General features: G+C 35.5%; 4 protein-coding genes across 4 annotated transcripts; 1 reads left to right on the top strand and 3 right to left on the bottom strand.

Annotated features, from left to right (window-relative positions):
• The first annotated feature begins 11,122 nt into the window (after positions 1-11,122).
• Positions 11,123-11,470, top strand: LOC145949484 (uncharacterized). The gene has a single exon (XM_083059445.1). The coding sequence runs from the start codon at positions 11,123-11,125 to the stop codon at positions 11,468-11,470; it is 348 nt and encodes a 115-aa protein (XP_082915571.1).
• Positions 11,471-35,171: 23,701 nt separating this feature from the next.
• On the bottom strand, positions 35,172-41,344 carry LOC109800276 (short-chain dehydrogenase TIC 32, chloroplastic). Its single transcript, XM_020361054.3, has 8 exons — positions 41,172-41,344; positions 39,661-39,892; positions 39,414-39,493; positions 38,835-38,988; positions 38,611-38,689; positions 36,032-36,116; positions 35,747-35,802; positions 35,172-35,593 (listed from the first exon to the last, which is right to left on the bottom strand). The coding sequence occupies exons 1-8, from the start codon at positions 41,281-41,283 to the stop codon at positions 35,435-35,437; spliced, it is 957 nt and encodes a 318-aa protein (XP_020216643.1). The 5' UTR covers positions 41,284-41,344; the 3' UTR covers positions 35,172-35,434.
• A 3,501-nt stretch (positions 41,345-44,845) lies between these two features.
• Positions 44,846-51,051, bottom strand: LOC109800661 (short-chain dehydrogenase TIC 32, chloroplastic). The gene is made up of 8 exons (XM_020361477.3): positions 50,864-51,051; positions 50,183-50,414; positions 49,867-49,946; positions 49,240-49,393; positions 48,712-48,790; positions 48,373-48,454; positions 46,616-46,662; positions 44,846-45,121 (listed from the first exon to the last, which is right to left on the bottom strand). Exons 1-8 carry the CDS (start codon positions 50,967-50,969, stop codon positions 44,963-44,965), a joined length of 939 nt encoding a protein of 312 aa, XP_020217066.1. The 5' UTR covers positions 50,970-51,051; the 3' UTR covers positions 44,846-44,962.
• A 5,010-nt stretch (positions 51,052-56,061) lies between these two features.
• LOC145949464 (uncharacterized) lies at positions 56,062-66,525 on the bottom strand. The gene is made up of 12 exons (XM_083059417.1): positions 65,970-66,525; positions 65,491-65,906; positions 65,087-65,436; positions 59,325-59,475; positions 59,020-59,208; positions 58,842-58,929; positions 58,350-58,641; positions 58,093-58,266; positions 57,816-57,972; positions 57,491-57,544; positions 56,634-56,701; positions 56,062-56,428 (listed from the first exon to the last, which is right to left on the bottom strand). The coding sequence occupies exons 1-12, from the start codon at positions 66,523-66,525 to the stop codon at positions 56,062-56,064; spliced, it is 2,862 nt and encodes a 953-aa protein (XP_082915543.1).
• Between the last annotated feature and the right edge of the window lie 5,564 nt (positions 66,526-72,089).

The following is a 72,089-nucleotide window of genomic DNA, read 5'->3' as shown; positions in this document are numbered from 1 at the left end:
TTTTTAGTTTTTCAAATTTAAAATTAATATTTTTAATTTTTATAATTTTAAAAAATATTTATTACAATTCTTATATTCAAATTTTAATTTTATTAAAAAATTATTAAATATTATCACATAATATTTTATTTATTAATATAAAATATTATTAAACCATTAGCAACAAAAGTATAACAGACTTAAAAAAAACAAAATAATATCTAATACTCTAAGTGAAATATTGTTAAAATCTATATTATTATTTTGATTGAGAGTGAAAAAAAAATGGAAAAACAGAGTTAAAATAATATCAAATTAGTTTTAAAAATCAGAATTAATATTATTTATTATTATTTACTCTCTTACATAATAAATAAACTAAAAATAGATATTTAATAGTAAATTTTAATAATTGTTAAAGTGTGACCCAATACACACGTTAAAAACATTGTTTCTTAAATACTAGGCTAAAAACCTATTTTGATCCCTTATAATAATTGTTTGTTTCAATTTAATCTCTTTTATTTTGTCTCAATTTGGTCCCTAATAAATTAATTGGTTGCAATGTCGGACTTTCGTCCAAATTATTTAGACAGAGTTGACTGTTGACCACGTGGATGTCACGTGGAAGCTACATAGATGCTACGTGGAAGTCAATTTTTTGACATGCATCTGGAACCAGAACGACCCGTTCTGAAACTGGAACGGCCCATTCTGGTTTCACTCTTGGTGCGTTAATTTTGCATATGGAACGACCATGCAAAATTAACACACCAGGAGTAAAACCAGAACGGCCCGTTCTGCTGCACGCGTTGGTGTTAAATAATGCATCTGGAACGGGTCGTTCCAGATGCAAAATTTACACACCATGAGTGCAACCGGAACGGGCCGTTCTGGTTCCAGATCATGACAAAATTTGACATCCACGTGACATGTATGTAGCTTCCACGTGGCATCTACGTAGCTTCCACGTGGCATCTACGTAGCTTCCACGTGGTATCCACGTGACCAACAGTTAACTCTATCTAAATAATTTGGACAGAAGTCTGATATTGCAACCAATTAATTTATTAGGGACTAAATTGAAACCAAAAATAAAAAGGGAGTAAAATGTTTTTAGCCTATATACTATTAACATTTATGTACGGATTTTTTTTACACCACATTTATGTACCTTTTATTAAATGTGAGTTATATTTCTCATTCAATAAGTCTCGTTCATAAAGTACTTAAAAATATCAGGTTCAACTATAGGTAATATATTAATGTTTAAAAATTATTATTCTCTCTGCAAAAAAATGTGATATCAAACCCTGAATTTTTTTAATTAAAAGGATACACTTGCTTAGATTTTTTTTTAAGCTATTCAAAATAGCTTCTATTTTAGTCAGATTTTAAGGGTTTTTAATTTTAGCTTCTGGTTATTTGAAAATATAAAATAAATACATGAAATTTTCTTAAAAGTGGTTACTTTTTCAAAAAATAATTTTTGTATAAAAGACTACAACAAATAAGCTATCTTTTTACTACTTTAAATAAAAGCAACTGTTAATGTTATTTTAGTGTGTTTCGTCGGAAAGAAAGAAATCGGTGAAAAATTAGGTGAATGAAATTATGTGACAAATAAAAGTATTTAATTTAAAAAAAAATAGATAAAATATATATAGGTGAGTAATAAAATAAAAATAATTAAAATAAATAAATATATATATATATATATATATATATATTATTTCTAAAGTATCAGTGAGGTTAGCATTCATCTTAACACAGTAACACTTATTTATTTCTTTTTCATCGTACTTCTTTTAATTAATTTTCACCAAACAAATTGGGTAGCATTCATCTTATCATTTACGTATTTGTTTTTATTTTAATTATATTCACCAAACAAATTGGGTTAATTAACTCCTCAATTACCTTAAAATTACTGTCCTTTTCAAATTTCTATAATAAAAACTATTTTTTAAAACATAAAAATAAAACAATTACCGTCGCACGTATTTTCTTTCTTCGTCTGTGTCTGATATGAAAATTATTGTTGTTTTTAATACATTAAATAATTTACTTTTTTTTAATAAACAAATAATAGAATAAAGTCTTTTGTGCATGTATTTATAAAAATAAGACTTAAATAAATTGTTAGTTCTTGAAAATATCTTATATTTTGAAATTAGTTCTCATAAAGTTTTATTTGTGTTTAGTTTCTAGAGTAACTTTAATAATTTCAAAATTCACGTGTTTATCATCATCTTTCATGAGAAAATAAAACTACGTTATTTTCTCAAAGTATGAACTATAAATAAATAAAATTAAATTTTCATAGAGATTAAAATTAAAATCTTTAAATATAAAAATAAGAAATATTTTACAAATATAATATAATTAACTGGCAAAGATTCTTCATCATCCATGTCTTAACTATCATAGTGTAGTATTCTAAACTTCAAATACAATATTTAATTATAATATTATATAATTTTAATATTTTTAATTTTATTATCTTATTTTTAAAATAATAGTCTAACAAGAAAAGGGTATATTCTCTAACAAAGGAGAATTTGAATTGATCATTCAATTCTAACTAATATATATATATATATATATATATATATATATCATTACAAGACTTCCTATAAATAGGCAAGGGGACCATCATCGAATGAAAATGAGAACATGAAAAGAGAAGGACAAATTTGAGAAAGAGAAGATGCACGAAGAAGAAAAGTGAAAAAAAAAAGGCTAAAAACCTATTTTGGTCCCTCATAATTTTTTTTTATTTCAATTTAGTCTTTCATTAATTTTTTGTCTCAATTTGGTTTCAAACTAATTAATTGGTTTCAATTTAGTCCCAAATTAATTAATTGGTTTTAATGTGGGACTTTCCATCCAAATTGCTTTAACTGTGTTAATTTTTGGCCACGTGGACGCCACGTAGATGCATACGTGGATGCCACGTGGATGAGAAATTTTTTGAAAATACCTGGACCCAGAACGGCCCGTTCTGAAACCGGAACTGGCCGTTCTGGGTTCACTTTTGGTGTATTAATTTTGCATTCGGAACAGCCCGTTCCAGGTGCAAAATTAACACACTAAAAATGTAACCAGAACGGCCCGTTCCGGTTTTAGAACGGGCCGTTCCGTTTTTTTTATATAAAAAATATTAATAATTTTATAAAATATATATTATTAATTATATTTTAATTATGTTATTATATCTAATAAAATAAATATATTAATATTTTTTTATATTTTATTTTATTATGTTTATCTTATTAATTTTTATCATTTTATTCTTTTAATCTTAAATAAGTTGCAAAAAATTATAAAGTGATATTTAAATATTTCTTCAAACAAAAAGAGAAAGAAAAAATTATTACTCTATTTATAAGACAATTATATTTTATAAAAATAAGTAATTTTAAAATTTTTACCATAAAAAAATCAAATTATTAGTTTATTTATAAATATAGTAAAAATATTATTGATATTAATTTATCAGTAATATTAAAATACTAATAATACATAAATTTTATTTATTTAGTAATAATAAATATATATCATTTGATACATTAAAAAAATAATAATATACGTTAATTTAAATAAACAAACAATTATATAGTTTTAAAATATTATATATATATATATATTAAAATTTTAAAATTATTAAATTTTTAATGAGAAAGACTAAAATTGCACAATTGTGATATTTGAGAGATTAAAATTGTTCAATTAAAAATTGTGAGACTAAAATTACACTATAATCTTTTAAGGACTGAAATTACTCAATTAAAACCTTAGAGATCAAAATTGCATAATTATAATATCAAAAACACAATTAAGTAAAGAATATTTTATTCACAGTTTTGGAACGGGCTGTTTTGAAATCAGAACGGGCCGTTCGGTTTTCAGAATGACCCATTCTGCTTCACTGGTGGTGTTTTAATTTTGAAACCAATTAATTAGTTTGGGACCAAATTGAGACCAAAAATTAATGATGGACTAAATTGAAACAAAAAAAGATTATAAGGGACCAAAATAGGTTTTTAGCAAAAAAAAAATATCTTTTAAGCTATTTTTAATACTGTTGCACTCCTTAAGGTAAGGGGAAAAAGACTTTTATCCATTTTAAATTTTTTATATTATTATATTTGTTTATTTTATATTATATTTATATATATATTTATTTAGTAAGTGTCCTTAACCTCATTTACTTGTTTAATTTATGATATTTTTAATTCTAAATAGTTAATAAAGTGTTTCTAATTTATATTGTTTAATTATTTTATTATATTTAAACTCTCATTTAATTAATTAAACACATCTCATTTTTGTAAACTAAGTTGTACTAAATTCTAAATAATTAAAAATATTCTAAATCGTTTAATTTAACTATTTTTATATTATTTCTAACTATAATCTAATTTAGTTAATCGTCTTAAGCTCATCTTATTATTATATATAGCATCATTGAGGAAAGGGTATTTAAGGCTTTATCTAAGAATAGAGTCTCATAAGCTCATTCTCAAAGAAACACAGAGAGAGGTTTTAGAGAGAATGACTCTGGTCCGTGAGCTTCTTTATCTCCTAAACTTCTCTATTTGAATCTTCTTCTCTCCTAGGTCACTAATTTCTTATTTCCTTCTTGCAATTCTGGCGGAGAAGCTTGTTTTGGAAAATTGAAGCCCATGGGTTGAACTCGGAGGAAAATCTTCTTCTTCCTCTTTTTCTTGGCCTTTTTGAGCCAATCTTCAGGTGAGGGAAGCTAGATTGTAAACTCGTTGGTTGTGTGTGAGTTTAAGAACTCATTTGGAGTAAAAATGTTGAGAATCATTGATTGATTTGAAGAATTTCCAATTTCGGGGTTTCGGAAAAATTGGGAAAAATGGTGATTTTGATGTGTTGATGGTTGTATGTTGAAATTAAGCTTGTTTTTTAGCTGTATGGAGTAAATGTATTTCATTTCCTGGATTGCATGTGTTTGAGTTGGTTGATTTTCAGGTTTTTGGTTGAAATTTTCGAAGTTGTGAGGGTTGCTGTTTGAGTTCATGCTGGGCGTAGTTCTTGGCATCGGGTGTGCGTTCATTAGGGAACTCCATTGTCCAATCACGCCGGGTGCGAGGTTGGTCGTGCCGGGCAAGATTAGGAATGGAAGCCTCCGGATGAATCACGCTGGGCGTGGGAAGAACAACGCCAGGCGCGATATCAGATGTTTGCCTTATGATTTTGGTTACTGATGTGGCATCGGGCGTGCTCTGAGCACGCCAGGCATAGAGACTCCTTGGGGGTCTTTGCCTGGGGAGACGCCGGGCACGAGACCCTTTTGAGGTCTCTGCCTAATTTTACTACCTCTAAACCAGAAAACTTCTACTGTTATAGATGGTCTTATAATAGTTACTTTTTACTACCTCTATCCAATGATACTAACCCAATAGTAACTTTATTTCAACCTCATATGTAATTATTCTAGTAGAAATAAAAAGAAATAATTTATAAATAAATACATTATTATATATACTGTAATGTAATCTAATTATATGCACACTAATTCATGATATATTTTCCTATGACAAATATTATTAATTTTATAATTGAATTAATAATCTATAAAAAGATGTTATTTTATTAATGAGTTAAGGATTATAATAGACGTCTCAAATAGTATTAAAGTGACAATTCTCTATTATAAGGCACATAATTTTGGTTTTAGTATAAGAAAAATCACATGATATAAAAAAAAAAAGTTAACCTAAAAAAATATTTTTTAAACATAATAAAATAACATTTTTAAAGAAAATGATAATATCATAAAATCTTATCTCAGATACAGGTTTATGGTTTAGGATTTTATATATTATATAAAACTGTATCGTCTCGGTCGAATCCCGATCTGATTCCCTTCACGGGTTTTGATCTCGATCAGAATCCGACCTGAACCTCTCCCCCGGCGATAGGCCGACTACGACCTCGGACGACTCCCTCTTTGAGGGTCACTCGGTCTATGTCCGAGTTGACATTTCTACGTGATCCAGGTCGGTCCCACTCTGATCCCTCTTGTCTATAGGAGCCCACTCGACCAATACCCGACTACGACCTCGGCCGACTCCCTCTTTGAGGGTCACTCGGTCTATGTCCGAGTTGGCATTTCTGCGTTATCCAGGTCGGTCCCATTTCGATCCCCCTTGCCTATAGGATCCTACTCGGCCAATACCCGACTGGTCCCTCGGTATGGGTCTGGTCGGTCAGGGCCTGATCTAAAATCCCCGCGTTCACCAAGTATCTTTCGAATAAAAACGGTTAAGGAAATCCCCGCGTTCACGGGGCCCATGAGGCCCATGAATAAGAAAGTATAAAACCTAAAACCCTAAGGTTAAAGAGGCAGATGACACTTTTGAATGCTCTGGCTTTGAGGCTTGACCTAGGAAGAAACCCTAATCCACCCTTTGGCCATAACATTTTGGCGCCCACCGTGGGGCTACGGTGAAACTTTTCCTACACCCCAAGTAATACAAAGAACCTGCACTTTGCCATGGCGAGAGGCGGCACATCAAATAGCGACTCACAACACCCTATCATGGAGGAGATGATGGCATTGATCAATGGCTTGAGGGAGGAGAATGCGCGATCCAGGGAGAGAGAGGAGGCTATTTAACGAGAAAATGAGGAGATCAGGAGGTGTGCGGACGAGATGCAAGCTATGATAACGGCCAACACCAGGACGGTGGAGGAAGATGTCATGATGGAAGTCCCTAGGGATTTTCAACCTTTCTCGAAAGCCATAGAGGCCGAGACCATCCCGAGGGATCATCAGGTTCCCCAAGTCGAGCCTTTCCATGGAACTCAGGATCCCAGTCAGCACTTGACGGATTTCCGAGCTCAAATGCTGATTTGTGGAGAGAGTATGGAAGTCCGCTGCAAGCTGTTCATGGGCACGCTCAGAAAGGCAGCACTTGATTGGTTTAGTGGTCTCCCTGACCGATCAATCACCGACTTCGATGTCTTTAGTCGACTCTTCATGGCACAGTTCGCCGCTAACAAGAGCAAACCACCGATTACGTCGGACTTGTTCGATCTCAAACAGCAACGCGAGGAGTCGTTGAAGGACTTTCTGCAAAGGTTCAATGAGGTCGCCTTAAGGATAGCGTCCTTGGATGAAAGGATGGCAATCATCGCATTCTAGAAGGGTCTAAGGTCTGGAGCCTTCGACATCGCGCTGGAGATAGCGAATTGTCAAATGATGTCAGAGGTGAGAGCTTTCGCCCTGAGTCACATCAAGACGGAGGAAGGAAAAATTAACAAAAGGGCAGCTGAAAGCCGAGAAGCAGGGGGAAGCAATAAGGAGGGCAATAAACACCTCCGACCGCGTTCAAATTGGAGTAAGTGATGTGACCGTTACAATATGAAGGAGGGCAATTACCGACAGGCAGATCATGGTGATCGGACAAGGGGCGAGTGGACACGAAGCAACGAGGAAGAAAAGTTTACTCCACTCAACGTCCCTAGGAGGCATATACTTCATGATGTCAACAGTGCATTGCTATTTGAGTTACCAGCAGCGACGGAGCGCCAGTTGGGTTCCTTCAAGACTGACTGGTGTGAGTTTCATAGGATTCATGGGCATTCCACGGAAAATTGTTTTGTACTTGGAAGACAGATTGAAGGCTTGATCAAGGAGGGACGTCTGAAAAAGTTTGTGGCAAGAAAATAGGAAGAAGGCTCATCAAACAGGCGACACAGGCGTGCACAGGACGACGCAAGGAGAGTTAGGCATAGAGAGACGACCCCCCTCAAGGACACCCCAGCAAAGGCATCGGAGGTCCATCAACAAGCGATTCAGGGGGACTTCAACACGTTGGCAGGAGGATTTGCGGGAGGAGGAGTCACCTCAGCTGCTCGAAAAAGGTACACACGCTCCGTCCTGTCCGTGTTGGAAATCCTCCGACCTCCCCAACCCATGATTTCCTTCTCGGACGCTGACTACGAAGGAGTAGCTCCTAATGAGGATGATCCTATCGTCATCTCGACGATAATGATGGACTATAATGTGAAGCGCGTTCTGGTTGACCAGAGAAGCTCGACCGACATCCTATTTTGGGAAGCTTTCGTGGGAATGAAGATCCCCAACGACCGACTGGTACCTTACGTGGGAACCTTAGTAGGTTTTGCAGGAGATCAGGTTATGGCTAGGGGGTATGCTGATCTAGAAATGACCTTCGGTCAAGGCTCGCAGATGAAAACAGTGACCATTCGGTACTTAGTGGTGAATGCTCAGTCATCTTACAACATACTCATCGGTAGGCCCACGTTGAACAAATTGGGGGTCGTTGTGTCAACATCGCATCTGAAAGTGAAGTACCCATTGCCGAATGGGGATGTCGGAGTCCTCAAAGTGGACCAAGAGGTCGCTCGAAGGTGTTACGTAGACAGTTTGAAGGAAAGAAGGCGTTTATATACCACACTAGCTGAAAAACACATTCATTCCATTGAACTGGACCCTAGGATGGGTCAGTTTGATCACCGACCCTCCCCTGCGAAAGATGTCAAGGAAGTAGCAGTGATGGAAGGAAGAACGGTGAAGATTGATACTTCTTTAACCCCAGAAAATGAAGAAAGGTTGGTCAAGGTTCTAAAAGAGAATGCATCGGCATTTGCATGGCACTCCAGCGACATGCTTGGCATTGACCTCGATTTCCTGTGCCACAAGCTGGCTATAGACCCTAATGAAAAAGCAGTGATCCAGAAGAGGAAGAAGTTTGGAGAGAAGAAACGAAGGGCCATTGCGGAAGAAACGAAAAAGTTGGTAATGGCAGGACATGTCTGAGAAATCCAGTATCTGACCTGGTTGGCAAATGTGGTGATGGTTCGCAAGAGTAATGGAAAATGGAGAATGTGTACGGACTTCATCGATCTTAATAAGGCTTGCCCAAAGGACTCGTACCTGCTACCCAACATAGACTATTTGGTTAATGGAGCGTCGGGGTATGAATTACTGAGTTTTAAGGATGCTTACTCGGGGTACAACCAGATCCGCATGCATTCAGCAGATGAAGACAAGACAACCTTCATAACAGATCAAGCCAATTTTTGCTATCGGGTTATGCCGTCTGCTCTAAAGAACGCTGGGGCAACTTATCAAGGACTGATGGACAAGGTTTTCGTGAATCAGCTTGGTCGGAATGTGGAAGCTTACGTGGACGACATGGTGGTGAAGTCGGCGAGCATCGATCGGCATTTTGACGACTTGCAGGAATTGTTCGACACTATCGGTAAGTACCAACTCAAGTTGAATCCCGAAAAGTGCTCTTTCGAGGTCCAAGCAGGAAAATTCCTTGGTTTTCTACTGACTCATCATGGCATCGAAGCAAACCCCGACAAGTGCTCGGCCATCATCAACATGAGAAGCCCATCTACGATGAAGGAGGTTCAACAACTAGCAGGAAGGATGGCTTCTCTGTCTCGTTTTCTGTCGAGGGCAGTTGATAAGGCGTTACCGCTTATCCAATGTCTAAAGAAGAACGATCGTTTCACTTAGACGACCGAGTGCGAAGAAGCTTTCACGGAACTCAAGAAGTCACTGGCATCGCCACCGATTTTGACAAAACCACGACAGAACCTCCCCTTGTTGGTTTACATATCGGCATACGATCGAACAATCAGTTCGGTTCTTGTACAAGAGTAGGAAGCTTCCCAAGTTCCTATTTACTTCGTGAGTAGGGTCTTACAGGGAGTAGAGATGAGGTACTAGAAGATTGAAAAGCTATCCCTTGCGATACTGGTTATCGCGAGGAAGTTGAGACACTATTTCCAGAGCTACGAGGTGGTAATCCAAACTGACCATCCGATTCGGCAAGTCTTACAGAAACCTGAACTGGCAGGCAGAAAGATGAAGTGGTCGGTCGAGTTATTGGAGTTCTCCATCAAGTATAAGCCGAGAGGAGCAATCAAGGCTCAAGCCTTAGCCGACTTTCTGATGGAATTGACCCCTCCTGTTGAGGAGGGTAGTGTCGAAGAAACCCAATGGATTCTATCAGTGGATGGTGCTTCGAATCTAGGAGGAAGTGGAGCCGGAATCGTCTTGGAGGGTCCGAGTGGAATATTACTAGAGCAGTCATTACGATTTGAATTCCGGGCAAGCAATAACCAAGCAGAGTACGAGGCGTTGTTAGCAGGAATGATTTTGGCAAAGGAGATGGGGGCGACGAGTTTATCAGCTCAGAGTGACTCTTAGTTGATCACGGGGCAAGTAGCTGGAACTTTCCAGGCAAAGGATCCCTAATTGGCTAAGTACTTGGAAAAGGTTAAGCTCTTATCGAAAAACTTCCGAGAGTTTACACTTAACCATGTACCGCGAGAACAAAATTTGCGAGCCGATCTCCTCATTAAGTTAGCAAGCACAAAGAAGACAGGGGCCACTCGGTCGGTTATCCAAGAGACGTTAGCTCAGCCGAGTATTAATGAGCCACATGGGAGTGTTCTTTTCATCCAAGAAGAGCTCGATTCGTGGATGAGACCATATATTGCATACCTGACACGGGGAGAGTTGCCAGAAGACAAAAGGGAGGCGTCATTGTTACAAAGGGAGTCACCCAGGTTTGTAGTCATCAATGAAAGGTTGTATTGAAGGGGTTTCAGCACTCCCTTTTTGAGATGATTGACCACATCACAAGCACAGAGAGTGATGGATGAAGTGCACGGCGGCATGTGTGGGAGTCATATCGGAGGACGAGCTCTAGTATACAAAGTCACGCGGGCAGGGTACTTTTGGCCGACTTTGAGAAATGAATGCGTCAATTGGGTCCAAAAGTGTGATGGATGTCAAAGACACGCAACCTTACACCATTCTCCAGCTGAACGACTTCATTCTATCTTGTCTCCTTGGCCATTCAACAAGTGGGGTATTGATATTCTCGGTCCATTTCCAATCGCAGTAAGACAGTTGAAATTCTTGATAGTGGCTGTAGACTACTTCAGCAAATGGATCGAGGTGGAGCCAGTAACAACCATCTCGGCAGAGAAGGTAAGGACATTTCTATGGAAGAGTGTGATATGCAGATATGGTGTTCCTCAAGTGCTCGTATCAGATAACGGGACACAATTTGCGAGTGAGAGAGTCCGTGATTTCTATCGGGAGATCGGTATCTGAATGACGTTTACTTCCGTTGAACACCCCCAGTCTAATGGCCAAGCGGAGACGGCCAACAAGGTTGTGCTATCGGGATTGAAAAAGCTCATCCAGGACTCTGGCGCTTCATGGGTAGAGGAGCTTCCCAGGGTGTTGTGGTTATATCACACGACTGTTCACTCCTCGACTCAAGACACCCTTTTCAACCTAGTGTACGGAAAAAATGCGATGATACCAATTGAAATTACCGAACCCTCTGTACGTGCAACGTGCTTCTCTGAGGAAGAATCTGAACAAGGAAGACAAGTTGATTTGGATTTGATTACAGAAACAAGAGAAAGAGTCCGGATAAATCAAGTAGCAGCTTAGCGAAGGGCAACTTTCAAGTACAATACAAAGGTTGTCCTAAGAGATTTTGTTGTAGGAGACCTCATTTTGAAGCGCGCTCAGCTAACTCAAATAAGGAACAAATTGTCACCTAAATGGGTCGGCCCTTATAAAATTGACGACGTGGTCGGCAAAGGAGCTTACCGATTGAGGACCCTGGATGGAGGGAAGATACCGAGGACTTGGAACGCGGCAAACTTACGTTTTTATTATAGTTAGTCTATTCATTTGTATCAGGTGCACTCTTTTCCTAACTCAGTGTTTTTTCCCATAAAAATGAGAGGGGTTTTTTTTGTTGAGAAGGTTTTTAACGAGGCACCACAAACCAATAATTTCTCATTTTAATAAATATCATCTCCTATTTTTTTATGATTTTTGACATCTGTTATTTTAAAGGCACCAAACTCGTGATTGATTGGTAAAAATTTGACTGGGCGAGTATAAATAACTCGAAGACCAAACTCGTGATTGATCGGTAAAAATCCGACTGGGTGAGTATAAATAACTCGAAGACCAGACTCGTGATTGATCGGTAAAAATCCGACTGGGCGAGTATAAATAACTCGAAGACAAACCTCGTGATTGATCGGTAAAAATTCGACCGGCGAGTATAAATAACTCGAAGACCAAACTCGTGATTTATCGGTAAAAGGCCGACTGGGCGAGTATAAATAACTCGAAGACCAAACTCGTGATTGTCGCCACCGGCCCAAACGGGCCTCGGCGGTCGCGAAGACGGTCGAGCTCGCTTTTATTTTAGTTTTGAAAATGTATTGGATTATTAGAACGACTTGTTCTCAAACTGAGACCTTGTCGATCTTATCCAATTTATTTATTAAAAGTCTCACTAATCCATATTAATCCCAAGCGGGACCCTCCATGGATTAGTGGTTTTCGCAAAAGGAGGGTTCGTGGAGTCGCCACCAATGTTTTACTCAAAACATTGGAAAAAGGGATAAGGCAATTGATTTTATAAATCAACTTTGGCCATTACAACCAGAGTCGGGTAAGGGAGTCGGTTACGCGTGGGGAAGGTGTTAGCACCCCACAGCGCCCCTTTCGGGTTCCCTATGACAGATTATTTCTAAAATAATAGCGTAAAATTACTAAATTACCCCTATTTATTATAAGCGATTATAAATTAACTATCTACATGATGACAGTTTAAATATGCACACAGAAAGCAGTAAAAGGAAGGATTTAAGAAGAAACCTCTTGAAGCGTGCTTTTATATATTGAGTAAAACTGGGAAGCTTTTTGGCGTTCCCTCGCTCTACAAGCTCGCTCGCTCCTTCCTAAAAACTTTTGACTATGGAAATCCGGAGGATTTCCCTTCGACTAGGTTCGAATCTCCAAGCTAAGTGCTCGGAATTCCAGAACTTCGTCGGATCGACTCCCAGAGAGATTTCTAGGGCAGAACACTGCTCAAAAACCCCAGAATACTCAAGGAGGGAGTCAAAACTGAGTGTGAAAGTGTCCAATGACGTCCAATTGACGTCATATTTATAGGGAACAGGCCCAATACGGGCCCTGGAGCCAATACGGCCGTATTGAAATTTTTGAACTTCAATACGGCCGTATTGAGTTCAATACGGCCGTATTGAAATTCAGAAATTTCAATACGGCCGTATTGAGTTCACTGCGGCTGTATTGAAGCTTCAATACGGCCGTATTGATTTCAGTACGGCCGTATTGAAGTTTCAGAAACTTCAATACGGCCGTATTGAGTTCACTGCGGCCGTATTGAAGCTTCAATACGGCCGTATTAAGTTCAGTACGGCCGTATTGGGCTTCATTCCCTCCACTTTCTTATTTTGAGCTATTCTAAGACCTCTAAACCTACAGAGAACCCTCCTAGGGCCTTCCAGGAGTCCTTCTGGCTGATCTTCCTTCAGTCTTCGAGAGTCTTCAAGCTTTATTTCCGACCCGGGCAATTTTAGGGGTCTACAGCTGCCCCCTCTTTACTTAGTCAAACGGTCTTTTGGTGTACCGATTGACAAGTAAAGGAGTTGACCCAATTGTCCGGGTAATGTGCCATCCTTCCGACTTGTAGTGTCTTCAGGTGGGAAAATTGTTGAGTAGCCTCTCCAGGTTGGTGCATACCTCCGCGCTTCTAGTCACTTTGGTAGCGTGAGTCTTGCCCTCTCCAGGGTGAGTATTAATCGTCGCCTCGTGAGTCTTGCCCTCTCCAGGGTGAGTTTGCCCTCTCCAGGGTGAGTTTGCCCTCTCCGGGGTGAGTATTAATCGTCGCCTCGTGAGTCTTGCCCTCTCCAGGGTGAGTTTGCCCTGTCCAGGGTGAGTTTGCCCTCTCCGGGGTGAGTATTAATCGTCGCCTCTCCAGACTTGTGCGTGAGTCTTGCCCTCTCCAGGGTGAGTTTGCCCTCTCCAGGGTGAGTTTGCCCTCTCCGGGGTGAGTATTAGTCGTCGCCTCTCCAGACTTGTGCGTGAGTCTTGCCCTCTCCAGGGTGAGTTTGCCCTCTCCAGGGTGAGTTTGCCCTCTCCGGGGTGAGTATTAGTCGTCGCCTCTCCAGACTTGTGCGTGAGTCTTGCCCTCTCCAGGGTGAGTTTGCCCTCTCTAGGGTGAGTTTGCCCTCTCCGGGGTGAGTATTAGTCGTCGCCTCTCCAGACTTGTGCGTGAGTCTTGCCCTCTCCAGGGTGAGTTTGCCCTCTCCAGGGTCTGCCTCCGTGTTCTTGACGACATTGGCAATGTGAGTTTGCCCTCTCCAGGGATTTGAGATGATTTTTGTCTCCACAGTCCACGATGCTGCTTCGACGGTTTGATTTTGGTGCCACTGAGGGCTGGATAACGCAGGGATCCGTCTAGGGGATGTGCAGTCATTCATAGGTTCCTGTGCCCCAACTTGCATTGCATTGTTGGTACCCATTGAGGAATTTCTGTTTCCTTGGGGTGTAGACACAGATGCTCTTCTTGAATTGAGCGATGCCTTATGTTTGGCTGACGTCCTTTTGACGTAGGTGGAGTATCCCGGTTGTCCTTATTCGGGTATCTCTTTTGGATTTTCTGATTTTTGCTGCCTCTGTGTAGGCTGTTATCCACTGGGGATTTTGTCATTCATTTCTTGACTGGCCTCTTCTGTTAGGCAAATAACCTTGATGTTTGGTGCTTGGCTGGATGCCGCATTCCGCTTGGGGAATATTTATTGATATTTTTTGATTTTTTTTCTTTTTGTGGGAATGCCTCTTGAGTAGGCGACTGGGGATTTGGGGATCTTATGTATCCCAGAGTATTATTTAAGAAGCCTCTGCAGGCTTAGCCTCACTCAACACTTGAGTTGGAGAGCTATCTTCACTGAGGAAGTGTTAAGTCCTTTGACTTGTATATACTGTTTGGATGATCGCACTTCCATTGGGGATTGCGTCGATTTTGCTTTGATAGCTCTCGCTGGGGATTTTTCCGTGAGCTTGAGCTGAGGTTCCCTCTGGGGAGTATTATTTCTGCGAGCCTCTCCAGGCTCAGTTATTCTGCATACTGTGGAGGATGTGGAGTATTATTTTGGTAAGCCTCTCCAGGCTTAGTTATTCGGTACAAATTGTTTGTTGGATTTTCTATATCCTTGCCTTTTTTATTTTCGGCTTTTTCTGTATTTTGCCTTTTTTATGTTTTTGGCTTTTGCTGTACAGAAATTAAAAGTGCTAAAGAAATTAAATTCAGTTATTATGAGAGAGTATTATTTCGGCAAGCCTCTCCAGGCTCAGTTATTTTGTAGGAGTATTATTTCGGCAAGCCTCTCCAGGCTCAATTATTCTGAAGGAGTATTATTTCGACAAGCCTCTCCAGGCTCAATTATTCTGTGGGAGTATTGTTTCGGCAAGCCTCTCCAGGCTCAGTTATTTTGAGAGTATTCTTTCGGCAAGCCTCTCCAGGCTCAGTTATTCTGTATGATGCTGTTGATTTTCTGAATCTTTGTATTTTGCTTGCTGCTGTCATACACAAGCAATTTTCTATTTTTCTATTTTATGTAACTGCCTCATGATAAGGTCTTTGAATGTGCAACTAATGTGTGTGATGCACGCGATGCAAGTTTTTATTTTTGTTCTTTTATTTAGAAAAGTGAATGACTCTCCCTATCCTCTTCTTTTTTGGAGGAGTTTCTGTCATAGACGCGAGGGAGGATTTTTGTGAGCCTCTTATGCAGGAGATTATGGATTTTACAGGAACCCCTCCAATTTTCTTTATTGACCGATTATTAAGGAATCTCATACAATTTTTAGAAATACCAATTTAAAGGCATAATCACATGGTCAAGAGAGAAAAGAAATGAATGGATATTTTATTAATATTCACAAATGTTTTTACAGAAAGATGTACAAAAGGAATTTCCGAAGAATGGCTGGCCAGGGTAGGCTATATACATTTTAGTTTTAAACAATTATATCTGTAATTGTCGCCCTTCCCGTTCCCCTAATTGCTTCGGGTGAGATGCCTGAGCCAGGAGTGTAGATACTGCAAGACGCTTGCTTCTAGAAGATTATCACTTGTACCGCCTTTCGGTTTTCGATTCAAGTGATCGTTGCTTGCTTTGTTTTTACATCTTATTCTTTTGCCCCTAATTTTTGCCTAGGACGTATCCTAGCGGGGATAATTTTGCCGTTGTTTTGCCTAGTACCCTTGTACTGGCGGGCTTTTTATTTTGCCCTAATTTTTGCCTAGGACGCCCTTTTCGGGTTTTCATCCTAGCGGGCTTATGCAAGCAACGTCTTCAAGCATAATACTTCTTTACCATGTCAGTGTTGACTGGGTATCGAAGTTCTTCTCCATTCGTGTCTGTGAGGATTAATGCTCCTGCTGAGAAGACTCGTTTTATCACTTATGGTCCTCCGTGATTTGGGGCACACTTTCCGATTTTGTCCTTTTGAGTTGGTAGTAATTTCTTCATTACCAACTCTCCCTCATGGTAGACTCGAGGGTGAACTTTCTTGTCAAGAGCCTTTTTGATCTTCCTTTGATAGGCTTGACCATGGCATATGGCGTTCAGCCGTTTCTCTTGGATAAGGTTCAACTGGTCGTATCGGCTTTGAACCCTTTCTGCCTCGGAAAGTTTTGCTTCCATGATCACCCTTATATAAGGTTTTTCGACTTCGACGGGTAGAACTGCCTCCTGAAGTCCTATAACCATGAAGAGCAAAGGGTAATATCTCGTGTCAGTCTTTAAATGAGACAACCATCTTTTGCTCTATTTTCTTGATGCTCTTATTGGTTGTCTCGATTGCCCCATTCATCTTTGGCCGATATGGGGAAGAGTTGTGTTGGATCTTTGAATTCTTGGCACAGTTCTTCCACCATTTGGTTGTTCAGATTAGATCCATTATCAGTGATGATTTATTTCTCCATGCTTCCACTAGATTATTCTAAAATCTTTTGGGACAAGAGAGAAAAGAAAGGGAAAGATATTTTTTATTCTGAAGTTTGTGTTTTAGAGGGGATTTATTTTTCAAAAATGGTTTTTGTAAGAATGGGTGGCCAAGGTAGGCTTAAGTGTTTAGGCTTGTTTGATTAAACACTTATGAAGTTAAAAATCGTGTTGTGATTCGACAACTTGGATAGCTTCCCTTGAACCTTTCTTTTTGAATTTGGTTCATGGTACCATCATGGATTTCTTTTGTTTTTTGATTGTCCTTATTTTTGCCTAAAACACCCTTTTGTGGCGTTTTAGCGGACCTTTGTTTTTGTTCATTTTTGCAACCCTAACTTTTGCCTAGGTCACCCTTTTGTGGGATTCCTAGCGGGTCTTTTGCTCTTATTTTTGCGCAGACCCCTTTTTGGGTTTCCTGCCGAGCTTCTTTTATTTTGAAGGATTTATTTTTATCCATGATGGCACTTGTCAAGGCCAAGGGAAGGTGCTCCAAGTTGTCACACACACTTCCACATAAAAATGATGTGGGTTTATTATTATTAAGATGATTTTAACCTCATTCATGTTTATTCAAACAGGGTTAAAGATAATGCGGTTTAGAATTTTATTATAAGCAAGAAAAGAAGCAATGAAGAATGATTTTATTATAATCATAGTGGAAACATGTGTCCTTATTTCATCACCGATATGGGTCCCAATATTGACCTTTTTTATCTTTCGGCCCTGCCCCAAATTCACGGTCTCCAATTCCTCTTGACATGGTTGGAGTAGACGAGTTTCTTGATCTAGCAATCCTTGCAGATCCGGAGAGATGGTCTCCTCATCACTGTCCAACTCAACCCGTTTATCCTCAACTTTCGGATCCCGGTCAGAGCGAACAATTACAGACATAATTATTTTATTGGTTCTGTTTAGGTTTAGAATTTATTAATGTTAATGGGGAAAGAGAGAAAAGAACAAAAAAGAGAGTAATGTGAAAAAATGCCTCTTTATTGATATTTTAAAAAACTGTAAAACCCTTATTTACATGAAAAGGTTCTCATGATCTCGGGTACTGATCATGAGTCCCTAAAAGAAAAGAAAAATATGAAGGGGCCCTATTGTGGCTTGCCATTCTCTACTCCTGCTTTGGTAGAGGATTCTTGCTCACGTCAGGCGCTGTCGAATCGAAGGTGACCCACCCAGCATCAATAAGGTCTTGGACCTTATATTTGAGAACTTTACAGTCCTCCGTTGAATGCCCCGATGCCCCCGAATGGTATAGACAATTGTCTTGTGGTTTGTACCAATCGGGGTATGGTGGATCAAATTTCCTCGGTGGAACATAAGCTAGAAGTTGCGCCTCCACTAGCTTCGGCAGGAGGTCGCTATATGTGGTCGGAAGTTTATCAAACTTCCTCACAGGCTTGTATTGCGACTTTCCCGACTTCGAAGTGGAAGAAGATGGAGAAATGGTTACAGCGTTGACTCCTCCTTCTTTCTTCTTCCCGAAGGTCTTCTTGGCTTCAAATGATTGGGAAGGCTTAGCCAGCTTCCCACTTTTAAGTCCTTGTTCCACTCTCTCCCCAATAGTGATGATGTCCGAGAAGAGTGTCGTTGTGTTCCCTATCATTTTATCGTAATAGGGACCAGTCAACGAGTTGATGAATATGGACACCGTCTCCTTATCTGACAGCGGGGGCTCTATCTGTGCCGCCAACTCCCTCCAACGTTGGGCGTACGCCTTGAAAGATTCATCATTATTCTTGCTCAAGGCTTGAAGATCTGACCTATCGGGTGTTAGGTCGATGTTGTATTTGTAGCGCTTGAGAAAGGCGTCAGCCAACTGCCTCCATGTGTGTACTAGATTTCCATCTAGCTGCATATACCAGTTGAGTGCAGTTTCAGCCAAGCTCTCTTGAAAGCAATGAATTAAGAGCTTTTCATTGGTGGCATATGCAGCCATCTTGCGACAGTACATGGTGAGATGACTCTTGGGGCAAGTCGATCCCACATATTTCGGGAAATCGGGCACTTTGAATTTGGGAGGGAATTGGATGTCCCTCACCAAGCACATGTCAGCGGCATCTTTGATGTCGAAATCATACCCCTCCATAGCCCTTAGCCGATCCTCGAGGGCGTGGAATTGTTCTTTTGATACTTCGGGCTCTTTAATCATGATTCCAACCCCAATAGGTATGGCATGTGGAGGATCTTCTTCATGCTCTTCCTCCTCTCCCTCATGATGGGACCCATGGTCACTGTGATGAGATCCATGAATGTTATGGTGACGCATGAGTTCCAACATTTGCGCCATCTGCTCTTTGAGCTGTGAAAGCTCGGTCGTGAGCTTCTTGTTTTGTTCCTCTAGCGCTTCCATTTTCTTGATTTTCTTTGCGCGTGTGAGGACAGAGAGATGACCAGCCACTTTCTAAAATGAATGTTTATTCTAATTAGCTTATTTATGATATGAATACACTCTTGATGTGAGCTTGATAATCTTTCATCTTTGAGGCGCTGCCTTTTTAAGATGAAAGTTTATCACCCTCCCTAGGCTATTATCTCTCCACAACGGAGAATCTCAATAGTCACGGGTCTCTTTCACTCACATCGAGAGGGTATTAGTGAACCTATAAATGATGATGAGGATGCATGAGGTATTATTGATAATGATGCCTATGCTCCTTACTTTTATTATATTTTCACACATGATTTTTCCTCTCATGTCATGGTATTTTCATGCATGGGGATTATTCTTAGACCTTATCACGAGGTTATTTATTAATGCACAAACAATTGCACATAAGCATTTACACAAACAATTCACTCATCCACGAACAGTCACGAGCGAATCACGAGGTAGGGGTCTCCTGCAGAAAAGTGCATATTCAAGGAGGATCTAACTGTTCTCACTTGGTCAAAGGCCCCCAAGGTGCCCCCATTATAGGGACCCAATTCCTCTCATCGTAGGTCGATGGAAAGCTCCAACGCACCGTCGGACTCAAGTTCATGGTTATCACCTTGAGTGATGTTTTCCGACAACGGTCTCGTAGGCTCCTATAGACCCATTCAACCGGCCGTACTAACATCCACTCCCTATGGATTACCACTCATGCCCCCGGGTATAGAGGGAACTGTTGTGTGCAAAGGTTTGTGTGCAATTTTTATTTCAAACAATTGCGGAAATTTAAACAAACAACAGTTATTTAAAGCCAAATATATAAAGCATGTTATCATACAAGCAAGGGGTAATAAAGTAATTTTTAACTATTATTTGTTAAAAATAATCTGTCACTAAATGGGACTGACTCTCGAGGCTTCCCCAGTGGAGTCGCCATCTGTCGCCACCGGCCCAAACGGGCCTCGGCGGTCGCGAAGACGGTCGAGCTCGCTTTTATTTTAGTTTTGAAAATGTATTGGATTATTAGAACGACTTGTTCTCAAACTGAGACCTTGTCGATCTTATCCAATTTATTTATTAAATGTCTCACCAATCCATATTAATCCCAAGCGGGACCCTCCATGGATTAGTGGTTTTCGCAAAAGGAGGGTTCGTGGAGTCGCCACCAATGTTTTACTCAAAACATTGGAAAAAGGGATAAGGCAATTGATTTTATAAATCAACTTTGGCCATTACAACCAGAGTTGGGTAAGGGAGTCGGTTACGCGTGGGGAAGGTGTTAGCACCCCACAACGCCCCTTTCGGGTTCCCTATGACAGATTATTTCTAAAATAACAGTGTAAAATTACTAAATTACCCCTATTTATTCTAAGCAATTATAAATTAACTATCTACATGATGACAGTTTAAATATGCACACAGAAAGCAGTAAAAGGAAGGATTTAAGAAGAAACCTCTTGAAGCGTGCTTTTATATATTGAGTAAAACTGGGAAGCTTTTTGGCGTTCCCTCGCTCTACAAGCTCGCTCGCTCCTTCCTAAAAAATTTTGACTATGGAAATCCGGAGGATTTCCCTTCGACTAGGTTCGAATCTCCAAGCTAAGTGCTCGGAATTCCAGAACTTCGTCGGATCGACTCCCAGAGAGATTTCTAGGGCAGAACACTGCTCAAAAACCCCAGAATACTCAAGGAGGGAGTCAAAACTGAGTGTGAAAGTGTCCAATGACGTCCAATTGACGTCATATTTATAGGGAACAGGCCCAATACGGGCCCTGGAGCCAATACGGCCGTATTGAAATTTTTGAACTTCAATACGGCCGTATTGAGTTCAATACGGCCGTATTGAAATTCAGAAATTTCAATACGGCCGTATTGAGTTCACTGCGGCTGTATTGAAGCTTCAATACGGCCGTATTGATTTCAGTACGGCCGTATTGAAGTTTCAGAAACTTCAATACGGCCGTATTGAGTTCACTGCGGCCGTATTGAAGCTTCAATACGGCCGTATTAAGTTCAGTACGGCCGTATTGGGCTTCATTCCCTCCACTTTCTTATTTTGAGCTATTCTAAGACCTCTAGAACTACAGAGAACCCTCCTAGGGCCTTCCAGGAGTCCTTCTGGCTGATCTTCCTTCAGTCTTCGAGAGTCTTCAAGCTTTATTTCCGACCCGGGCAATTTTAGGGGTCTACAGTGATTGATCGGTAAAAATCCGACTGGGCGAGTATAAATAATTCGAAGACCAAACTCGTGATTGATCGGTAAAAATCCGACTGGGCAAGTATAAATAACTCGAAGACCAAACTCGTGATTGATCGGTAAAAATCCGACTGGGTGAGTATAAATAACTCGAAGACAAAACTCGTGATTGATCGGTAAAAATCTGACTGGGCGAGTATAAATAACTCGAAGACCAAACTCGTGATTGATCGATAAAAATCCGACTGGGCGAGTATAAATAACTCGAAGACAAAACTCGTGATTGATCGGTAAAAGTTTGACTGGCGAGTATAAATAACTCGAAGACCAAACTCGTGATTGATCGGTAAAAGGCCGACCGGGCGAGTATAAATAACTCGAAGACCAAACTCGTGATTGATCGGTAAAAATCTGACTGGGCGAGTATAAATAATTTGAAGACCAAACTCGTGATTGATCGGTAAAAATCCGACTGGGCAAGTATAAATAACTCGAAGACCAAACTCGTGATTGATTGGTAAAAATCCGACTGGGTGAGTATAAATAACTCGAAGACAAAACTCGTGATTGATCGGTAAAAATCTGACTGGGCGAGTATAAATAACTCGAAGACCAAACTCGTGATTGATCGGTAAAAATCCGACTGGGCGAGTATAAATAACTCGAAGACCAAACTCGTGATTGATCGGTAAAAATTCGACTGGGCGAGTATAAATAATTCGAAGACCAAACTCATGATTGATCTGTAAAAATCCGACTAGGCGAGTATAAATAACTCGAAGACCAAACTCGTGATTGATCGGTAAAAATCCGACTGGGCGAGTATAAATAACTTGAAAACCAAACTCCATGATTGTTAAAAGTTTGATATCGAAAATGGGATGATATATCTCCGCTCACGCTTTAAATCTGAATCATTCAAGGAGATTAAAATGTTCTCACCAACCATTGTAGAGATCGGCATTTGGGCGATCTCCGTCCTTGAGTTCACAATTTTAAACAGATTTGTTGTCTTCCACAGGAAATCGGATCCTGGGCGAGTCTCTCGTTCGAAGTTCCATTCTTAAACAGATCATCTTTCCTTTAATCAATCGGTTTTTAAGCTCAGATAACTTGTAGGCTTTAACTAATCGGCATTTGGGCGATTCCCGAACTCGAAAATGAATTCTTAACTTAAAGCTCTCTTTCTTGATCGATAGATCGGGGATTCTCTGATTCCAATGTCACATCTTATCTTAGAATAATTTATTCTTTTTCTTACTCGGTATTTGGGCGATTTGTTTGTCGCAATTCCACGTTTGACTTGGGAAGTTTTCTGTTCATTACTTGAATCGACTTTTCGGCAATTTGCTAGTCAAAATTCATTTTAACTTGGAAAATTTTATACTCTTCATTTTAGTCGGCATTTGGGCGATTACTTGGTCAAGTTCCATTTTCTAACTTAGAAAATTTTCCACTCAAAGTTTGAATCGGTATTTGGGCGATTTGTTTGTCAGAATTCATTTTAACTTGGAAAATTTTACACTCATCATTTGAGTTGGCATTTGGGTGATTACTTGGTCAAGTTCCATTTTTTAACTTAGAAAATTTTCCACTCAAAGTTTGAATCGGTATTTGGGCGATTTGTTTGTCAGAATTCATTTTAACTTAGAAAACTTTACACTCATCATTTGAGTCGGAATTTGGATGATTACTTGGTCAAGTTCCATATTTTAACTTAGAAAATTTTCCACTCAAAGTTTGAATCGGTATTTGGGCGATTTGTTTGTCAGAATTCATTTTAACTTAGAACATTTTCCACTCATCATTTGAGTCGGCATTTGGATGATTACTTAGTCAAGTTCCATTTTTTTAACTTTAGAAAATTTTCTACTCAAAGTTTTGAATCAGCATTTGGGCGATTTGTTTGTCAAAATTCATTTTAACTCAAAAAATTTTCCACTCATCATTTGAGTCGGCATTTGGATGATTACTTGGTCAAGTTTCATTTTTTAACTTAGAAAATTTTCCACTCAAAGTTTTGAATCGGCATTTGGGCGATTTGTTTGTCAACATTCATTTTAACTTAGAAAATTTTCCACTCTTGGCTATGGGATCAGAATTTTGGCAACTAGTTGATTTTTCAAACTCAAACTTTTGTTTCATGTCTTTCTGGATCGGTATTTGAATGAGTAGAGATATATTTGCTCCAAATTGGTTTTTACACTTAGATCGAAATTTGGACGAGTCGTATCGTAATTACCTTGCTTTAACGTTTTATGAAGAATTCTACTTATGAATTTCGAAATTTGCATAAGTCAAGAGACTAGATTTTTGAATCATAGAGTACCATATAAGGTCAAAATAAAGGGAGTTCATGAAGTTAAAACAACGATAGGTCCATATAGAATTAAAAGAAGACTGCAACGCATAAACCCTCAATCTAGTCATCCTCGGGGGGATCTACAAGTTCACCATTTACAATATCCTTGAAGTACCCCATGCCTCCGATGTCCAGATCAGCATGCAGAAACTTTATCTGGGTGGTCGCCGCGTCAAAGCCTGCAACAAATTTCTTCAGGGCGTCAACCTGGGCCGCTCAAACATCGGATTGAAGCTTCTCCACTTCAACCTTCAGCAATGACACCTCATTCTCAAAGACTTGGGCAGCATCGGCATTTTTGTCTTGGACTAGACGAGTCTCGGCCAGCTCTTTCTCCATTGCCGCTTTCTCGACCAACCAAACTCTTTTTTCTTCCTCAAAGGCACGACGACCTTCAAGAAGCTTGTCCCGTTCACCAGTCGCCCATTTCAGGTCGGCCTTATCCTTGTTCACACTTTCTTCAAGGGCGTTGATCTTCTTCCCCTGAATCTTAATCTCTCTCACCAGCTCACGAATCTTGTCTTCATTTACAAGTGAAAGAGCAGATAGACGATTGGTCAACGACTCAACACCTTTAGCGATGATAAAGGCGCTCAGTTTTTCCAAATCATCTTTGTCGCCAGCAAGCAGATCAATTTGGCGAATATGGGCCGAGTGGTTAAATTGCTAGTCCCAAAAAGAAATGACTTTTCCCCGCTCGGTCCCATGATCGATAGGTTCCCAATTTTCGCCGATGCACATACTCAGTGTTCTCTCGGCCGATTGAACCTCGTCATCCTTCTCGGTTCCCACAACCCTGACTTCAGTTTCCAAGTTCACCACTGTCACGGGCCTCTCGGATTCGCGACGGTGTTTGTGGGAGCTTTCACCGAGTGTACCCTTCGGAAGTGAAACACCGCCATCTTTAGCTTTCGGGGTGATTAGCCCCTCATCTCCAGCAGCTTTTGAAGCCTCTTATTTCCACAATTTCATTAATTCGCGGTTGCTCATGCTCGCCATGTTATCTGCAATAATCACAAGTTTAAAATATAAGTCAGAAATAAACTGATATCATCATTAAAATGCTAGTACTATTAGAGCAAAACCAAATACCTATATATGTTTTCAGTTCATGGGGCCTATTTTCTAAGTCTAGGAGTTTGGCGGTATTGAAAATGGTTTTCAGGTCCTCAATTTTCTTAACATCGTATCGATCGTTCTCTGAAAATGTCTCGGCATCTAGCCCTCCGAAAGACACCGATTTCTCACTCCAATATAGTGGATACCCCTCAAGTAGGTTTTCCTTGTCCGGCATACAACGAATTCGGAAGTAGGATTTTTTGAAATCCTTATATGACGATTGAAACAAGGACAACACTCCCCGACCTACAACCCCACTAACTGACACCCAACTGCTACGTTTGGTCACCCAACTCTCAAAGAAATAAAAGAATTTATCAGAAGTCGGCTTTATGCCGAGCCCCAAACATAGAATCTCGAATCCACGAACAAAGGCCCAACGGTTCGGGTGAAATTGGGTAGGGGCTACGTTCAGTGATTGGAGTACTCCTTTCTCACATTCGGTCAAGGGCTTCCTCACTTTGAGTTTGGAAATGAGCATTGTATAGCAAAAGGTAAAGCGCTCAACAGAGGGGGAACTAATGCACACAGGCTCTTTATCTACGCATGGTTCACAAACAATCATGTTGTCACCCTCAGAACACACCACATGCTCTCTACAAAAGCTGTCCATGGCGGCCCACGAGTTTATTGAAGATTCACATTTTAACACATCATCCCTAACCCATTTATACGATTCTCCATAACTTATTGCGGCCATTGATTAAGTAATCCTAACTCAACTTACAACTCAAGGGTTTTGCAAGCAAAAAGTACTAGAGGGATAGAATAGATACGCGTACCTAAAGCCTCACAAACACAACTTCAACCACTCAAAACAGGCACAAAACCACCGTGGACCGTCGTAGCTCAAAACGAAGATGAAAGGGGCCGTCGGAGAAGAGAACGCGCGAAGAAGGCAACGCAAATGAGTCGAAAAAATTAGAGTCCACCTCTATTTATAGAGGTGAAGGGTCGTGCGTGGGGGGGGAGACCCAAAGGTCACAACGCGTGTGAGACGTTGTAACCCCTAACCCAAGGGGGTCCCACATTATTAACTTTCATAACAGGCGCCGCCATGTGGCACCATCATTATTCACACCCCTGCAACGCCGGCTTTGCAATAAATACATGTCCCTTCTTGGGTAAGGTGAAGAGACATGTCTTGTCAGGTTCCGGGAAACCATGATTCTACATGATGGCATGATTCTTGCCTTATTCCCGACATGACTCTCGGCCTATTTCTGATGTGATTCGAAGGGGGAGTTGCTTTAGCCTTTTCGCCTCATAGGCTCAAGGCTGGAAGGCAAGTGTACCGTCTCGGCTTATTCCCGACATGATTCTCGGCCTATTTCCAATGTGATTCAAAGGGGCAGTTGCTTTAGCCTTTTCGCCTCATAGGCTCAAGGCTGGAAGGCAAGTGTACCGTCTCGGCTTATTCCCGACATGATTCTCGGCCTATTTTCGATGTGATTCGAAGGAGCGGTTACTTTATCCCTTTCGCCTTATAGGCTCAGGGTTGGAAGGCAAGTATACCGTCTCGGTCGAATCCTGATCTGATTCCCTTCACAAGTTTTGATCCCGATCGGAATCTGACCTGAACCTCTCCCCCGGCGATAGGCCGACTATGACCTCGGCCGACTCCCTCTCTGAGGGTCACTCGGTTTATGTCCGAGTTGGCATTTCTGCGTGATCCAGGCCAGTCCCACTCTGATCCCTCTTGTCTATAGGAGCCCACTCGACCAATACCCGACTACAATCTCGGCCGACTCCCTCTCTGAGGGTCACTCGGTCTATGTCCGAGTTGGCATTTCTGTGTAATCTAGGTCGGTCCCATTCCGATCCCCCTTGCCTATAGGATCCCACTCGGCCAATACCCGACTGGTCCCTCGATATGGGTCTGGTCGGTCAGGGCCTGATCTAAAATTCTCTCGTTCACCAAGTATCTTTCAAATAAAAATGGTTAAGGAAATCCCCGCGTTCACGGGCCTATGAGACCCATGAATAAGAAAGTATAAAACCTAAAACCTTAAGGCTAAGGAGGCAGATGACACTTTTGAATGCTCTGACTTTGAGGCTTGACCTAGGAAGAAACCCTAGTCCACCCTTTGGCCGGAACAAAAACATATGTTACGTATACTACTTTTGGAGAGAGAAAAATATTGACAAAATATATATTTTATAAATATAAAATATTCCTGTATCATTAAATTAAAAAATACTATTGAAATTCATGTTTATACTTTATATATTATTTTGTAATTTTAGAACTTAATCACTAAATATCAAATTATCAATATTATACTACCTACATTCTAATATATAAGAAACAAATATATAAAACTATTATTTTGGTTATAATTATAAAAAATATATAAATTTATCTTAAGGAGGAATTTCATAGGAGAAAAGTTTTTTCATACCTATGAATCATAATTTTTGAGAATTAAAAATCATGAAAATTATGATTCTTAGAAATAGTTAAATATATTCATATAGAATTCTTGAAACATTTTCATGTTTGATTATAAAAATATATTCATGGATATATAAATACTTTTTACAAAAAATATCTTTTTTTAAAATAATTTACTAGATATATTTATTTACACAAATCTTATTATTAATATGACATTAAATTATTTTAAAAAATTAAAGACTTACAGTTAAAATTATTTAAATATAGAATTCAACAAAAGAAATAAACAAAGAAAAATGTTACTTAATAATTAAGAAAGATAACATATATCATTTTATTTCATTCAAATAATAAATAAATACATAAATAATGTTAATAAATACCATATTAAAGTGTAGAAATAAATAGGACTGGATAATATTATCAAAATTAATGAGATCAATAAATAATGAATTACAAGAAAAAGGGACACCCAAAGAGAAATAGGGATATGGGAGGGAGAGGGGAGAGGGAGAGAAAGAGATAGAGAAAGGAAGATATAGAGAGGGAGAGAGGAAGGGACGAGGAGTGAGAGTGAGAGAGATTGAGAGAGGGAAGGAGAAAGAGAAATAGAAGGGGAGTGAGAGAAAAGGAGAGGGAGAGGGAGATGGAGAAAGGAAGAAAGAGGAGTGAGAGTAAGAGAAAGTGAGGAAGAGATGAGGAGTGAGAGTGATAGAGACTGAGAGGGAGAAAGAGAAAGAGAAGGGGAGAGAGGGATAAAGGGAGTGAGAGAGACAGAGAAATAGAAGATAGAGTGAAAGAGAGAGAGAAAGAAAGATTTTATGATTTAGAAAGGGATACTATGTGTGGAGAAAAGATAGTCACTAAAAGGAAGGTTTAATAGTGAATATCACAAACTCACACTTTTTGCAAGAGAGTTAAGTAATATCTATAACAGACAAAGTGTTGGAGGAGTAATAAAATGAATAGATGAAACATTGAGTATTTTTATGATGCTTCTCCTTAACTGCAAAACTACAATTAGTTCTCAATCCAACTAAATTAATTTTCACTAACTTTTTCAAAGTTATAAGTATTCTTTTCCAAACCACTTCTAGCTCTACAACAAGTGTTATTTGATTAGTCTCTTCAAGTCACTACCTAAATATTCTTTCAACAGCAAGCTTCTTCAGGCCTAACCCAAGTGTTCTTTTAACAACTAGTCTCTCCAAACTCTACTCAAGTATTCTTTTATCAACAAGGTTCTCCAGACTCGACCTTATAAAAATAGTTTTTATCATATCAATATCCATCATAGCTATTTGCTCATGCATGTTTATCAATGGAATATATGTCAAAACAGTTCATGCGTAAATATCATAGCATAAATATTCTAGATAGAGCTTAAAAGTAGAATAATCACTAAAACCTTAATTTAGTCCCTTATAATATTAAAAAAATTTAATTTGGTTCCACTTTAATTTTTTGTTTCAATTTAGTCTCAATTTATTTTAAAATTTCCAATGTGAAACTTTTGTCCAAATTTCACAAACGACGTTAAAGGTCCGAGAGAATCACATCCGTGATTCTAAATCACGATCGTGATTATCAAGGTCGAGATTCTCACTACCTCTTTTCGCATCTCTTAATCTCAGGTGGTTCCCAGGTCGTGAGAATCACGACCGTGATTTAGAACCAAAATTAAAACCCTAAACCCTAAATTAAAATTTGAACAGAAATTAAATATTAAAATTTTTAAAATAAATTAAAACTAAATTAAAACCAAAAATTAAAATGAGACCAAATTAAATTTTTTAATATTAAAAGAGATTAAATTAGATTTTTAACCTAAAATAATACTTCATAAAAACAAGTGAGCTTCCCTAGAGATGGAGTAAAAAGTTTGAAGTCTTGACACATAGCTTCGGATACTTTCGATTAGAGTGTCGATACTGGCGAATGGATTATTGAGTGCTGAGACTAAGTTGATGACCATCGACTTTAATTTTGAGACCGTGTTAGGAACAACTACAAAGAAAAATGGTAACAAAGATGTTTCTTTAATATCATTTAATTATATGTGTGTGTGTGAAAAGAATTTTTTTTATAAGTTCATTAATGAGTCATTTGTTGAATTTCTATAAATATAAATATATTTATTAGGTTAATAACTATAAGTAATCCTTATTGATTAAAATAAAACTTTGATTTATTTTAATAATGTCGTTAAATACAATTATTATTAATATCATTTAATTTTATAATTATTTTTAAATAAAATTTTAAATTATGATATTATTAATTAAAATAAAGTAAACTTTTTAAGAGATTCCGGCTACGCTATGCTACGAAATTAATGTTTAGGCTCAACCGCTATCAAGAAAATTTATTGCCATAGAAGTAAAACCTTTTTCCCCTACCACACTCCTTCATTTATTGGAAGTGTAGATAAATACCCTCCAAGGTTAGAAGATAATATGTGTATATAATATGATTTTTTTTGTTATTTAATATGTGTCATATGAATGATTCATTGTAAATAATATAGTTAAACCAAGACGAGTATTTTTTTTTTCTTATACACTTGGTATAATAATTTTTTTTAAGATAATCATGATATTAATACAATGTATTTATTTTCAAAAATAATAACTAATCTTTGTTTTTATATTTTGTATTTCAAAACTCAAATTTTAAACAACTTGATTAATTAAAAAAAAATTAAATTATTATCATTTATATCAACTAATATTGATAAATCTAATATAGTAATACATCTTTACTATAAAAGAATTATCATATAATGAAATACATTTTATAGTGACACAATATTTATTATTAAAAATTATTTTTACTTATTATATTATAAATATAATATATATTGGTATATATTTAAAAGTATAAATATAAATTATAGTGATACATAATAATTATTATTAAATTTTATTTAAAATTAATATTAAAATTATGTATAATTATTATATATTATATTTTATAGTGATACTTTTTATATTTTTATGTATAATGTTTATTGTTTTTCACCTTTTGATCATAAAAATGTAACATGGAAACTACCTACGAAATAAAATTTAAATGGATACCTTTTCTTCCACTTTGTCACAAAGACCCGTCTATTTATCTACAATAACTCGTAAACATAGAACTCCACAATATCTCTTTTGTGGATAAGGATGAACCCTAGCTACGTCACACTCGCACGACCGGTTCTTTCTTCAAAGGAGAACAAGAAGACACTAGTACAAAATATGAAATTTACGTCATTATTTTATTGTCGGACAAAAAAAAATTTGATGTTAAAAAAATGTGGTAGTATTTTTGTAATTATAATCAAGTTTTTTATGTTGGACCTTATAGGGGTCGACGTAAATTTGAAAATCTATGTCAGATATTACTTGTGCTCGACGTAAATTTTCCAATTTACGTCAGTCCTTATGAGGTCCGACGTAAAATATCTATAAATTTCAAATTTTTTCGCGCGCGTCAATATTTAAACAACATAACTTTGAGTCTATGTGCAAATCAAGTCTTCTGAGTTAAAATTTTGTTTGAATGTATTGCATCTGAGTGTACGTTTGGACGTTTGGGTAGTTCTTGAGTTTTTGACCGATTGCATTGGACTCGCGTTTGAGGTTAGTTTGGAAAATCCTTTCTTAATATATTAGCTAATTTGTTGAAAATAAATGTATGTATTGATCTATTAATATATTAGTTAATATTATCCTCTTCTTCGCGTTTGGGTAGGTCATCCTTTGTTAATATATTAGTTAATATCAAGTAGAAAATTCTTCGTGTTTGGGTGGATCTCCAAGTAGAACGGACCGTTCTCTATGCAAAACGGCCCGTTCTGCTTGCACTCGTTATGTTTTTTTTTGTTTATAACTTTTTTACGTCGATTCTTGTAAATGTCCGATATAAATTTACGTCGACGTAAATTTACATCAACGTAAATTTATGTCGACTATCACAACTGACGTAAATTTACATCTTTCAGATTAATGTCGGACCTTTTACTAGAACATCTTTCATTTAGGGTTCTTATGGCATGGCAAAGTGAAAAAATAAATAAAATTAATTAAAATATGACATGGCAAACTGAAAAATGTTAGACAATGTCACATAATAGACGTTACTTACAGAATTAGCTAGGAGGACTGGCTTCAGTGTGTTTAATTTTTTAAAGAGACTAAAAAATTACAAAAAGAAAAAAAAAATAGGAGGATGAAAGTTGATTTTGAAAAATTTTAGGAACCAAAGTCAGTTTTACCCATATAATTATTTGAATGTCCAAATTAAATGTATTTCTCAAAGGAAGAAAAAAAAAAAAAAGCAATTTTCCTTTCCACCAATGTAATTTTTGGCAAAATTATATAAGAACAATGCCCCTATTCTAGATGAATGATGAAAACGAAATAGTTGGTTGGAAGAGAAGCCATTATGAATTTATGATTCAACCTACCATGAATCACACCTACACAATTTTGTGAATATTCCAAGTCGTCATTTCCAAAATTAATTTTCCCTTTAGGATTTTGCGTTCAGGAAACTCCTAGAGTTTTTTTCTTAACAAAAATAACATGAAAATAAATGCAGATAAGGTTTGGTAGCAAGTCATCATAAATACCCATATTTAGTAGTTTGAAAACAGTAGGAAATCTCCCACTAATAGAATTTTTTTTTATTCAGTTGCATCTCCTTTTTAAATTAACCATCCTAGTTCACTAAATTAAAAATTAATCTCATTTATAATAATATTGTGACTGTCGTTAATTTAACGACTTTTTTTTTAATATAATGAAGATCAAATATAATATTTTTACTATATATAAATTGTTTTTACAATGTATGAACTTAATCGCTTATGACAACCTATATATTAATAGAATGAATTCGGGGTGGGGACTCGAATCCACTCTACATTTTCTTTTCCCTCAATAAAAAAATTTGTTTAGAATTTTTTTTTAAAGATAGGAAAAATTATAAAAATGATCGTAATAAGGATTGATTTTCATGTTTCTAACTATTCCAACCATTCTCCATCTAACCACTAACTAACCCTAGTGGTAATCCGTTTGGAGTTTAGGTATAGGCAATGACGGATCCACATTGAGACTAGTGGGGGCACTTGACCCGTTACTATTTCACACATATATTTTTTTTATTTAAAAAATAATATATTTAAAAAATAAAAAAATTATATTTTAATAAAATAAATATATATGTTTAAATTATCATATATATATATAATATAGATTCCTAGAAGAAATTCATTTATTTGATGTCTGTTAAACTTTTGAAGGAGATTAATTTTCTTATGTGATAAAAAAATACTCCTTAATAACAAATCAATTTTCTTAAAAAATTTAATTATAATACACACACACACACACACACACACACACATATATATATATATATATATATATATATATATATATATATATATCTTAATACTCACATATATAATGTAATATATTAAAAAATTATTTTTTGATAAAATAAAATTTGCAGTATGCATGTTTACCTTTTGTGTTTTCTATTTATTGCATATGTTGATTAAGAAAACCAAAATAAGAAAAATCAAAAGATTTATGCTCCACTTAGAATTGTTATTATAAAATATATATATTAAAATAAATTACCATTTAAAAATATATATTAGATATTAAAAACATGTTTATATCATAAACAAATTAAACTTGATTTTTATAAAATTTAACATATTTATTTTATATTTTTAATAGTGTTAAATTATTATAAAGTAGATCTTTAGATTGTAGTTCTAACCAAAAATTTAAAAAATGTCTATGATAGATAAATAAGTCATACTTAGAATATATATTTTTAAATAAACTTAGGTTCAAACTTATTAAATTATAATAAAATTTAGTCTAATCTAATTTATTTTTAAAATTTACTTGTAATCGTAAATATAAAAGCTTGTAAAAAATAATTATGATATATATATTTGTGCTTTTAAAAGTTATATATGTAAAAAAATTTAATACTACAAATATATGAATAAGTATTGTCCCCACTATCTTAAATTTCTGGATCTGTCACTGAATATATGTATGTTTTTATATTTTAATTATGATTTAATTTTAAAATTTTATATTTTAATTTTTTAAAAATTCATTTTAGTATTTTAAATGATGAATTTTGAACTAGATTTTTTTTAAACATTCTTTAACTTATTTTGATTATTATAATTTTAAAGATGGTGTAATTTTTTACATAATAAATTATACATTGCAATTAAATTTTATTTTATCATTTAATTAAATTTTATTTGGCACTGTATTTTTTAATAAAATTGTACTCATAATAAATACAACAATAGATAAATACAACAATATTAAAAGTTAACATTATTTGACTCGGTTAGAACTTTCCAAATGAAGAGGACATTTGTTTTTTTCTTAACACCAAGATGTTTGACAAAGGAAAGAACATTTTGGTTGCTCCCATTTCCTTATATTCCTTATGTCCTAAGGGAAAGCTATGAAGCCCTAACTGGTAAATTATCATCATCAAAATCATATAAGCTTGGAAAACAAAAAATAAACATACTATAAAAAAAACATATTTTAGCACAAAAAATATCAAAATGAATATTTAAAATAAAAAATATTTGATTTTGAAAATTATATAAAAAAAAACTAAAATTGTGTTGTGACAGTGATATTTGTGGTGAAAGTAATGGTTGACAAAACTCTACTTCAATCTCAATATTTTATTTATTTTCTCAAGGTTACATAAGAACGTGTTTGGACACATGCACTTAAAGTAAAAAAATGTTAGAATTTTAAAAATATAATCGTAAAAATAAAAAAAAAATACTAACGAAAAAGAAAAAATAAATACAATATATGACGAATAGTGAAAAAAAAATTGTTGATGTATCTCAAAGTTTAAATTGTAAATCTCTTGTATAAAGTTTGTAAGTTATTTGATTTATAAATATCAGCAAATATTTCGTGCTTTTGTGTATTTTATTTTAAAAAAATAATTGAAATTGATTATGTGTATGTGATGAACAATTAAAAGATGTGGATAGTTTTTAATATTATCTATGATAAATGTGAAAAAAAAAATTAAATAAAAAATATAGAAGAGAAAGAGTGTTTTAAAATTAAGACACAAAACAATTACAAAATGTACACATGAAAAGACATCGTCTCTGTTAATAGTATATATTGATAATAAAAAATTTTAATTCCTAAATAATTATAATTAAAACAATATTAAGGGAATATTAAAGATTTAAATAAAACATAAATATCATCATTTTGATAAGTAAATTTTTAAATATAAAGAATTATTGTAATTATCCTAAATTAAAATTATTTTTTCTTATAAAAAAAATTACAAAAAGAAGTGGCGTCGAGCCCACAATGACCAACGTACTACTCACAACCAACCTCGCTCTCTCACTATTGCTATCCTTTATAGTCCAAAATCTGAAATCAGCAAAATCAGACACACAAAATCAAGAAATCTTCGTATTTGAAAATTTGTAATAAAGAAAAATCAGATCGAGAAACAATATAAACTTAGAAATAGATTTGCTTGAACCCAAGCATGGTGGAGATCATAGTTTGCTTGACGCATGAAATTGAAGGAGTTGTCGAGAGGCTTGATGGGCAAAGTATGGCAGTTTTTACTTTGTAATTGAGATATTTGGAATTATCAAATTAATTCAATTCAATAGACAAAATTTGATGACACTCTAATCAAAACTTACATCTGATTATATACACATTACTCATTCAACCTTATCTAACCTTCATTGTGTTCACACAATATTGTCAATTTAAATTACTAGTAAGTAGCATATATAGTCCCCACAACAGAACAAACTGAATTTGAATCTTTATTTGGAGAGATTGTCACGTTTAATGCTTGATGCTATCTAGAGCAATGTTATTCCAAAAGAAAATACTTATGAAAAGAAACAACATATGTTGGTGTAAATTCCTTGCATAGGACCACCAAAAATGTGAATCTCATTAAAAAATGGAAAAATATACATAATAATATCATGGACTTTTTCCATTCACTAAGATGTGTGCCATCTGCATCGACAATGGCCATCACATCAAGTATTGTGAATTTCTACTTGATCAAATTCATGCTGAAGTCCCAAAGTTTCTTAGCTAAGTCAGTGTCTCTTCCAAGTGAGTTTGCTTTGGAAAGATTACTGTCTGCAAAATACGCGCCACTAATTCCTGTCACTTGTGGGTGCAATGCTACATAACATGTTGTTGCTGCTCCCTGTAGAAAGGTTGGAGAATAAATAATGGGAAATAAACTGATCTTTTTTTTTTTTTTAAGATTTATTTGAATAAACTTCTTCAGAATGTGAAGTGTGGGTAAGGTGAGAAGTATTAGCGTGAGAAAGGAAATAGGTCATATTGGTTAACTTACCTGCTGGACATTTTTAATGAACAAACGCAGCAACATATTAACTACACCTGGAAGGGCTGCATAAACCACACAGAAAACAAAAAATGGCCTTAAAAAACTAAACTCTCATTCATGGGAAAATACTTGCATAAAAAATAGGGGTGAAAAAAACAATGTAAAAACAAAAGGCGCTGATGTAGCAACTAAGCTATAAATTACAAAGGGTGTCTCAAGGTGATGAATATCATGTATTTCACACCAAGACAGATCATATATTCACATCAAATAGTGCAGTGCGGTAGTTACCAGTCAACACACTGTTGTGACGATGAATATTGGTGGAAATGGCTCCTGGATGAAGAGAATTGGCAGTGATATCTACCCCATCTTCCTGATCACCATGCAACATCAAAAAAGTAATATTACTTATATCAGAGACAACAAATAAGGGAAAACCAGAGGATAATTTTCACTCACAAAAGGAGTGCAAATGATCAAAGCTTTCTGGTGTCAAGTTTGATATTTTAGTAAATTCAATTTTATTTTTCCAAAATAAAAAAACGTTGTGGTCTCTTAAAAAAAAGCTTAAATTAACTTTTATTTTTCTTCTTGTAATAGTCAATAAGTTCTAACTTTTTTCTTATATACTAAATTATGAAAATGTAATAGTCTGATTCCACCTATCATATATTAAGCACATTTTTCTGTTAGTATATAATTATCTATTATCTATTTTTAAGATAAATACTAAATGCTATATTGATAAAGTCAAAAAATAATTTAAGAAAATTTTCATAAAAGCAATAATAATTTAGTTGAAAATGATTTAAACAAGTCAAGTTCAAGCTTAGTTGTTATTTTTAACAAGCCAAAGCCAAGCTTTCAGTTAAGCTCAATTAAATAAATGAGTCAAGCTTAAACAATCAATTTTTCTCACAAATCAAGCTCAAACTTGAAGAGTTGAGTTTGCCTGGACTCGTCTACAACCCCTACTCACAAACATAAGAAAAGGAAAGTCCTTGAATCAAAGAGAGAAAAGAAACGAGAAATTAAACAAAATTATCTTATGATTGTGGTTGCTATGAGGTACAATACTATAGCTACTAGAAGGGATACAAAGTTTAAGTGTTTCCATAAAGGTAGGGTCTAAATCCAATTGAGGTCAAAGGGCAAAATACTGATAATGACAAACTTTTCCTGAAAACTAGTTAACCATCTACACACAGAAGATATGGACAATTCAGATTACGAAGCAACATATCCTACACAACAAGCAAGATAAAGGGGGATAAAAAGAGGGTAGTCTGAGATCAAAGGCTGACAAAATTTTGGACTCTACCTACAAACTAGTTAATCATCTACACAGAAAATATGGAATTCAACTAACAGAGATTAGAAAATGAAGAAACTTATCCAACACAACTAACAAGATAAAGAGAAAGAGAGTAGTCTGAGATGAAAGACCGACAAATTTAGTACTGATAATAATTAACATACTCTTCTTTACCTACAAACTAGTTAATCATCTACACGTACAAAAGATATGGACAATTCAGCTAATAGATGTTAGAAAGGAATCAAATATCCTACACAACTAGTAAGATAAAGGGACTAGCAAGAGTGTAGTTACATTGTGCAGAAGACAAATACTGTTAGAAAACAATAAATTCTAAACAAGAAACTTGCTAGCATCTGGCAAGGAACTTGAGCTCCGCCGAGCATAATGAACTCGTGAGATATGAAACAAATTTGATACAGTATAAATAAGATAGTCTTCCTTACAATACATAAGCTACCAACAATCCATCAGCAAAATACACTTCCTAGTTCCTACCCTTCAACCAGACTGATCATTGGCACTGGATAAACTAGAAATAAATAAAGATTGGTACGTTTCCAAACAATACAATAAATTATCAAATCATAGTAAAATAGATATGTGAGCACACAAAAAAAGGACAAGATGTGAAATGATTATACAAGGAAATATTGGTATGACACCTATCATGAAGAAAAAGAAAGAAAAAAATCAGTCAGGGTAAGTTGGACTTGTGTAAATGACATCGGAGGCACAAGTGAGAATAATAGATGGCATGAATTTTATCCCCGTGGAAAGGGATAGAAGAGACCAAGAAGGACAGCGGAGAAAATTATTAAAACAGAATCTCATAATGAATTCTATCCTTAAGAATTTGGCTTTCACCAAACCAAATGGTGTCGTGTGATCTGTGTACCGAACATCATCTAGTGGGATAAGGTTATTCTTGGTTGTGGTAGTGTTATACTAAGGAGTTAAATTAAACACATCTAGTAGCATTGCATTACATAATTTACATTATTTACATTATTTTACGGTCTTTGAATTATAGGGATGTTAATTTTTCAAATTATAAATTTTACAAATAAAGGATGCAAAATCAAATTGAACCTTGTTTTTCACTTGTATAATTTTTTTACCAGTTTTGTTAGGTGACATCAACTTGACCAATAGCAAGGCAAGTGACATACAGTATGCAAAACACAACTCATTAGAAATTGGTGTCAAAATGAAAGAATTGCTTATGTTGAAATCAATGCTTAAATATGCATTCAAAATACATAGAAACAGGTCTTGCCATAGTAAAAAACATTCATGAAGAAATATCCATTTCTTAATCAAATTGTGAGTCTGAAACACAACAAAAAGAAAATATAAAACATCAGGCACATCCGTTTCTCAGTAATCAGCCAAAAGTTAAGAATTATTAACGGGATATAATAGATGTAAATTTATACTAGCTATCAATAATAACCAACTACATGCCACATAATAGAAAAAAACACTATTAACTGACTCTCACCAGAATACCATCTTACTGGATACAGTACAATAAATATTAGCATACCTTAAGAAGTCTTGCAAGTTCATTAGCATGTAAAATGTTAGCCAGCTTTGACTGTCCATATGCACGAAATTTCTGATAACTGTACACAGATGCAAACATATAACGAACTATACATAACACTTATCCTTTGCAACACTACAGGAATCACGTCTGACCCCCTTCCATAAAAAAAGAAAGAAATGGACAACATATTATATTAATTTGCATATGAGCTTACTTCTTACCTTGATTGATCATTAATTTTATCAAAAAGGATGCCTTCTCGATAGGTGAAGTGATGACCCTGTGAGGAAACATTAACAATTCTTCCTTGTTTCTTACTTTCATGTGCTGTTTTCTTCATAGTATCCAATAACAGATTTGTTAAAAGAAAATGACCTGTGGAATTATGTTACATACGTATATAAAAAAAATTAAGATCATTTCCATATCTTCTCAGCCTATGCTTTTAAAGAAGCATGAGAAGAGTTATTTGACGTTTTATATAAACTATCTCCCAATTATATAAGATTTAACAGATCATAAGTGTAGGAGTACATAAAGATTTCATATATCAATGATTTTTAAATCCTTCACAGGAGACACATACACACATGTTTCACATCATATCCCCTACACTATCTGTAAAGTTCATCTCTTTCTTGATCATCTAAATCAGAAAATAAATAAATAAATAAAATCACATCAGATTCCCTACACTCTGAGGAAACTTCATTGCCATAATGTTTTTCCCCCCTAAACCTAATATTCTGGAAAGCTCAAAAATATTACGTGTTATGGAAGATTAGGTAGACTCTGCATACCCAAGTGATTTGTAGCAAATTGTAGTTCAATGTTGTCTTCAGACAGCATGAAAGGGGTTCCAAATATTCCTGCATTGTTTCTTAAATTGCAACAGATAAACCAGAAATCATTACTACTCCATTTTTTTCTTGAATGAACAGAATTAAGATGCATGTGCAGAGAGAGAAACTGTCAACTGTATTGAACACAAACACATGTATATATATATGTAGGAAATGTTTGACAACGTATTGTGTGTACTCTTACATCAGAATGTTTAATGGAAGACCAGATGAAATGAACTCTGATGCAAATTTCCGAACAGATGCCATTGAACTAAGGTCTAAATCCATGACATCAACCTTAGCTGTGGAAATCTCCTTAAGTATTGCTTCTTTAACATGTTTTGCAGCATTCATATTTCTCACCCCCATAATTAAATGGGCACCGCGCATAGCAAGAACACGGGCTGTCTCAGCACCAATACCACAGGATGCCCCTGTTACATTGTCCAACACCAACCAAAATATACAAATTAAGGTGGAAACACTTCCTAGTCATTAGAAGCAACGTGGTGCAAGTTGCTGCTCTTGCACCAAAAGTTAGTAGGAAAGGTAACTTTATTTTAAATTCCAGATCCCATAAAAGCATTGACAACCAAATATATAGGAAGAGTGCTGTTTTATGGACAACTAATTGACACTCCTCATTTCTATATATCTGTCATATCACATTATGTATCTTTGTGGATATAAGTTACGCCTTTGAAACTTTCTCCATTAGAAATAAAAAGTATTTTTCAACAGAATTTTTTGTAAAAACACTTCTAAGCTTATGTTCAAAAATAGGTACATATCTCAATCACATCAACCACTTATCTTTGTACTACTCTTATCTCTTTCTTGGTGAAGGTGCCCATGTATCTTTTTTCCAAATAGGAATCTACTCCAATATTATAAATCGTTTTGTTCTCCATAGGTGTTATCCTCTGGGAACAATTTTCTTTCATAGTCAGACACTAAATGTAAGCACATTTCATACAAGGGATTCAAAATATGCTATGCCACATTGTAGTAGAGTCGACCCCTGGTTCTATATTACAAATTAGGCATTCTCAATATTCTCTGTTCTCAATATTCTTTGATATTTAACACATTAATCTTGCAACTAGAAAAAAAAAATTATCTTAGACATCTCAAACTACCATATATATTTTTTTTTATCTTAAATTTAATCTTCTGAATCATTTATTCTCCATGACCTTTGTTTCTAAAATGAAATTCAACAACTTCTTAGAAATTTTCAATAATTAAAAATAATTTTATACCACAATTTAAAATACTCATTATAAATCTAAAACTTACAATTCATTTACTCAAAATATTTATGTATAATGAATTTTAACCATATAAAAATATGTATTAATTTTCCGTTATCCAAATGCTAAAACACTAATTCGTTGGATCCCGCTGTGTGAGAATACTTTTTGGCCAACCAATTATCCCAGTATTATAAGCCAAAATTAATTTTTATTCCAAGGATACCTGTCTCAGGATATAAAAAAAATAAAAATATAAAAAAAAAAATGGTAAAATAGTAACTAAACTCTATATGAAGTGGGCGTTGACTTGCTAGGAAGTGTTTGGTGTATGTCTATAAAGAAAAGGTGTACGTTTTTGATAGGTTTCCCCTGATTCATTCTTATCTAATATCTGAATAATTATTAAATGTTGAGTCCTGAAAGATGGATTGGTCAAAGTCAAAAAGAAGCGTGGAACCTGTGATGATAGCAGTGACAGCAGTGGCATCGATTCCTTCGGTAACTTCCTCTGCAGTCGAACAAGATGAAAAGCCTGAACCTTCTTTTCGCCTCAACGGCCACCACATCATGTCGTTTTGTTCGCAAAAGCCAGACTTTGCGGATCTAGTGTTAGAACAAGAAGTCGCACGCACGCGCGTGTGATCATCATATACCACCCGTTTTGGGAAATTTTTTCTGAAATATTTTTTTTTAAAAATAAAACTACACAAATAGACCGACACAATATTTTCTCTTCATTCTCCAATTTATTTTATTATTTTTTAAAATTAAATAAAATTATTATAATATCCTTTATATAAATTAATTAAATAAAAAAAATAATTTTTTTGTCCTAAAATTTTGGTATAAGTTGCTAACATACTCTAACTAAAAAATAAGTGGGAGTATATTAGCAATTCTCATATATATATATATATATATATATATATATATATATATATATATATATATATATATATATATATATATATATATATATATATATATAGGAGGGATCCTTTTACTCTAGGAGTAAGTCTATTTAAACTTACTCCGTTCAATAACTCATGTTTTGCATTAAATTTCAATGATCTAACCGTTCAATTTAAAGCTTTTAATGTATAGATCAAATCTACAAATTTTTAGAAAATTTAAAAATCATTTAATACTTCGTTTTATTAATTCGAATCAATGTATAAAATAATTTTATGATTATCCATCAATTTGAATTAATGAAATGAACTATCAAATGATTTTCAAATTTTCTAAAAATTTGCAGATTTGATCTATGCATTAAGAACTTTAAATTAAACGGTTGGATCATTAAAATTTGATGTGGAACATGAGTTGTAAGACCCGCTACTTGTCTCCCCCTTCCCCTCCACAACTCTCATTTCTTCTCATTTCTTCCCACTCTCTCCTTCCTTAGTTTCATCACTCTCAAACTTCTTTGTGATTGTAGGTGCTGAGTAGAGGAGCTAGCTGAGAGCACCAACATCGTCATCCTATTTCCATTTCTCTTCTTCTCTTCCTCTTCCCCAGGAGCTTGGATTCTTCTTCTTCGAGGTAAGGGAAGTTAGATTGCATGCAGATTGGTTGTAAGTGCGTTTAGGTACTTAAGTGATGCTTGAATTCAGAAGATTAATGGTTGGATTGGAGATTTGTACATTTTCGGGGTTTCGGGAAAATTGGGGAAAATGGTGATTTTTATGCGTTTGATGGTTGAATGTTGAAAAAGAGATGGTTTTTGAGTTGTATGATGTAAATGTAGTTCATTTTATGGATTGCATGTGTTTGAGCTGGCTGATTTGCAGGTTTTGTTTAAAAATTTCGAAGTTGTGAGGGTTGTTGTTTGAAATTGCGCTAGGTGTAGTTCTTGGCGCCGGGCATGAGTTCATCAGGGAACTCCATTGTCCAAGCACGTCGGGTGCTAGGTTGGTTGTGCCAGACGAGGTTGGGAATGGAAGTCCCTGGATGACTCACGTCAAGAGTGGGGAGAATCGCGCTAGGCGTGATATCAGTTAGTAGCTCAAAAGTTTGGGTTACTGATGTGGCGCCGGGCGTGATTCGATCTCGCCGGGCATCGAGACTCCATGGGGGTCTCTACCTGGGGGGTGGCGCCGAGCGTAGAATGAGCGCGCCGAGCGTGAGACCTTGGTGAAGTCTCTGTCTTTTTTGCGCCGAGCGCGAGTTTGGTACGCCAGGCTTGGGAGACTCCTGGGAGTCTCTGCCTCCTATTGCGTCGGGCGTAATTGGAATTACGCCGGGCGTGTAAGAGCTTTAGAGCTCTTAGGTTGGGTCCAGGCCGGGCGCAAATCCTATTGCACCGGGCGTGGAAGTGTTTTACTCTATAATGCTGAAAATGTTGAATTTTTTATATGATGATAAGATGTTAAGTTGAGTTGTGTTGTATGTTGTTTAAGCTTTTAATGTCGTTAAGTTGAGTTGTGTTGTATGTTTTTTAAGCTATTAATGATGTTAAGCTGAGCTGTGTTGTTGAATGATGAGCTGTTGATCACTAGGACTAGAGGAGATGTTTTCGAAGTTGTTCATCCCATTGTGTGGATTGAGGAAGCTGTGGTGCTCAAAGAGCCCAATTTGTTGAAAACCCTCCTTGGGAAGTTGTCCCTTGGAGTGTACATTGTGTTGTTCTCCTCTAGGACTTAGTTGATCCCGTGTGTGGGTAAGGTCGAGGTACACGTGTATAAAACGACCACGGTATAAGGGAATGCTTCTATTTCATATCCTCCGTTGTCGATTCTACTTAACATTCCGTTCTTTCATGATGTGCTTGATCTTCACCTCCTGCTAAGTTTAGTTTAGGAGTTTGAGTTCTCTCTGCTTTCATAGCCTAGTTTCGTAGCCTTTTCTGATCCCGAGAGAATAATAAGAATGGCTGTTCTTGAATCAGCTGTGAAAGACGCTCTTGCCTCAGTTGATGTTGGTGGAATAGATCCGTACACTCAGGGGCCAGGTCGAGCTATACCAATTACAAGCGGCCAATCGAGTAAAGTACGAAGTCGGGAACTTAATTCCTAACTGAGTATCGGAAGGTTGTAGTATTTGGAGGATAGTCGGTAGGCTAATTCCATAGGTGGCTTAGTTAAGCTAGCTAATGTTGTGGTAGGCCTAAAACCTAGCTATTCTATCCTGACATAGTACTATACTTCCTTGTTTAAGTGGAAAAGTCTGAGAAATCATTGTCGTGTTGTGGATTAGCATCCAAATTTGTTGTTTACCTAGCAAGCCCAAAATGTTCTTTGCTATCAGTTCGGTAGGACCTAGCCACTTAAACTGCTCACCCATGTTGTAGGAGATCTCCGAGTTGAAATGCGTGACGATGCATAAGTTGTTGTTATGTTGATGTGATGATTCATATGAGTTGTATATGTGTAGTGTGTTGTGTAGCTGTGATTGAGCTATATGTTGTATGTTAAATCTGTTGAGAATGATGATGTTGCTGTTAAGTTGAAAGTGTTTGTAAATATATTATATGTTGATTTCTTTTCACTAGCTTAACCTTGCCTGTTTTCATGTGGGTTGGACTGCAATGATCATACTGTGTATCAGAGCAGAGCAGGGATAGGCTGGAGAGTAGTAGTCGAGCCACAGGTGGTAACAGGAGTTGACTTTTGTTGTGGGCTACTTGGTGTAGCTATTTTGTTAATTTTAAATATTGAATTGTTGAACCCCAGGCTAGACATATGTATATATAATTACTCTTTTATATGCATACTCTATTTTCGTGTGGTAATGTTTTATTGTGTGATGGCTAAGCGGGTCGTTACATGAATTATTGAACGGAATAAGTTTAGATAGAATTAATCCTTTCTTTTATATATATATATATATATATATATATATATATATATATATATATATATATATATATATATATATATTCTCTAGATTTTTGCACATCCCTAATAAATTCTTTAGGTTGAGTATATATAACTCAAATTCTGTTCTAATAAAATAATGAGAATCATTCTCTTCATTTAGAAAGAATGATTTCTCTTTCCTCCCAATATTCTTCAATTCTTTTATTAATAGAAACATATATAACTATAAAATTAAGCAATTGGCATGACATCATCTGCTTAGAAAAATACTGATGAAAATAATTCTCTAGAGAACAAAACTACAATCAAGTTATGTAAATCAAAATCACATAGGATGTGTTAACTCCAGGTGCACATGGGAAATTATTTCATAGAATCATGTCTGAATTCACTATTCAAAAGGTCCAAACCTAATTCATTGGGTATTCTACTTAATCAAATTGATGCTAAAATCCCAAAGTTTCTTGGCCAACTCAATGTCCCTTCCCTGTGAGTTTGCTCTGCCAATATTACAATCTACAAAATACTTGCCACTGATTTCCCTCACTTGTGGGTGCAATGCTACATAGCATGTTGTTGCTGCTCCCTACAGTAGGGATGGAAAAGAAAGCAAATATTGAAGTTCAAGACAATTAATCACATGTTAAAGGCAGTTAATTAATTCAATTTCCAAGAAAACTGTTATTCATTAAAAGATATGTTTTAAAAAATTGTGTTTCTTTTTAAATAAAGCAAAAACTCCGATAGAAATGAAAAAAGGTTTTAGTGCTTTCATAAGCTCAAAATGGTAGCCTCGATAAAAGAAAAACACCATATCATATACAACCTATGTTCGTTTTTAAGTACTAGTTTTTTTTTTTTTTTTTTTGAAAAGCATTCTTCTCTTTCTTTGACGTTTAATATTTTCAAAAATTGCTATTTGTTCAATTATATCTTAGCTTGTTGCCAAAAATTTTAATTATTTTACAAATTTAACATGATTTGATTAAAATTTTTGAAGCTCGATCGAGCTTGTCTAGTAAGCTTGTTTATGACATGTTTATTTATTTATTTTTCTTTATTAAAATATATAGTTTAATTTATTTAATTTAACATCATTAAAATAAATTATATTTTTCCTCTTTGAAAGATATAAATATTATATTATCTTTCTTTTATATGTTAAAATATAAAATAAATTACACTTATATCACTTAAAGATATGAATATTGTATCATTACTTTCTTATTATATTAAAATATATAATTTAGAGTATTTAATTTAACATCCTAAAAAATATTTATAATAAAATTTTAAAATATGTTTTTGATTAAAATATATGTTAGAAATATTTTTTTTAGTTCATTATCATTTATTCATTTGATAAAAAAATATACAATATATAATTAAAGTTAAATTAATTTATTAAAATATTAAATAAATAAATAAAATTTATAAAATAATTCCTATATGTATGCTTATATATATATATATATAATAATTAAATTTTGTAATAATTATATTCTATTTTATAATATATTTGTAATATAAATATATTATAAAAATAATGCATGCCTAATATACATATTTTAAAATTATATTTATTAAATATAATAAATAATATTTTATCAGAAAACACTGATTTGTTTAAATATCTCTTAAAATATTTTATCAACAACATCAATTAACTAATATTGAAAAATTATATATTATTAATATTTATATTTGTTAATGGAAGAAAGTGTATACTTTAACACAATAAGAGAGGGTAGTACAAAATTTAAATCTCTAAGAAAATGTTAGTGCAAATCATTTTGATATAACTTTTTTGTAATGGAATTTAATCAAAAAAATTTTAAAAAAATAGATAAATTGTTATATATTGAAATTTGTCAAAAAATGACAGTAATTTTTAACATTAAAAAAAATGTAATGTTCATATCTTTTGAGAGTTCACTATTTTTTATTTATTATGAAACTTAGACTTAAATAAACGAGTCTTGATATTTATATTCTTAGATCATGGTATTTGTTAATTTCTCTCAAAAACAAAATAAATAAATAAATAAATAAATAAAATCATAGTATTATTTTAAATTACCTGCTGGACATTTTTAAACACGAATTTCCCGAACGTATTAATTACACCTGCATAAATAAAACAAAAAGGAGTCACTTAAATTCAGCAATTATCATTATCTGATTTGAAACTACACATACTAATGCCAAAAATTAATTCAGCATCGCACATTATTTGTGTTACATAGTGTTTAGTGAGAGAGAAATAAAGAAAGGGAAGAGAAATTTTTTTGAAGTATCTTTTTGTTTCGTTTAATTTTTAGAAGATGAGAGGGAAGTAGAGAAGCAAAATTTTTCATAATTTTAATTTCTCTCTAATTGGAGATTCAGAGAAAATGGGAGAGATTTTAAAATATTTTTTATATAATACCAAAAATAATTTTATTTATGTTATTAAATTTAAAATTATAAGGATATAAAAATAAATTAATTTTTAAAATCTCTCCTTTAAAAGTTACGTCTCATCTCCTTGCTTCCCTCTTCTTTTCTCTCTTTTTTTTTTTTTGAACTAAATGAACTCTTAAGACAATATATAAATTTTTTAAGAAAATTACTCCGTTTAATCCTTGTTATTAGATACTTTTAATTGAATCACACCTATCAATATAAATAGTCATATTAATTAATTATATTAAGGTTATAAAACAAAATCATGATTTACCAATTTTATCATTTTTACTTATCATTAAATAAAACAAAATCATGATTTACCAATTTTATCATTTTTACTTATCATTAAATTTTCATGAAAAGTGAACATATTACCCCACATCAAGACTTATGGACCAAAACCAAAAAAAAATGTCAATTTGAGATAGTTTAAGAAGTAAGAGAAAAAAAACATATATTCTCACAATCTTTAATAAAAACAAACAAACAAATAATAAATTTAATATTTTTCTAAAAATTATAAGATGTAAGACAAAAAATTTCTTCTAAATTATATCTTACAATAAAGACGAGGAAATATTAATTACTTATGGTGACAAAATTATACTCTTTATTTTCTATTATAAGAAAATTTTAAATTTTATATATATTAAAAAATTAATTATTTGTATTAAATTTTACTAATCTCATAATACTCTTCTTGAATTGTCCTTATTATAAATATTCAAAGAAATAGTGTAACTGAAAGGTCATATATTAATAAAGACATTTTAGGAAGAGTATCATTAAATAAAATAAAAGTAATTAAAATTTATTTATTTTTAAAAAAATTCTTATAATAAAGAATTGAGAGAGTATTTTTAAAAACAAAATATATGCTTATTAAATGAATCAGTACATATCTGTGTATATATTCAACTATGTAGGTACGACAGCAATAAATGAAGGTGTTATTACAAAAGGTAATTAATGTCTTTTTTTAAATAAAAAAAAAAACTTTCTACAGTGACAGGCTAAACAGGCATAAAATATAAGACAAAGTACTAGTGAAACACATGTTTAAAGGTGATGAGTTGATATAGCAATTAAGAACTATAAATTACAAGGCTAGCTACCCCCAAGTGAAAGTGTGAAATTGTTTTTGCAAATGTATGTTTGAAAGGATTAATCCTGTTCAGTAAGTTTGAATTCAACATCGATAATTGTGGATCTATTTAACATAATCATTGTTTTCTTTTTACACATTATTTCATTGTAAATCCACTAAAACTATACTGAGGAATTGGGCTTATTTCATTGTAAATCCACATGATGGAGGATCAAAGATTAACAAAATTCTTAGACAAACCATAAATTCACACGAATAGTTCAATGTGTTAGAGAAATTACCAGCCAGCGCACTGTGACGAAAAATATTGGTGAGAATAGCTCCCGGATGAAGAGAATTAGCAGTAATATCTACCTCTTCTTCCTGATCAAGATGCAATAACAAACAAGTGATACAACAGATAACTGATCGGCCAAAAAGGTTCAGATAAATTAATGAAATATAATAATTCTAACTTACAATGATTATTAAGATTAATTCTGATGAATAAAAAAATAACTTATTAAGAATCGAACTTGATATTAAGAAGTTTTCAACACTAACACATCATATTTAATCAACTGAGTTATACCACATTAGTTCGCATCACTGATGTTGTGATGAAATAACTGTCACCATACCTTGAAACGTTTTGCAAGTTCATTGGCATGTAAAATGTTAGCAAGCTTTGATTGTCCATATGCAAGCCAATTATGATAACTGCATAATGAAGGAAGCAAACAGCAAATTATACAAAACATTTATCCTTTACATGAATTGTGTTTGTTTGCTTAATTCTAAATGTAACAAGGAATTGCAAAAGTGCAAAGCTATACTTTAGCCAGGCACATATTTTATCATAAGGTTTTGTTTAGACAGACACTGAACTGACAAATTCCATGAGTGATGGGCAACAGCAAATCTATCCCATTGTAATGTGACACCTAATGCCTCTGGACAAAAAAGTAAATTTCACACACTAATGATTGACAATAATATTATCTTATCCATAGTTAAACAAATATTAGAACTGTATTGCAAATGGTTATAAAATTGAAGTCCCTAGTACTAGTGTAATTTTTCTTCTATGGATAAATTCCTAGAGGAATAAGGTTTCTTTTCCATAAATAAATAAATAATACAAAAAGTCAAGTTGGGTCACTTCTTACCTTGATGGATCATTAATTTTATCAAAAAGGATTCCTCCACCATATGTCCATTGATGAAGCATGGAGGAAATATTAATAATTCTTCCTTGTTTCTTACTTTCATGAGTTGTTTTCTTCATAGTATCCAACAACAGATTTGTTAACAGAAAATGACCTGTGGAATTAAGTTAAAAATAAAAACAGAAGGGTTAAATCATTTGTTTTCAACCTTTGCTTTTAAATAAACATTAGAATAATTATTTTATTATGTTCTATATAAACTATCGCCAATGTATATATGCAGAGACAAATCATAAGCATGAAAGTACAAGACACAGATTTCATATATCAATGATTTATAATCCCTTTCTATGAGCCGGAGAGAGGGAGAGGTTTTGCACGTGCATGCTGCTACACAACTAGCACTGTTCATCCCTTTCTTAATTATGTGAATCAGAAAAAATTACACCATACAAAAACTCATTTTCAATAGTGTTTCTTTCTTTTCACTAAACCTAAGGGAACCATTTGGTTTGATAAAACTGTTAAAGTAAAAACAGGAAAATTATTCTCAAACCAAACAGCCCCTAATATTCTGGAAAGCTCAAAATAATACTTGTTATGGAAGATTAGATAGACTCAACATACCCATGTAATTTGTGGCAAATTGTAGTTCAATGTTGTCCTCAGTCAGCGTGAAAGGGGTTGCAAAAATTCCTGCATTGTTTCTTAGAATTGCAACAAATAAACCAGAACACATTACTATATTGTTTCCTTGAATGATCATAAATATATAAAGATTGTGTAACTGTCAATGTATCAGACACATAAAAAAAATATATATATATATATATATATATATGAAACATTTTTCACAATGTAGCTGTAGCCTATGTATTCTTACATATATATATATATATATATATATGAAACATTTTTCACAATGTAGCCCATGTATTCTTACATCAGAATGTTTAGTGAAAGACCAGATGAAATGAACTCTGATGCAAATTTCCGAACTGATGCCATTGAACTAAGGTCTAATTCCATGATATCAACTTTAGCCGTGGGAATCTCCTTAAGTATTGCTTCTTTAACATCTTTTGCAGCATTCATGTTTCTCACCCCCATAATCACATGGACACCACGCATAGCAAGAACACGAGTTGTCTCAGCACCAATACCACCAGATGCCCCTGCTTATTAATTACATGGTTCAACAACAACCAAAATACACAATTAGGTGAAGGTGTGCATAAAATTTGTAAATTTCCTATCTAGTTTTTTGTTTGTTTAGAAGTGTGCTAGTGCTGTAAGTTTGTAACATAAGTTTACAACTTCTGAAATTTAAGTAATCAACTATGATTAAGATGGTCTTTGTATCCAAGACCAGAACTAACAACCTTGATACATATAGAATTTCAAAAAAATTTCAAAGTTGTTCATCTTAGATTATAATAATAGGTCTCTGGTTTTTTGCACGTTCACTCTGACACCCTCATATCAATAATCCATTAATCATTACAAAGTACTTTCATACAGTTCAAAGAAATTATAGAAAAGAGAATATAATTTGTGACAATGAAAAAAAAAGCAGAAACTAAACCAACCACTCCAATTCAGAAACAATGAATAAGAAAGTAACCTGTAACAATAGCAGTGAGGCCACTACCATCGATTCCATAAGTAACTTCCTCAGCAGTGGAGCATGATGAAAAGCCAGAAGCCCCTTTTCTACTGAATGGCCACATCTTTCTCTCAATTCGCTTTTTCTCTTTCAATACTCAAATATATGTCATCTATCTGTTCTATTCTATATATGTGTGGGATATGATCAAACCATACCTTTTCATTTATTATTAATTTATTATAATCTTTTAAAATTTGTTTCTATATATTTATTGATGTTTCCTTATAGATTATCTTGAGTACAGAGACGTGTGACAAACGAAAATGACTATTCTTTTAAGCAAGCTAATCAATGATTTCCTTCTGGATTAACTTGTATAAGCTAGATGGTAAAAATTAGAGCATGTACATTCTGTAAATTATTTCTAAGAGTGTGTTTGGAGGCATGATTTAAAGTAGATTAGAAGAGAAGATGGATGATTTGTAAAGAATTGAAAAAAAATTATATTATTTGAGAAGAGTAATTTGTGAGGATTTAAGAAAAAACATATCCCTCTAAAAGAGAGGAGATTTGCTAGAAGTTAAAAAAAAAAAAAGATAAAATTTTGTACATTAATTATTTTTTTTATCTCATTTTATTAAATAATGATTGGATATAATAAAAATTAATTTTAAATTAATAATTTTTATCTATTTCTTACTTAATTCTACTTTATCAAATAATTATAAATTCTTTATTTTTTATTAAATCAATTTTCATCTATCTTTTCATATTTCTTTTGATTCTTCCCCTCTCCCAAACAAAACATTAATAAGAGGTAATGATGTTTTAGAAGTTAATGAGATTACAAAGAAGACCAAGAACAGCCTGCACTATTAAATGATACTATATCTTTGATAAAAATTAATGATATTCTTCATCATGTGACTCGTTTTTATTTTAATTTGCATCTCTAAAACTATAGTAACGTAAGAAATGGCGAGAATCTTGACCCGCAATCAGAACGTGAGCAATAAGGATAAACCAAGTAACGAGTATTGTTGTGACATTCTAACGTATTTAATGACGATATTCTAACATCATTGATCAAGTAACGAGTAATGAGGATGTTATCACGCTATGCATATTCGGACACTAATTACGTACCACCAAGGTTTTAAAATAGCGTCGGTGTGATTGCAATTTTCACGGCAATGTCAAAGATTTTGGAATTAATGCTTGTGGCCACAACGCAATGGTAATTGTGGTGGCATCAACTTGGAACATTTATTTAGTGCAATTTAAATCCTGTGTACGATAATCGCAATTGTTATCTTTAATGAGGACCCTCCTTAAAGAACATGGCCTTTGTGGGTCATACGTGACTACTCTTGTGTTGGTTTTCTGAGCAAGCGCATCCAAGTCTCTGTAAAATAGTTAAAAGGTTGTTGATCTTCAGGGATTTGTGAAGTAAGCTTTGATTTCTATTATACTAGTTGGTACTTGTAAATTTAAAACTTGAGTAATTACACATGTTCAAAATTTGATGTGAATGATAGATCAAACTTAAGTAACCAAAAGTCAGATTAAATTTAAGAAAAACAAATATGAGAAACATTTGGGATTAGATTTCATCAATCTCCCTCCTATGCATTCCTATTATTCAAATGATTCCATTACTCATGACCATTGAGTTCTCTATATTCATTCAGACCCAATTCCTTGGCATAATAAATTCTAAGATATTTAACTCAATGAATGATTCCTAACTTCATTCAGTTAAATATCCCGCATTAAGAGTCAGAACTTCTTACGACTATTAATTCCAAAATCATTCCTGACCTTTGAAACTAATAGGTGATTCGTTCCAAATCTAGATTCAGAAAACGTTTTCTAACCAAATTCTAAATCTGAAATCAAAGATAAATGATCAGTTCATCAAAGCATTAAGAACATAAACAAATCACTAACATTGAGTAATAGATGAGATATATATATGAATCAAAGAGGAATACAAAGGAGTTCGATGATTACATCAATCTCAACCCTAGAGCTTTAGCTCTCCATGGTACCATGGTACAAGAAATCACAAAACAACAAGAAGAAAGGTAGAAGAAAGAGATCCTCTGAAGAATCGCGTCTCCACGAGCTTCAAAGTGCTCTATTTCCTTGTTCCTCTCTGTTCTTTTCTTCGTGCAGCTAGTGATGCCCCTTTTTCTCTCTCCTCTGCCCTTTTATAAGTGTTGGAATTAAAATAGAGTAGGCAGGAAAGAGAAGAATCCGCTCAGCGCCTTGAAACGGCTGAGCAGTTTGAAGAATTCTTCATCATGAAGTAATCTGAAGGGCTGAGCCCCTCAAATCCACTGAGCGCCTGAGAGATTCTTCACTACTAAGCAAGCACAAGGGGTTGGGCGCTTCAGATCCGCTGAGCACCTAGGAGGCAGAGAACACTCCTTCTACCAGGGCCAAAACTGCTCAGTTCCTTGGAGTGGCTGAGCGCCTCCTTTCACTTTTGAAGGGCTCTCTAGCTTGAAAGCGCTTAGCCCCTTTGAAGGGCTGAGCCGTTTGCCTCCAGACTTCAAAACCTACAAAATAAACACAAAATTTGATCAAAAGACTCATCACTCCCTATGATGTAAATTAAGAGTCCCTCTTTGATTCTAAGTATATATTGACCAAAATTATATCAATATGTACAAAAATTGTGCTAGATAAGTGTCTCAAATTTAGATTTCATCAGACTAGTTAGACACTTATCAAGCTACCCCCAACTTGGAAATTTGTTTGTCCTCAAACAAATGGTCTTAATTGAGATAATAATATAACTAACTTATATACCCAGTGAATCACTATAAGTTTCACCCAAAAAAATATGTTAATGCACTTACATGGTTTCAAGGAGTCCAATGAAACTTGTTTCAAAATCCAATGAGTACATGTTACTACAAATGGTGCCCACATGATAACAAAAATTATGAACATCAAGCATACTCAAGGGAAATATTCACTCATCTTCCATTTCTTTCAATCAAGAGCACTAAAATTTCCTCACCATTGTGTATCTCTCTTTAATATGCTGTGAAGGGTGAGTGTTTCTCTCTTTTCATGCACCAAAACACACTAAGTTTGCTTTGTTACCTATCTCCCATAAGTTTGTTGTTACAACTAAACATGAATCACTAAGGACTTTAAGAGGGTTGTAATGTGGCTTGGCTATCAGAGACTTGGTTTTTCTTTGGGAAATTAAAGTCCTGTTTGACAAGAGACATTCTCATTCATATGGGTTAATACCAAATTCTTGCACTTGCTTGAATTCTCTTGACTCTTATGTCTCATACCTCTTTTGATTGTATTTACTGGTTCCTTCTCTTTTAGAATATTACAATAATTGATGGAATGGTAACAAGGAACCTTGATTATAAATTTATCTTTTTTTTTTAGTAATATATACAAAGAGAACAACACTTTGCCTGTACAACTCTAACCACATGAAAACTACATATAGTTACCCCCAACTTGGCTCAAACCCATTTGTTTCATGAGAATGTCTCTTACCATCAAGGCTCAAGGACAATCATGGTTTTTCTTTATAAGCTTAAGGGTTCTGTTTAGGCTCAAAATGGCTGATCAAGGGTTGATGTAGTTCATGGGTTGGCTTTTTGGCTACTAGCTAAGTATAATAACAATTGCCTCAATAAATTCCATGCATAGCTTAACTGTAACTCATGGGAGACTCAAACAAAACTGACCGCATGATCAGTGATGACTCTCAATGATTGAATTTTAACTGTTTGGCCCACTCACTCACACGGTTTGGTTAAGTGCCCTAGACATCAACAACTTCAGACTCATTTCAATTTCACTTGAACATGCTTGAAGCACATACTTAAAGTCAAAAATGTACAACCACTTGTGCAACAATAAAAACTTCCAGATTAGAAAACACCGTTCATTGAAAACTTGAATCATGAAAATGCTCCGTCCAGAAAGATTGTCAATTGAGTTCCCAAAAAGAATTCTGTTTTGTTTTGTTTTTTTATATACGTTAAACATTACTATGCCCAAAAAGACTTACTAACAAACTACATGCTCGCAAAATAAGGCAACCATGCTAACTGAAACGGCCCAAAAGTACTTACCGGGTGAAAAGTCATCAAATTGAAACATGAAATTAAAGACTGAAAGTAATTACTGTAACCCAAAATAAACTGCAACTAAAAGTACTGTAAAATAAATGAAACAAAACTACTAAGAAACCCTTAGCTGTCCTCCTCCTCATCATCATCTCCTTCTTCAGCATCCTCTCTCTGCTCATCCTCGCCTCCTTCTTCATCTTCCCCTTCATCTCCACCTTCTTGCTTCTCTTCTTGTTCTGGCTGCTCCTCCTCCACGCCTCCCTCAAAATTTGGACTGTCCCCAGGCCAGTGGAGTTGTTGTTGAAAAGTCTCTAGGGATGGCCATTAGAATGGAGGGCCTCCATGGAACTGCTACTGATGAGCATGGTACATGTTGGTGTTGAGGGACATCAGTGCCAAGTGATTTGCCAGATTTTGTTGTTCAATGTGGTGAAAATGAGCAGCCATGAATTCTGGACTAGCTACTTGGGAAGAGGAGGATGCCTGCCAATGCCTTTGAGATCTAGTCTGTGAAGTATCACCCTGCTGTTCACTCTTGCAATGGATCTTGATGTATGCAGAATTGATTGGAGGTCGGAGAGATTTGTTCAAATTATTCAGAAGGCGAGAGCCACTTGCCATACACAACCCTGTAATCAATCCGGGAAATCCTAGGGGTTTAGAAACCCCTGTAATAGAAGGAGTAGAGAGGACAGTCTTATGTATCTCATCAGAAATGATTGAAGTTATTTACACACCATCCTTTGTCAAAATAGAGTAGAGGAGAGTTGCCCTGGGCATATTCAAATCAGAAATGTGTGTAATAGAGTACACATTACAATAAAAGAAATTCTGCCAGATGCGTGCAATAGTTTTCAAATTCTTTCTAAGAATTGAAACTGGATTTCCTATCACCCCCACTGTATAAGTACAACCTGGCAGGCATAAAAGCTTTGCCATTTTATTAGCCTTAAAAGCACGAGCCTTCTTCAGTCGGCCATACTCATCAAGTCCATCATCTCCCAAGTTGTAAGGGCTTCCCAGATATTCATTAATAGCATCCCTAGAATAGCTGACTGTGACTCCTCTCACCCAACTGTTTCTTGTTTGATCAAGCCTCTATAGAGGGAAAGCATTGGCATATAATTCTTTGATGATATCCTCATTGTATTTATTCTCTAGAGTGGCCAATTTTTTCCACTTCCTTCTTGTTAATTCTCCTTGAAACTCCATATATTCTCTTGCGTCTAACTCCATTCTTCTTTCAGCAATTATTTGTCTGGGCTCCAATTCCGTATACCTTTGCTGTTTAGACTTGGTAAGGAATCGTTGCCTGTCCAAACGGATTGGAGCAACAGGTTGTGGAGCAGGCTCATCATTGTCTAAATCACTAGGAGGGGGATTAGAGGAAGCTTGGCCCTTCCTTTTCTTGCTGGCAGGAACCTCATGAGTGTGGGAAGTAGTCTTGGTCTTGGCCATCTGGAATCTGTTCAAATAAAAACAAGGAGAAACAAAATTAATTTGTTAGAACAACCCACAAGTAAGTAACTCAACAGGATATAAACGGCTCAGCCCCTTGAAAGGGCTGAGCGCCTTGATCACTGAAGCTCTCTGCCTTCAATCCGCTTAGCGCCTTGAAATCGCTGAGTGCTTTGAACACTATGAGTTTTTGCCCTTAATCCACTCAGCACCTTAGAAGCGTTGAGCGCTTTGACTCAGAGTTTGAAAATTGAAATTCTTTAGCTTGAAACCCCACAATCTATGGAAACCTTTCATGAAAACAACTTTAGGGCTTAAAATAGGGAAAACATTAGAAGTTCAAACCCTAATTCATGCATTGCAGAAAATTTTCACCCATGTATGATTAAAAGAAATTTTGCAAAGACAGAGGATTAACCATTAAAACTGACTTTGAAGAATAAGAGCAAAAGAAAAATGGTAACCCTCCATGAATATGAACTTATGCAACGAAGAAGGAGTGACCATAAAACATACCTGGAATGTGAACGTGACTTGATGTTGTGTGCAAGAAGAATAAGAGAAAGGGAGCAGAGCGCAATGTGAGTGTGAGTCTCAATTAGGGTCCTAATTCGAAGTGAGCAGCTAGGGTTTTACAAAATAAATGTTCTTTTAACTTCTCAGCATGTGGGCTTTCTGTTTTAATTGGACCCAAGCCCGACTCTCATCCGCTCAGTGCTTTTGAAGCACTGAGTGCTTCAACTCCAGTGAGCTTTCTAATTTTAGGGGCTGAGCCATTGAAAAACGCTGAGCGCTTAGGCTTTAGAGAGCAATGCTCTCACAAAGAGTTGAGCCATTGAAAAGCACTGAGCGCATAGGCTCTAGAGGCTCCCTAAAATTTTGTTCCTCCCAAGCGCTCAGCGTCTTAGAGGCGCTGAGCGCTTTGCTTCCAAAGACCCCTCTTTGGAAATTTTCATATAAGGCGCTGGGCTGCTTAAAGGCGCTGGGTGCCTTGACCCTAGAGGCTACTCTATTTTTCCATCTGATATGAGGGGCTGAGCCCTTACTTCTTGGAGCAAAATTTTATTACCTGATATGGCTTAATTTTGACCCAAATTTCCTTTAATTCTTCTTCTACACTTATCTACAACAAGCACAAATGAGAAAAAAGGAAAATGCATAATATTAACCATACATATGAACAATTTTTATCCTAAGTATTCGATCCTAAACTTACTCACTAAAACATCAACACATAACTGAAACTAAATATGCAAATACTATAAATAACTGGAACCAAGTTCAAAACATGTTGGCTGGGTTACCTCCTAGAAAGCGCTTCTTTATTGTCATTAGCTTGACAGTTCATTCAGTCATGGATCATTGAGATGAATGACAGTGGTAAGTTTCTCAACCTCACCATCAAAGTATGGCTTAATTCTCTGTCCATTCACCATCCAAGATCTTTCAGAATTTGGCTCTTCCAACTCCACTGCCCCATAAGGTTTGACTGATTTGATCAAAAATGGGCCTGACCATTTGGATTTAAGCTTTCTAGGGAATAATCTCAACCTGGAATTGAACAACAACACCTGTTGGCCTGGTTGGAAGTTTCTCTGTACAATCTTCCTGTCATGGTAAGACTTCACTTTGCTCTTATAGATCCGAGAATATTCATAGGCCTGTAACTACATTTCCTCAAGCTCATGTAATTGAAGCTTTCTCTTCTCACCTACAGCTTTCACATCAAAGTTTAATGCTTTCAAAGCCCAATAGGCCCTATGTTCCAACTTAACTAGGAGATGACAAGCCTTTCCATATACAAGCTGAAACGGAGAGAGTCCAATTGGAGTTTTATATGCTGTCCTGTAAGCCGATAGTGTATCATCCAATTTTAAGGCCAGTCTTTCCTTGAGCTGGCCACAGTCTTTTCCAATATTCTCTTCAACTTCTTATTAGAAACCTTTGCCTGTCCATTTTTTTGAGGATGGTAAGGTGTAGCTACTTTGTGTCTCACACCATAATGCTCTAACACCTTCTTCAGTTGTGTATTGCAGAAATGAGAGCCACCATCACTAATGAGCACTCTCGGTGTTCCAAATCTGGTAAAGATATTCTTCTTTAAGAACTTGATCACTGTACATGCATCAGGCTTCTGAGTCGCCATGGCTTCTACCCATTTAGAAACATAATCCACAGCAACCAGAATGTACTCATTAGAGTAAGAAGATGGAAGTGGCCCTACAAAGTCAATGCCCCAGCAGTCAAAGACTTCAACTTCAAGAATGTTTGCAAAGGCAGCTCATGTCTTTTGGAAATTCCTCCAGTTCTCTGACACTTATCACAATTTTTGCAATGCTCATGAGAATCTTTAAAGATAGTAGGCTAGTAGAATCCGAATTGAAGAATTTTTGCTGCTGTGCGATCTCCGTTGTAGTGACCTCCATAAGGTGAATTGTGGTAGTGCCACAAAATATCCTTAACTTCTGCACCTGAAGCACATCTTCTCAACAAACCATCAACACCAATCTTAAATAAATAAGGATCATCCCACACATAGTAAGTAGAAGCCTTGAAGAATTTCTTTCTCTGTTACCAATTAAGATCTTCTGGAATAACCTCAGCTGCCTTAAAATTCGCCATATTAGCAAACCAAGGCCTTTCTTGCACAGAGAATAATTTCTCATCTGGAAATTCCTCATGGATTGCACTTTCAAGTATGGTCACCTCTTCATTTTCTAGTCTTGACAGATGATCTGCAATGTTGTTTTCACAGCCCTTCTTGTCTTTGATTTCTAAATCAAATTCCTGTAACAACAGAATCCATATTATCAGCCTTGGTTTGGAATCAGATTTAGTCAACAAATATTTAATGGCTGCATGGTCAGTGAACACAGTAATTTTAGAACCAATTAAATAAGAACGAATTTCTCAAGTGCATACACTATTGCAAGTAGTTCTTTTTCTATGGTTGCATAACTCATTTGAGTTTCATTCAAAACCTTACTTGCATAGTGTATGACATGAAAAATCTTGTTTTTCCTTTGACCCAGAACAACACCTACTGCATAGTCACTAGCATCACACATTAGTTCAAAATCAAAATTCCAATCAGGGCTAGTGATTACAGGTGTGATAAGTGTCTAATTAGTTTGATTTAATACTCACTTGAGACACTTATCTAGCACATTTTGTGTACATATTGATATTATTTTGATCTATATATACTTAGAATCAAAGAGGTGCTTTTGATTAATGTTAGTACAGGGAATAGGAAGCCTTTGATCCAATTTGGTGTTATTTTGTAGGTTTTGAAATCTGGAGGCAAACGGCTGAGCGCCTTGAAACGGCTGAGCGCCTTCAAGCCAGAGAGCTCAACAAATGCAGCAAAAGAGAGGCGCTCAGCCACTATAAGGCGCTGAGCGGATTTGGCCCTGGAAGAAGGAGTGCTCTCTGCCTCCTAGGCGCTGAGCGGATATGAAGCGCCCAGCCCCTTGTGCTTGCTTAACAATGAAGAATCTCTCAGGCGCTCAGCGGATTTGAATGGCTCAGCCATTCAGATTACTTCATGGTGAAGAATTCTTCAAACCGCTCAGCCGTTTCAAGGCGCTGAGCGGATTCTTCTCTTTCCTGCCTACTCTGTTTTAATTCTAGCAATTATAAAAGGGCAGGGGAGAGAGAAAAGGGGGAAGAGAGACGAAAACAACGAGAAAAACAAGAGCTGGGAGCACAGGAGGAAGAAAGAACAGAGTGGGAACGAAGATTTGGAGGCTGGATCACTTGGGAACGAGGATCAACTCCTTTTCTTCATCTCTTCCTTTGTAATTTCTTCTTCCACTCCTTTGATCTTGTAAATGGCCATGAGGGTCTAAATCTTTGAGGATTGGTCTAGATGTAACTACTAACTCTTCTTCTTCTTAAATATATATATGCATTTCATTTTCATTACTTGTGTTTGATTCTTCTCTTAATGCTTATATCGGCTTGATCACCCGTTGTATGATTTTTGGTTTTTGAATCCGGTTGGAAAACGTTTTTGAAAACCCGAACTGAATCTTGCACCTAAACATCTCTTGCTCTAGGAATAGACTTGATTTGTTTAGTCACCTTGTTCAAGTCATTGCTCTTAATGCAAAGTGTTAATCATAAAACATAGAGGAATCATGTTTTAGATTAATTACTTTAGGATTCAATTTTGAGGGATCTTGTTGAATTACTAAATGAACGTGGAAGTCATGAAGATGAAATCATATTTATTTTAAGGAAATTTAGGAGTTAGCAAGTGCTCTAGGGTCCAATCCTTGTTTCATATAATTGTTCTTATAACTTTTACATTACCGTTTTAATTTTGCCTCACATTAGCTCACTTCCAATCATATCAACATCTCTATATTAATCATTAGAGTAACAATTACTAAATTCTCAAATCCTTGAGGACGATACTTAAATACTACATCGAAACTTGGTCCGCTTGCCAAGTGGAGAGATTGCGAAAATCTTCATCAAGTTTCTGGCGCCGTTGCCGGGGATTTGGTGTTATTTAGTAATTCTTGTTCTTGTGATTTTGTAATTTTGTAAATAATTTAGTTTGTGAATATTTATAATATATAGATATATTTGTTTTGTTGTGTTTTGTGGACTCACCTATATATTTACAAGTAAGTCAAATCATATGGGGCTATTGAACTTGAAAATCCTGCCACTGGAAGGATTTGGGTAGTAAATGGTCAAAGGCTCAAACAATATTTGGGTGGCGAGGTGAAAGACTCACCACCATTACTTATCTGAAGGAGCCATGGTCATACAGGAAGTGTCAAGCTAATGACAATAAAGAAGCGCTTACTGGGAGGCAACCCAGCTATTTTGGTTTGAATTCTCATTTTCATTTTAGTTTAATACTTTACATATGTAGTTATGCTTTTGAAGAGTTGAGTTTGTGATTTGATGTTTTGATGATGCATTCTATCAAATGTTTTGTTCCTTCAACATTCTCTTCTCTTGTGTTATGCTTTTTATAGTTTATTGAAGGTAACTGGAAGTGGGAGTGTGAAAGGAGAACAAAATGTGATTCTTCCAGGTAAGTTTACAAAACTGACAAAACGGCTCAGCCATTAAAAATGGCTCAGCCGTTTGGCTGCAGTGTCTACTTTGTAGATAAATTTTCCTCACAGGGGGTAAACGGCTCAGCCGTTTCAAGGCGCTCAGCCGTTCATATCAGCAAAACATTTTAGTTGAGATTTCTGCATCAAATGGCTGAGCGTTTTCAAAGCGCTCAGCGCTTTTCTTTATAATGCTCTCTGTACCCAAATGGCTGAGCGCCTAAAAAGGGCTGAGCGCCTCAAAAAAAAAAATTGAGAAAGACCAATCCAAGAACAGAAAAGAAGTTATCCCTTTATTTGTCTTTCATTCCCAACACTTTCAAACCTGGTCTTCTCATTTTCTCTCGCTTTCTTCTCTTTCATACACACCATCATTCTCTTTGATTCAAGGTAAGTTTTAAGTTCTCTCTTTTGATTTCTGTTGTGCTTTCATGCAAATATCGTATTAGTATCTAATGTGTTTTGTGTCCACTTGTGGTGATGACAAAATTCTTTTTGGGAATCAAATTGATAATCTTTCTGGAATGAGCATTTTCATGGTTCAAAGTTTTCAATGAGCATTGTTTGCTAATCTGGAAATCTACATTGTTGCACCAGTGGTTGTACATTTTTGACTTTAATTGTGTGCTTCAAGTATGTTCAAGTGAAATTGAAATGAGTCTGAAGTTGTTGACATCCAGGGCACTTAACCAAGCCGTGTGAGGGAGTGAGCCAAACAGTTAAAATTCAATCATTGAGAGTCATCACTGATTCATGCAGTCAGTTTTGTTTGAGTCTCCCATGAGTTACAGTTAAGCTATGCTTGGAATTTACTAAGGCAATTGTTTATTATATGTAGCCAGTAGCCAAAAAGCCAACCCATGAACTACATAAACCTTTAATCAAACAGTTTTGAGCCTAAACAGAACCCCTAAGCTTAAAAAGAAAAACCATGATTGTCCTTAGCCTTGTTGGTAAGAGACATTCTCATGAAACAAGTGGGTTTTGAACCAAGTTGGGGGTAGCATGTATGAAGAGATCATATGGTTGGAGCTGAATTGTACAGGCAAAGTGTGTTTCCTGTGTATATCCATTACTTTAAAAAAAAAAAATAGAGTTAATTTTATAATCAAGGTTCCTTGTTATCAGTTCATCAATTTGTGTACAGTCTGAAAGAGAAGGAACCAGTAAATTCAATCAAAAAGAGGGATGAAACATAAAGAGTCAAGAGAGTTCAAGTTAGTGCAAGAATTTGGAATTAACCCATATGAGTGAGAATGTCTCTTGTCAAACAGGCCTTCAGATTCCCAAAGAAAAACCAAATCTCTGATAGCCAGGCCACATTACAACCCTCTTAAGCCCTTAGTGATCCATGCTTAGTCTTAACAATAGACTTGTGGGAGACGAGTAACAAATCAGACTTAGCGTGTTTTAGTGCATGAAATGAGAGAAACACTCACCCTTCACAACATATCATTGAGAGATACACATTGGTGAGGAAATTTGAGTGCTCTGGGTTGAAAACAATGGAAGATGAGTGAATATTTCCCTTGAGTGTGCTTGAGGTTCATAATTTTTGTTATCATGTGGGCACCATTTGTTGTAACATGTACTCACTGGATTTTGTAAACAAGTTCATTGGATTCTTTGTAATCATGTAAGTGCGTTAACATATTTTTTGTGGGTGAAACTTTTAGTGATTCACTGAATATATAAACTAGTTATATTATACTCTTAGTTAAGACTTTTTGTTTGAGGACAAACAAATTTCCAAGTTGGGGGTAGCTTGATAAGTGTCTAATTAGTTTGATTTAATACTCACTTGAGACACTTATCTAGCACATTTTGTGTACATATTGATATTATTTTGATCTATATATACTTAGAATCAAAGAGGTGCTTTTGATTAATGTTAGTACAGGGAATAGGAAGCCTTTGATCCAATTTGGTGTTATTTTGTAGGTTTTGAAATCTGGAGGCAAACGGCTGAGCGCCTTGAAACGGCTGAGCGCCTTCAAGCCAGAGAGCTCAACAAATGCAGCAAAAGAGAGGCGCTCAGCCACTATAAGGCGCTGAGCGGATTTGGCCCTGGAAGAAGGAGTGCTCTCTGCCTCCTAGGCGCTGAGCGGATATGAAGCGCCCAGCCCCTTGTGCTTGCTTAACAATGAAGAATCTCTCAGGCGCTCAGCGGATTTGAATGGCTCAGCCATTCAGATTACTTCATGGTGAAGAATTCTTCAAACCGCTCAGCCGTTTCAAGGCGCTGAGCGGATTCTTCTCTTTCCTGCCTACTCTGTTTTAATTCTAGCAATTATAAAAGGGCAGGGGAGAGAGAAAAGGGGGAAGAGAGACGAAAACAACAAGAAAAACAAGAGCTGGGAGCACAGGAGGAAGAAAGAACAGAGTGGGAACGAAGATTTGGAGGCTGGATCACTTGGGAACGAGGATCAACTCCTTTTCTTCATCTCTTCCTTTGTAATTTCTTCTTCCACTCCTTTGATCTTGTAAATGGCCATGAGGGTCTAAATCTTTGAGGATTGGTCTAGATGTAACTACTAACTCTTCTTCTTCTTAAATATATATATGCATTTCATTTTCATTACTTGTGTTTGATTCTTCTCTTAATGCTTATATCGGCTTGATCACCCGTTGTATGATTTTTGGTTTTTGAATCCGGTTGGAAAACGTTTTTGAAAACCCGAACTGAATCTTGCACCTAAACATCTCTTGCTCTAGGAATAGACTTGATTTGTTTAGTCACCTTGTTCAAGTCATTGCTCTTAATGCAAAGTGTTAATCATAAAACATAGAGGAATCATGTTTTAGATTAATTACTTTAGGATTCAATTTTGAGGGATCTTGTTGAATTACTAAATGAACGTGGAAGTCATGAAGATGAAATCATATTTATTTTAAGGAAATTTAGGAGTTAGCAAGTGCTCTAGGGTCCAATCCTTGTTTCATATAATTGTTCTTATAACTTTTACATTACCGTTTTAATTTTGCCTCACATTAGCTCACTTCCAATCATATCAACATCTCTATATTAATCATTAGAGTAACAATTACTAAATTCTCAAATCCTTGAGGACGATACTTAAATACTACATCGAAACTTGGTCCGCTTGCCAAGTGGAGAGATTGCGAAAATCTTCATCAAGGTGTTGAACACAATTTTTGTTTTAATAGTGAAAAAGCAGACAAGAAATTATCATCAAATTGGAATTTAACATCTTTCACAAGGAGATTGCTAAGCGGTTTAGCGATCTTTGAAAAATCTTGAATGAACTGCCTATAGAATCCAGCATGTCCCAGAAAGCTTATGATTCCTTTCACATTTATTGGTGGAGGAAGCTTAGAGATGACCTCAACTTTGGCTAGATCCACCTCAATGCCTCTTCTAGAAATCTTGTGGCCAAGCACTATTCCTTCAGTCACCATAAAATGGCATTTTCCCAGTTAAGAACCAAGTTTGTTTCAACACACCGCCTTAGTACAGTGTTTAGATTCTCCAGACATGTATCTAATGATGCTCCAAACACAGAAAAATCGTCCATGAAAATCTCTGTACATTTCTCAACAAGATCAAAAATATGGCTAGCATACACCTTTGAAATGTGGCTGGTGCGTTACATAATCCAAATGGCATTTTCCTATATGCAAAAACACCAAAAGGACATGTAAATTCTGTCTTCTCTTGGTCCTTCAGGTCCACTGCTATCTGATTGTACCTAGAATAACCATCCAAAAAGTAGTAGTAGGCTTGGCCCACCAACCTCTCTAACATCTGGTCCATGAAGGGTAATGGGAAGTGATCCTTCCTTGTTGCCTGGTTCAGCTTCCGATAATCAATACACATCCGCCAACTAGTGACTGTCCTTGTAGGAATTAATTCATTTTTGTCATTCATCACCACTGTCATGCCTCCTTTCTTAGGAACCACTTGAACAGGGCTAACCTAGACACTGTAGGAGATAGGATAGATCATGCCAGATTCAAGTAACTTAATCACCTCTTTTCTGACCACCTCCTTCACTGTTGGATTAAGGCGCCTTTGAGGTTGTGCTACGGGCCTATAATCCTGTTCCATCAAGATCCAGTGCATGTAGTATGAAGGAATAATACCCTTTAGATCAGACAAAGTCCATCCAATAGCTCCTTCATTCGCCTTCATAACTTCAACTAACTTCTTTTCCTCCTCCATTGACAAGGAACTACTGATTATGACTGGTTTGCCACCATTTTCTTCTAAAAACACATATTTGAGATGGCTTGGCAATTGCTTCAATTCTAACTTTTGAGATTGAGACTTTTCCTCCTTCTTTAAATCTTGCACACTTGTAGAATTAGGAGAAATCTTCTTTACTTTGTCCAACTCCTCCAAACATTTCTGAACTTCTTTTTCTTCCTCCTTATTGGTATCAATGACTGCATTCACCAATGCTTTCTCTTATGGTGTGGCTACTGAGAATTTTCTTTGAGCTTCCATACACACTTCATCAATCACATCCACTCTAAAGCAACTTGTCTTGTCATTTAGGTGTTTCATGGCTTCAAAAACATTAAAATTCACCTCATCATCCTGCACTCTAACCTTGAGTTTTCCATCATCAACATCAATGATGACCTTGGTTGTCTTCATGAATGGCCGTCCCAGAATGAGAGGAACTTCAGAATCCTCCTCTATGTCCATGCTAACAAAATCAACTGGAAACAAAAATTTATCAACCTTAACCAATAGGTCTTCAACAATACCATGAGGATACTTTATAGATCTATCAGCCAGCTGCAGAGTCATCCTGGTAGGTCTCACCTCCACCTCACCTATCCTCTGTAACATAGATAAGGGCATAAGATTGATACTAGCCCCTAAGTCCAACAATGCCTTCCCCACAGAGAGATTGCCAATGGTGACTGGCAAAGTGCAACTCCCTGGGTCTCTAGATTTTTGTGGAAGTGACTTCTGAATTATAGCCCTACAACCTGCCTCTAACTCCACTGTTACATCCTCACTCAATTTTCTATTCTTTGTCAGAATCTCCTTCATAAATCTTGCATAAGATACATCTGTTCTAAAGCCTCTGCAAAGGGTATGTTGATCTGCAACCTCTTGATTATATCAAGGAACCTTGCAAATTGGCGTTCCTTGTCTTTCTTTGATGGATCATGTGGATAAGGTAAATTCTTCACAGGAGGAGGCCTAACAACTTCTTTCCCCTTCTTCTTACTCTCCTCCATCACATCTCCATCTCCACTCTCATTTTTTTCACTCAATTTTTTATTTTTCTCATGTTTTTCTGCCTCTTTATTCAACTCCACCTCTTTCTCACTTTCCAACTCAACTTCACTCTTATCTTCATCCACTCCATCTTTATTTTCTCTCAAATTATCACCAATCCCCTTTCCTATCACAGTGCCTCTCCTGGTTGCAATTAACTGACAATGCTCTTTAGGATTGACCTGTGTATTGGTTGAGAAATTGTTGCTTTGCTGATCTGCCAATTGTTTAGCTAACTGCCCTATTTGTACTTCTAGATTTCTGATAGAAGCTTTAGTATTTTTCTGATTGGTTGTGAAAACCTGCATAAACTATGTAAGAGCTTCCTCCATTTTTGATAGCCTTTTTGGCTGATAAGAAGATTGATTTTGATATGGCTTCTGTGGAGGTTGCCTTTGTGATGGCCCTACTTCTTTCTTCCACCCAGAATACTAATTTTGATTGTTCCTCCAGCCTTGATTCTGATTGTAATTTCCAGAGAAATTCCCTTGCCCTCCTGGATTATTCATGTAATTCACTTCCTCCTCCTGGTCTGGTTCAAAGATGGTACAATGTCCATTTGGATGATCACCTGCACAAAAATCACATCTCATTACCTGTTGAGGGCGTGAAGATGATCCCACTTGAAGCTTGGACATCTATTTTTTTAACTCTTCCATTTGCTGAGAAAGAAGTTTATTCTGAGCTAGAATTGCATTTTGAGTATCCAGTTCCAGAATTCCTCTTTTTGTGGGCTGGCTTCTATCATGGTGAGCTTGGTAATCACTAGCTGCCAAAGCATTACTGATAGTGATTGCTTCCTCAAAATCCTTCATCATCATAGAACCACCTGTAGAAGCATCCAATAACATTTTTGTTTGCAGCCTTAACCCATTACAGAACATGTTGAGTTGTGCAACATCATCAAACCCATGATTTGGGCATTTTCTCAGTAAGGACTTATATCTCATCAAAGCTTCACACAAAGGTTCATCAGCACCTTGAGAAAATGTTGCTATTGCTGATTTGGCACTTATATATCTGGAAGGAGGAAAGAATCTAGCCAAGAACTTCCGCTCTACATCCTTCCATCTGGTCAAACTTTGATTTGGGTGAGCCTGCAGCCATGTCTTGGCCTTACCTGTCAAAGAAAAAGGAAATAATCGCAGATATACTGCTTCTTCATCTTCTCCAGGAAGGCCCATAGTGTCAATGAGCTCATACAAAGAAGATAGATGCGTGTAGGGATCTTCATGGTCCATCCCTGCAAATTGATTAGCAGTTATGAGAGATAATAGTGCTAGTTTCATTTCCACCCCCTTGGTTGGCCTGGCGATACCGAAGAAATGCCTAGGACCCAATTGATGATTATATTCTCCTAGGAGTCTCCTTGGAGGATGATGATGTGGTCTATCACCACCCGGTCTTTCTTCAGCCATTGATTCAGGAGTAGAATGTTGAGTTGAAACTAAGGTGGAAGTACCTTCCTGTTCCTGCCTTTCCTATTCAAGCTTCCTTTGCCGCTTTCTTTTGCTATTATTTTTCCTAGCTGTTTTCTCAATCTTTGGATCAAATAGCAAACGCTCAGCAAGAATTTTACCTCGCATACAAAGACTGACTTAAACAGAAAAGTTAGAACAACTAGGTAAAGAATATATTTAACAAAAAGAAAACAAAACAAATATATACAACAAGCTATAATAAGAATAATAGAAATCACAAACTGTCTTGACATAAGTCCCTGGCAACGACGCCAAGAAACTTGTTGGTTTTCTGAGCAAGCGCAAACAAGTCTCTGTAATATAGTTAAAAGGTTGTCGATCCTCAGGGACTTGTGAAGTAACCTTTGATTTCTATTATACTAGTTGGTACTTGTAAATTTAAAACTTGAGTAATTACACATGTTCAAAATTTGATGAGAATAAGTAACCAAAAGTCAGATTAGATTTAAGAAAAATAGATATGAGAAACAGTTGGGATTAGATTTCATCAAACTCCCTCCTATGCATTCCTATTCATTCTTTCAAATGATTCCATTACTCATGGCCATTGAGTTCTCTATATTCATTCAGACCCAATTCCTTGGCATAATAAATTTTAAGATATTTAACTCAATGAATGATTCCTCACTTCATTCAGTTAAATATTCCGCATTAAGAGTCAGAACTTCTTACAACTATTAATTCCAAAATCATTCCCGACCTTTGAAACTAATAGGTGATTCGTTCCAAATCTAGATTCAGAAAATGTTTTCCAACAAAATTCTAAATCCGAAATCAAAGATAAATGATCAGTTCATCAAAGCATTAAGAACAGAAACAAATCACTAACATTGAGTAATAGATGAGATATATATATGAATCAAAGAGGAATACAAAGGAGTTTGATGATTACATCAATCCCAACCTTAGAGCTTTAGCTATCCATGGTACAAGAAATCACAAAACAACAAGAAGAAAGGTAGAAGAAAGAGATCCTCTGAAGAATCGCATCCCCACGAGCTCCAAAGTGCTCTGTTTCCTTGTTCCTCTTTGTTCTTTTCTTCGTGCAGCTAGTGATGCCCCTTTTTCTCTCTCCTCTACCCTTTTATAAGTGCTGGAATTAAAACAGAGTAGGTAGGAAAGAGAAGAATCCGCTCAGCGCCTTGAAACGGCTGAGCAGTTTGAAGAATTCTTCATCATGAAGTAATATGAAGGGCTGAGCCCCTCAAATCTGCTGAGCGCCTGAGAAATTCTTCACTATTAAGCAAGCATAAGTGGATGGGCGCTTTAGATCTGCTGAGCGTCTAGGAGGTAGAGAGCACTCCTTCTACCAGGGCCAAAACTGCTCAGCGCCTTGGAGTGGCTGAGAGCCTCCAGTTTGGTGCACTTTTGAAGGGCTCTTTGGCTTGAAAGCACTCAGCCCTTTTGAAGGGCTGAGCCGTTTGCCTTCAGACTTCAAAACCTACAAAATAAACACAAAATTTGATCAAAAGACTCATCACTCCCTATAATAATATAAATTAAGAGTCCCTCTTTGATTCTAAGTATATATTGACCAAAATTATATCAATATGTACAAAAATTGTGCTAGATAAGTGTCTCAAATTTAGATTTCATCAGACTAGTTAGACACTTATCACCTTGTCATAAAGTTTTAGAGGAATGGCTCTACAAATAGGAGTGAGAAGGTGGAGATATGTCACTTTGTGAAACCAAAAAGCCCAGGCTGTTCAATAAGTTTTAATTTTTGGCTTATTAATAGAAAATTATTTGCTATTCCCTCCATTTTTTTATGTTTAAACTTTATGTAAAAGAATTTAGAAAATGATTAATATTTTAATTTTTCAAAATATTTATTACTTATTTTCTTGTTGTATCCTTTAGGTAATTGGAGAAGAAATATGTACATTGAAAATGAATAAATACATTGTTCAATAAACACAAATTAATAATCAAGGATAAAAATGAAAAAGAAAATTAATAAGTCATTAATTTTAGAAAAGTGACAATAAAAAAAATATAAAAAAATAATGTCAAAACAACTATGAATATAAAACGGAAGGAGTATTACTTTTTTTTAAAGTACGAAAATTACATGTATAGACAAAAAGCTCTTTATATACGGATAAAAAAAGTTCTTTATATATTTACAGAAAGACCCGTCTTATAATTTTTTCATTTAAAGAAAAAAAACTAGCAAAATTTACTTTAAATCCCATTTATTGTTAGATCATCGGCCTACCAAAATCACTACGGCTAAGATGTTATAATTAGGGATATACGTGACAAGGGATGACAATGGTATATGGTTCTATAATACATGTTTTTATCCACGCGTTTAAAATAATACATGTACTTGGTTCTATACTTGTTAAAGTAGCAATTTTAGTTCTCTAGATACTTCAATATCCTTACTTGCACTCATTGCCAACACTATTTATATACGAGATTAATAATAATAATAAATTAATAAAATAATTAAAAAAATTATTATTGACATTAATGCTATCTTTATGAACATATCCCTTAATCACCAACCTTGCACGATACTATTCCATTTGATCATTGTCATTTCGTTTAATCTTGTAGACTTATTTACAACCAATGACTTTTCAATCTTTTGGAAGTTTAACAGGTTGCCATGTCTTGTTTCTATGTAAGGTCTCCATTTTTTCTTGCATTGTTGTCATCCATAAAAAAGCATATGAACTCCTCAAATCCTTTTGAAAGGTTAATGGTTCCTCTTCTTCAGTTAGAAGATATGCATCGGGCTTTCCATGACATAATTTGAGTGCTAAGATGGTCTCCTTATCTCACATTTTGTATGTTGAGTTTCTCTATCATTGGCCTCATTTGGTTCTTTTTTTTCGTGTTCTTGTTCTACTTCAAAAATGTCATCTTCTTTAAACTTCCTCTCTTTCACCATTGTAGTAGTGTCTTTGGTAGTGTTATCATTTTTTCCCCTTTTGTAGTTCATTCTCTACAAAGACTACATCCTTGCTAACAACAACCTTGCAGGCAATGGGATCCCACAGGCGATACCCCATAACATTGTTAGCATAACCCAAGAATATGCATTTTCTATACTTTAGATCCAACTTTGTTCTTTCTTGGGAGTTGTACATCACGTGCACAGGACATCCAAACACATGTAAGGAAGAATGATCAACTAGTTTGCCTCTCCGCATCTCCATTGGTGTTTTCAAATTGATTTTTGTTGATGGTGATCAATTTACTACATAACATGCGATTTTAACTACTTTTACCCAAAAAGATTCAACAACTTTCATTGTTCTTAGCATAACTCTTGTTCTATCTAAGAAAGTTCTATTCATTTGCTCTGCTAAACTATTTTGCTGAGGTGTTTCTGGCATTGTGAATTGCCTTGAAATACCCTCTTGCTTGCAAAATGGCAGAAAGTCATCATCTATAATTTTCCTCCATTGTTTGACTTCAAGCACTTAATTTTCTTCCCAATTTCAGCTCCACTTGTGGTTTAAACCCATTGAATACTAGAAACACATCTAATTTCTTCTTGATTGGGTACACCTACAATCCCCTAGAGTAATCATCAATGAATGCACAAAGTATTTTGCTCCTCCTAAAGATACTTATGGTGATTCCCATATATCAAAATGGATCAAGTCAAGTATGTGTCTACTTCTCGTAATTATTTTGGCAAACTTCAACCTATGTTACTTACTTGTCTCACAATGCTCACAAAATGATAAATTTACCATTTTGAGCCCTGACAAGAGATTATGTTTCGCAAGAATTTTCAGGCCTCACTCTAACATATGACCAAGTCTACGATGTCACATCATCATTATTTTCTCTTAACTTGTTGTTGCAACTAATGCATCTTCTTCTTGC

Source organism: Cajanus cajan, chromosome 1 (genome assembly GCF_000230855.2).
Source record: "Cajanus cajan strain Asha chromosome 1, NIPB_CcT2T_4, whole genome shotgun sequence".
Taxonomy (NCBI): Eukaryota; Viridiplantae; Streptophyta; class Magnoliopsida; order Fabales; family Fabaceae; genus Cajanus; species Cajanus cajan.
This window is presented reverse-complemented; position numbering and strand designations above follow the sequence as displayed.

Bases quoted from the DNA above. Each gene is read 5' to 3' on its own strand.
- LOC109800661 (XM_020361477.3), bottom strand. From the start codon at position 50,969: ATGTGGCCATTCAGTAGAAAAGGGGCTTCTGGCTTTTCATCATGCTCC. The intron at 50,415-50,863 runs GTTACTTTCTTA...ATTAATAAGCAG, and splicing joins CCTCACTGCTATTGTTACAG to GGGCATCTGGTGGTATTGGT. The intron at 46,663-48,372 runs GTAATTTCTCTA...TTATTTATGCAG, and splicing joins TCGTCACAGTGCGCTGGCTG to GTGTAATTAATACGTTCGGG.
- LOC109800276 (XM_020361054.3), bottom strand. From the start codon at position 41,283: ATGATGTGGTGGCCGTTGAGGCGAAAAGAAGGTTCAGGCTTTTCATCT. The intron at 39,494-39,660 runs GTAAGAGTACAC...TTGCAATTTAAG, and splicing joins CTTCCATTAAACATTCTGAT to AAACAATGCAGGAATATTTG. The intron at 38,690-38,834 runs GTAAGAAGTAAG...ATCTGTGTACAG, and splicing joins AAAATTAATGATCAATCAAG to TTATCAGAAATTTCGTGCAT.
- LOC145949464 (XM_083059417.1), bottom strand. From the start codon at position 66,525: ATGAAGGAGATTCTGACAAAGAATAGAAAATTGAGTGAGGATGTAACA. The intron at 58,642-58,841 runs GTCACTACAACG...TTGACTTTGTAG, and splicing joins CCACAATTCACCTTATGGAG to GGCCACTTCCATCTTCTTAC. The intron at 57,545-57,815 runs GTTGAGAAACTT...TGCTTGTTGTAG, and splicing joins AGCCATACTTTGATGGTGAG to ATAAGTGTAGAAGAAGAATT.
- LOC145949484 (XM_083059445.1), top strand. From the start codon at position 11,123: ATGACGTTTACTTCCGTTGAACACCCCCAGTCTAATGGCCAAGCGGAG.